This window comes from Cricetulus griseus, chromosome 4 (assembly GCF_003668045.3).
Source record: "Cricetulus griseus strain 17A/GY chromosome 4, alternate assembly CriGri-PICRH-1.0, whole genome shotgun sequence".
In the NCBI taxonomy this organism is placed as follows: domain Eukaryota; kingdom Metazoa; phylum Chordata; class Mammalia; order Rodentia; family Cricetidae; genus Cricetulus; species Cricetulus griseus.
This window is the reverse complement of record NC_048597.1, coordinates 8,639,743-8,711,831: the sequence shown is the minus strand read 5'-3', so window position 1 is coordinate 8,711,831 and position 72,089 is coordinate 8,639,743. Positions and strand designations below refer to the sequence as shown.

At 38.2% G+C, this 72,089-nt stretch overlaps 10 protein-coding genes across 10 annotated transcripts; 5 read left to right on the top strand and 5 right to left on the bottom strand.

The window, feature by feature from the left end:
• Positions 1-8,341: 8,341 nt before the first annotated feature.
• Positions 8,342-8,848, bottom strand: LOC100773948 (keratin-associated protein 13-1). Its single transcript, XM_027413309.2, has one exon. It carries the CDS (start codon positions 8,846-8,848, stop codon positions 8,342-8,344), a length of 507 nt encoding a protein of 168 aa, XP_027269110.1.
• A 6,409-nt stretch (positions 8,849-15,257) lies between these two features.
• On the top strand, positions 15,258-15,782 carry LOC100774242 (keratin-associated protein 13-1). Its single transcript, XM_027413308.2, has one exon. The coding sequence runs from the start codon at positions 15,258-15,260 to the stop codon at positions 15,780-15,782; it is 525 nt and encodes a 174-aa protein (XP_027269109.1).
• Positions 15,783-26,498: 10,716 nt separating this feature from the next.
• On the bottom strand, positions 26,499-27,008 carry LOC100761893 (keratin-associated protein 13-1). The gene has a single exon (XM_027413307.1). It carries the CDS (start codon positions 27,006-27,008, stop codon positions 26,499-26,501), a length of 510 nt encoding a protein of 169 aa, XP_027269108.1.
• Positions 27,009-30,167: 3,159 nt separating this feature from the next.
• On the top strand, positions 30,168-30,692 carry LOC100762180 (keratin-associated protein 13-1). Its single transcript, XM_027413306.2, has one exon. The coding sequence runs from the start codon at positions 30,168-30,170 to the stop codon at positions 30,690-30,692; it is 525 nt and encodes a 174-aa protein (XP_027269107.1).
• Positions 30,693-40,712: 10,020 nt separating this feature from the next.
• LOC100762476 (keratin-associated protein 13-1) lies at positions 40,713-41,225 on the bottom strand. The gene has a single exon (XM_027413305.1). It carries the CDS (start codon positions 41,223-41,225, stop codon positions 40,713-40,715), a length of 513 nt encoding a protein of 170 aa, XP_027269106.1.
• A 3,117-nt stretch (positions 41,226-44,342) lies between these two features.
• On the top strand, positions 44,343-44,852 carry LOC100774525 (keratin-associated protein 13-1). Its single transcript, XM_027413304.1, has one exon. It carries the CDS (start codon positions 44,343-44,345, stop codon positions 44,850-44,852), a length of 510 nt encoding a protein of 169 aa, XP_027269105.1.
• Positions 44,853-57,408: 12,556 nt separating this feature from the next.
• Positions 57,409-57,921, bottom strand: LOC100762761 (keratin-associated protein 13-1). Its single transcript, XM_027413302.1, has one exon. It carries the CDS (start codon positions 57,919-57,921, stop codon positions 57,409-57,411), a length of 513 nt encoding a protein of 170 aa, XP_027269103.1.
• Positions 57,922-61,087: 3,166 nt separating this feature from the next.
• LOC100774817 (keratin-associated protein 13-1) lies at positions 61,088-61,609 on the top strand. Its single transcript, XM_027413301.1, has one exon. It carries the CDS (start codon positions 61,088-61,090, stop codon positions 61,607-61,609), a length of 522 nt encoding a protein of 173 aa, XP_027269102.1.
• Positions 61,610-67,201: 5,592 nt separating this feature from the next.
• LOC113835386 (keratin-associated protein 13-1-like) lies at positions 67,202-67,714 on the bottom strand. Its single transcript, XM_027413303.1, has one exon. It carries the CDS (start codon positions 67,712-67,714, stop codon positions 67,202-67,204), a length of 513 nt encoding a protein of 170 aa, XP_027269104.1.
• A 3,507-nt stretch (positions 67,715-71,221) lies between these two features.
• Positions 71,222-71,749, top strand: LOC100763055 (keratin-associated protein 13-1). Its single transcript, XM_027413236.1, has one exon. The coding sequence runs from the start codon at positions 71,222-71,224 to the stop codon at positions 71,747-71,749; it is 528 nt and encodes a 175-aa protein (XP_027269037.1).
• The last annotated feature ends 340 nt before the right edge of the window (positions 71,750-72,089 follow it).

Below are 72,089 nucleotides of genomic sequence, written 5' to 3'. Positions count from 1 at the left end.
TTTTAAACAAGAGAATACTTGTTCCTATATAACATGAAACAAAATGAATGCCATTTCAATGTTTTCTTAGAAAAAAGTCCTGACCCAGAAAGCAGGGGGAAGATAAATATGGATGGCATATCAGCAGAAAGGGGAGGGATTGACAAGTTGATTAATACAAATAGTTATATTTCTGACACAAGATAGTTAATTGGTTTTGCATAATAATGAAAACATTATGCACCCATAAATACTATGTGTACTGAATTAAACAGCTGTTATCACAAAACGATCTGTATATTTACTAGAATGCAAATGATATAGTACAAATGGAGGAAAGATGACCTTGTAGACTTCAACACCTATGGTCAAAAGTGCTTCAAGACAAAGTCATATATGTCACAGAGAATCTGACAATTTTCTCAGTGTAATTCAAGTACTCGAATTCCCTGTCAAGATGATCCCTCACAAGTGCTCTGGAACTGTCATCTTGTGATCCTTTCAGGGCCACCTACAAAGTCTTGCAAGGCTGCAGGGATTCCCCTGCCTGTGGCTCTTCCTTCTTCAGAAACCTGACGTTCAGGGCTAACAGCTGACACCCGTCAACTGGGCTCACCCACAACAGTTGCAAATTTTTCATGAAGATACCTGCTACCAGGCTATTCCATGTGCTATTAATCTAGCCATGGCTAGAATCCTACTACCACCAAAGGACCTTGATGTCTTGTAGTCGCTGCCAATGATTCACAAAAGACTTCTGGTCTTTGGTGAATGTGGGGGCATATCCCATCTTTAGTTCTGGAAGCTGCTGCTCACTGGTCTGTAGATTCACAGGATTCTGGTGTTTGGGTAATGGAATCCACAGCTCACCTTCTCTGGACTATGGATGTGGTTTCTGTCACTCACCCTATTTGCTTATAATCTCCAGCCATCTTGAGACCCATCAGTCTATGATCTGCCTTCTGCTGAGGTACACACGAGTGTCCACATCTTACATAGAAATGTTAACTGTTTTACTTTCACTCCAAATGGCTGCAAAGCAAAAGTAATTTTGTTTTTACTAGAAGCAATGACCTTCATCTTATCTGAAAGTGAAGTGCCTACTTATCTATGACCCCTCCCTACAAAACAACATCAATTAGAATATAAAACTAAGTAATGAAGAAAGTTAACTCAAGTGTGACAGGTCTGAGGATGCAGGGTAGGAAGAACAAGACTTCTTGGCCTGAATGGCCTTCATAGGAAGACCCTACCTCAAAGGAACAACAATACCAATAGCAATAACAATAAAAGAAAAGACACACACACAATGGAAAAAAGGAAAAGAAAACTAAAATATACACATGTTGCATTGTTAAATTTTTGTCATAAAGCAGTCTGATAATTATAAACATTGAGAGCTCTAAATTAGGATTTTTGTTTTGTCTCTGAGAGTTTTTATCTAGTTGTATAAGTTTATCACATACTGTCTTTCCAAGCCTCAGGGATCCTTGTTGAAGAGGGCTGAACAGATTGTACAAGCCAGAGGCTGTGGCTACAGAAAAAGAAAAAAGTGTTATTCAAAAACACCAGGGCAATTGCGTAGTGGTTGTGAAAGAACACACAAGACTGTGTAAGTGTAAGACAGGCAAATTGTACAGGGAGGTAGTTATGGAAGTCCCACCCATAGTTGAAGAGCCACTGGGAATTCATAGTGTCTGGAAGATGGTGAGTCCATTTTCTTTAACAGTATAACCCATGGTAAATCAGTCATGCTCCAGTGGAAAGCCATATATGCAAGAATTTATGGCCATCACCAGTTGGCCTTGATGGTTTTAAATAAAAAGGATACAACATTAGGTGGGTGGGGAAGGAGTGTGTATCTGGGTGGCACTAAAGGAGGTAGTGAATATGATCAAAACATATTGTGTGAAATTCTCAAAGAGCCAATATGAAACAGAACAGTCAAAAAATTGTGCATAACAATTCAGTAGGTAAAAAATACATGTCTTTATTTTTCTTTGTTTTTTAAATTTATCTTATTTTTTATTTATGTACACATGAGTGTGCTCATATGTGTCTGTGTGCACAGGCAAGCAGTTGCCCTCATATCTGGAGTTGCAGATGGTCATGAGGTGCCCAATTTGGGTACTGGCAACTGAACTTGGGTCTTCTTCTAGAGCAGAAAGCCTTTTAACTGTTACGCTACATCTTCAGGCTTGGTATCTAATATTTTAAAAATAATATTCACATTTATAACATTCTTCACAGAACAAAAACAAAAAAAGTGGGTAGGTGTTCATGAAACACTAAGAAGTAAGTGGGTTAAACAAAAGAAAGTCTGTTTTCACAAAGATTGAATAAAAACCCTCATCATGGTAGTGTATTTTCCGGGGGGGGGGATTATTATTAGGTTCAAGTTCCATTTATTTAGTTAATCTGATGTTGGCTGACAAAACTACGTAAGTTCTTAAAGTACATTGACCAATAATCTGTGGATTATTTTTCATAATACACAAGAAGAAAGACAGTAAATTCTTCATGTAAGTATTTTGGTTGAAAGTTAGTGATAATTTAATACTACTCTCTCTAGTCACCTAAACAATGCACCTGAGAATCACAAATGTTTATATCAACAAAAATGTGGAACTTAAAAGTTCTACTAGAAAATAAGAGTGAACAACTAAAAACTGTGTTTCAGAGAAAATGAAACAGACTTGAATTGTGTCACTCTTGAGAATATGCCTGTGATTAATCTTACACACTAATTCACAAGTTCAGTCCTCTGCAACTACAGTGTATCAGTCTCAAATAATCTTCAGTGTTTGATCAAACATCACCATTTGGACCAAAAGGTAAGATAAGGCCAAATCACGACAGAGTACAAACAAGTCCTGAACACCCATTTCTCGTGAAGTACCAAATGGTCATCTCTGAAGTTATACATAAAAGTAACTTTATACCAAATGAGATTAAATTTAGGAATATATATTGTAGCCACATACATATATCAATGTAGTAGAAATTAGAGAGAACAAGGAGGGGTATATGAGAAGGTTTGGAAGGAAGAAATGGAAGGTCAAATGATGTAATTATAATATAATCTCAAAAATAGAAGAAAAAAGTACAAAAGAAGAATTGTACATATTATAAAGGTGCAAGAATGATTGTACTGGATATCAAAGATGTAGGTGACTTAGAGACCATGAAGTTAATCTTATAGTATAAAAGAGGCTCTTGAGACTGAGAAGATTCTATGTTTAGACATGAAGAAAGCTAAGCGCATATACTGGTTCCTAAATTCCACTTTGACATGGCTTGTTAATGCCATTGAGCCCATTCCCCCATCTCTTCCTTATTTTCCTCCCAGTCATTATCTCCAACAACAACAACAACAACAACAACAACAACAAATCTGCAGTAACAGCTTCTACACTTTCACTGAAAAATATAAAAGGACGGACATAATAAGAAAAATGTAGAAAATTCTATTCAACTTCCCCCAAGAGAAATTGAAATAACAGCATCATGTACCTTCCAGTGACCCGAAATTTATTTTGTTCTTAACTTGTTTGGTTTATAAAAAAAGTCTAAGTTATCTCTGTGTGTGCTTCTATAATCTGTGGTGAAAAATTATCAAAAGGATCTTGAAAATGCTGCATTTATTTTGTTTTTGTTTTTCGAGACAGGGTTTCTCTGTGTAGTTTTGGAGCCTATCCTGGCACTTGCTCTGTAGACCAGGCTGGCCTCAAACTCATAGAGATCTGCCTGCCTCTGCCTCCCGAGTGCTGGGATTAAAGGCGTGTGCCACCAACGCTCGGCTGAAAATGCTGCATTAATGTTAAGGAATATGTTTTGTCTGAACTGGAGTCCTCACTCGTGGATAAATTACACCAGAAATTAGAGTGGTTCATTGGCCTATGGAAAAACTCTAGTCAGACAATCCAAAATTCTCTTGGAGAAGTAGATGCAATCGTAATTACACAGTACCATAATGAAGTCCTTGTACACAACTGGTAATTATTGTATTGTGAACAATGAACACGTGACATCTCAATTGGTACTGAAGTTAAATGCCACACTCTCACATGCAAGTTGTAATCAAATCATCAACTTATCCTTATGCATGACATTCTATTTTCTCACAAGGGTCTCTTGAGAAATAGCTAATCCCAGGCTTGTTCCAACTGTTCAGTATGAAATTACATTATATATTTTATTTCATAGTTGGTTCTACTGAGGATGGAATCCAGTGCCTTGCATATGATCAGAAGCCTCTACACTACAGAGATGTACTCTTCACTCTTAGCCACCAAAGTTTAGCATTATTTTGAGTTCACCAAGATGAGGATACATTTCTCCTCATACATCATCAGCCTGGGTGCTCAGATTTGGACACACCCAGCCTTGCTGGCCACCAGATAGCTCCACCTCTAATAGGTCCTATCTCTACCAGACCTCCAGCTTTCTCCTGTGTTCCCTGCCATCAATCACACTTACTAGTTCTGCGAATTACATACCCAGCGGTTTAGGTCGTAAGCTGCTACTATCCAAACAACAGTTTTTCCAGGAATGACTAATCCTCTTGTTCTTGGCCAAACTGTAGTGACTTCTAGGGAACAAAGCACGGACTCAGATTTCCTGGAAACTGCCCGAGTCATTTCTATTCAAGGGATTTCACAATTTCTATTTGTGTATTTTTGTCACATTAGAGATTACAGATAACAACAGCTTTACTCTTCCCTGAACTCACCTCCCATATTTTCCATTAGTCATGCTTCAGTAACACATTGTCACCGTTCTTATCAGTGCCAGACAGGATTCAAAACAACTCTCATCTGATGCTGCTCTAGAGAATGCATTTCAGCAAACGTTTCATTTTTTTCCAAGATGTGTTCATTCACATAGCCGTCTATACTCACAAAAACTGAAATATTTTTAAAATGTGCTTGCTTTCTTTTTTCTGAACATACCACTTGTCAGCATCAGTATTATGTACATAAATAATTATTAAATCACAAGGATATCAAGCCTGTGACATTCTTGGAATCAGAAGCATTTTAGATTTCAAAATTTCTCAGATTTCACATTATTTATATATACAAAATAAGAATACCTTGGGAAATTACCAGTTTAAACTTGAAATTCAATTATGTTCCTATATGCTTTATATGTACAGTTTGAAGATAATTTTTATACAATATTTTAAGTCACTTGTACGTTGACTGTGAATTCAGGGATGTTGTGGTGTTAGGAGTGAAATTTTCAGGGTAGCAATGCTAATTTGTATGATGATGATGATGGTGATGATGATGATACATTAAAGGCATACCTAACAAAAAATACAAAATAACCTAGTGTGATGGTAGAAGATGGCAAAGTAACTCTCGGTAGTCACTGACAAGCAGAAATAGTAGAAGAGCAATGCCTGGAAATTACTCATGAGAGAATTTCTGGAAACTGGTCACAGCAATTCTTGGAAACCTGCACAGAAAACCAATTGGTTAACAGATGATCATTAGCCTTGGCGGTTGATTATAAGTGAGCAGCCAATGCTATGTTTGTGAGCCCCTGAGTTCAAAATCTTTGGCTTAGCATGTGTGTGTCTAAGTGTGCATTAGGAGGATGCTGGAAGAGTAGAAGTGACTAGCTATAATCCTGAAAACTGCTGGCTGGCCTCCTGTTAACTGCAGAAGGTAGAATTAACTTACAAATTAGCAGACCACAGTTTACTGGCACGTGTTTAATTGCTGGAATAGAGAGAGAATAAAGTCTGTATGCTAGGAAGTTTAGTCCTACAGAATTGAAAGATAATTACATTGCTGGTGACACTTAGTTTGGTCTAATTTGTGGTGGCAGCTATAAAATCCTAAGACACTGCTGATGTGTTCTGACTGGTGCAATTGTCTTCTACACTCAATGTGAGCTTAAAACAAACAAACAAAATCCCACAGGCCCATACTACATTCCGCATTCCCACCCTACCTAAGTTGTGAACCTCTGTAATGACCCAGATGGCTCAGCGCTGAAGTTAGACCACCCAAGGCAACATGAAACGATATCGTGCCATATATCATTGACTGTGTGAAGACTAAGATTTTAAATTCAGTGTGCATTTGTGAATATGTCATAATAAAAACCCCATTTTGTACAGTGGCTATATTCTAATAACATTTTAAAAATTCAAAACGGGAATTTTACTGAATACATATCCCATTTATATTTTCCTAATAGAATAATTATAATTCAAAGACTGTATATTATGGACCCCTTGTACTATCTTTCTGGAAAGCAGAAAGCCACACCTGTGTCTGAAGTCTTGGGACAGTAGCAGATTAACTTCAGGCTGGTTAATCCTGAAGTTAGGATTAACCAGCCTGAAGTCAGGAGTTCAAGTGCATCTTTTCAAACCTTGCAGCTGCCCCTGCTTCCAGGGAGGAAACATGACAATTGACCCTGGGTAATGATGATTAACATAAGAGTGAGAGAGATCATGCAAACGTAAAGACAGTATGCAAAGGACTGAGTTCACTGTTTTCCAGACCAACTTTGATGCTGCTGGGGGTTAATTCTTTGCCCCAATCCTACTTCATTGTTACTTTCCCCCTATAACTATATAAGCATCATAATTATTTGTGAAAAATAGTAATGAAGGAAGAGGGAGAGGTCATAATGGAATAAAAGTGTCAGTTGCTCAATAAAGGACACCACAGAGCATGATCTTGGTAAATAAAATCAGCAGACACCCAGAGGAAGACGCAGTGTGGTTCCAAGTAGAGCACCACAATAACCCTAACTGTAATCTTTGAAAATTCACCTAATTCTTCTCTTTCTGTTTCTAAGGCTGCAGAGTAAGTGCATGGGATACAGTGAACTCTGCCTGCCATGCTTGCATAGTTTAAGCTTAGTTACTGCACTATCAAAGGAGGAAGCAAGCATGATGACATGAATGGGACATACATAGAAGTTTAGCCTTTGACAGGCATCCAATACTCAGCACTCTGCTCCCAATTTCAGAGAATGTTCAACGATCTCATAAAACAAGAGCAGGTAAAGCATGTGAATGTTGTTCGATATGAGTATTGATTCCTCATATTATCAAGTTAGTAATTTTTCTGTATTTGATATGCTCTTTTACTTACTTCTAAGTATTTGAGCTAGAAAGACCAGGACATTATGATTCCAGATTATTCAAAGTTATTAAGGAGGTTGTTGAGTCGCTTTTGATATTGTTAAAGATCTATTATTTTCCATTAGATTTAATTCACATATTGGCCAAGAACCCAGGTACAATTTTACACCTGCTGAAACAAGCAATTTTTCTAAATATGTTGACTTCTTGCTTATATAAATGGAAATAATTTTAGCAGATTGAAAATATTAACTGGGCTATGGGGACTAAACAATTTCCTAAAAGTGATGCCACTAAACACTAACTTCACAAACTTGAGAAGTAACACACAGATATTAATCTTCTCTGTTAATATCCCTCATGCATTGACCTTACCACATAAACCTAATTTTTTCCTCAAGTTTCCAATTTCACTCCTCAAGTTTCCAATACATTCTACCCTTTGAAATGCATGATATAGTCACTAATTTAACTAGGAAGGTCAGTTCTCTGTGTCATTAGGTGGAGAAGAGGTTCATGTAAAAACTCAGAGGGCTCAGGAATATCTGTGTAAAGAGGGAACCATACCTAGAGACAAAGGAAGCTAATGCCCCAAAATAATCACAACCAATGCTAATTAAGGCATTGTATATTTTTTCTTATGCCTAAACCAAATGTCTGACAAAAACACAATGAAGGAAAGGCTTGTTCTGGACTATGACTTGAGGATCCATTTCACCATAGTTAGGAAAACATCACAGCAGCAGCCGGGTGCGGCTGCTTGCTCACATATTGATGGTTCGGGGAGATACAGAAACAGGAAGCAGGATGGGTTGAGAGAACTCAAGATCTTGCCCCAAGAGATGCCCTTCTTCCAATTAGACCCCACCCTGTAAAGGTTCCACAAACATCCAAAATGGTAACCTCAGTGTGAGACCAAACAGAGAAAAGACCAGCCCCTACGGAGTATTTTACATCTAAACCATAATGCAGTAGATGTAAATAATAACACAAAACACGTAATTGTGCAACAGGAACAGGGATTTATTAGGATGAAATTACTTGACTTGGTAATTTTTGGAGCAGTGAAAAAGTTATCAGTTTCATCAACAATGTAGTTGAATTTTTCCTTAGTCTTGCAGATTGACAGAGCCAAATTTGAGGGTTAGAAAAGAAAAAAAGCAGCAGAAGATCAAGAAAATTTCAACAATTCTCAAGGATAAAATAAAAGAATCTGTGTTTAGTATTGGCATTGGAGAGTCAACAGATTAATTAACAGAAGCCAGATGTATAGATTGGTTGGTAACAAGAGGAATAGAACCCCCTAGAAGGAACACAGATTGGGCTACAGACAGTGGATCTGTAATATCTGGTTGGAAAGCTGTAATTCAGAGATCTGAAGCCACTGGACCCACAGCCCCCTGAGTAGCAGCTTCTAGATCCACAGCCCAGGGAACGGCAGCTGCTGGATCCAAAGCCCAGACACCCAGCATTTGTCCCCTGACAGGGACTGCAAGGTGTGAAGCTCCTGGGGTAGTAGCAGGCTGTCTGGCAGGGGCTGGACACCACACAGGACCTCTGGCAGCTGGTGGGCTCAATGCAGGTCTCCTGACAGCCACTGCTGAGAGAGGAGCTCAGCTGGCAGGTGCTGGGAGCACAGGTGGTGGTGGTGTAGACCAGGTTGCTGGGGTAGTGAGAGGCACAGGAGGAACCCGAGGAGGGCAGGCAGCTCCTTTGGGAGCGGGAGGAGAAGTTGGCAGAGCAGCAGCTGTAGGCCATGTTGAGAGGAGATGTGAGCTCTCGGATGCAGCAGGGAGATTCTGAGTTTGATTGTCACCATTTGGAGAGCTGGGCTTATATACTCTCAGCAACAGGTGTGGTACCCAACAGTCTCATCCTTGATGCATCTGTGTGCTTCCTGGTCTGCAAATGTGGAACTCTGGTAATCTCTGTAATTGTCATTCATTTGAATAATTTTCTGTACAGTGTATTTATGAGTGTTGTAACAAAGACCAAAGGGCTACTCCTATCTACAAAATGCTATGACTATTTTTTTTATTAATGCCTGTCCCATCACAGCTATGGAAGCCCTTCTGATTCCTTTACTATGTGCTACCTGCTATACTTGGTTGCACACTCCTGCCTCAGCAACCTCAGTGAATGTTTCTTCCCTGAAACTGAAGAAGGAGATAACATTATTTATCTGGAAACTTGGTATGTTTCCATATAGACAATAGCATTCAACTCTATCTTGTTGACCTCCATTGCCTTTCTGCCAAACTGCCTCATGGTAATTTAGTGTGGTGGTAACAGAACACAATTAAAACATAGATTACAGTTACACATTATGTATCAATTGAATAGATACAATTTTAAAATAGACAAAAGCAACATAATAAGTAGGGCAGCTAGAGACTGGGCAGAGCTGTTGGGTATTTACAGGCAAGTTATTGACAAGTATCTCAAATGAAACAGTCCCACCTTTTTAATGTAGGGAGGAAATAATTATAAGTATAAAAATGAAGAAACAGGGAAGGACTTCACAATCCTTCCATTGAACTCTTTGTGTTTTTGATATTGATTTGTTTGTATTTTTAAAATCAAGATTTTGCGGTATTGTCCAGTCTGTCTTGGAATGAGTGGTCTCTCTGCCCTGTCCTCCTCAGTGCTGAGACTGAAGCTGTGTGACACTTTGTCTCACTGCACCCTTACACTGTGATTTCTAGTTTCCAATGCCTGAATCATCAATGTTTTTGCAAGTTAAACATACTTAAATTTTTCTCATTCTCCTTCCCTCATTTGCATCTGTAATGATGGATGTTTCTATACCATTGCTGTATGCTTCTGCTTTTCTTGATATTGGGTATCCTGTGGCTTTTTGTCAGTGCTATATCCTTGTGCCCACCTATACTTTTCAGCCTAAGTAGGAAGTAGATGAATGTATAAAATTCCTCCCGCCTCTCCCTTTCCATCCTCCTGTTTCTCCTCCTCCTCTTCTTCCCTTTTCTCTCATTCAGTCTTTCTTCCTTCCCTCCTACCACCATTTTGTTTGTTCTGTGCTTAAATTTTACTTTGTTGTCTATGTTCATCTTTGCTTTCTTTTGTTTTTTATTTGCTAGTTTGATCTTTCCCAGCAAACTACAGACTTAAAGTTGAAAATATATTTAATACTCTCATTGGGTTCCCACTCTATAACCAGTTTCTTCTAAGCTATACTCACTGATAGAATATTCTGTGTCAAAACACATAGAAATTATATTCAGACAGAATGGGGATGCACTACTACAGTTTATGGCAAATTTTTCACAATTTTCTAATAAAATATAATCCATTTGTAATCCTTATAAAGGTCAAATGTATAGTAATAGGAGAAGTACTGTAATGGTCATGTAGACCTAATAAAAAGGCAAGTAGGGACGATGTGAAGATACAAAATTTTAGCTACTTCATTTTTTTGATTTCTGTTTTCAAGAAAAAATCATGTTTTGTTATTTTGTGCTTCAGGATGAAGTGACTAAGAGTAAGATAATGATGGAAGTATTCTTTCCCATTTACTTATTGCTATTGTTGTTTCATAAATAACTCTTTCATTTACATTGAGAACAAATAGGTGTTAAATACAATAATTCTACAAGGCAAGAAGTAATTCAGTGAGTTCTTTTTCAGTACCCTGTCTTTTTCAAGGACTCTTTTTAGTTAGTTGATGTGAATAGGCTATCCTATTTTTTATGTCTCCCGAGATCTATAATTTTGTCCTCATAAATTGATGTAAAAATCCCTACATTTGAACTAAATTTGTCTGAGATTATCCTTTTTCATCTGCCTAGCTCTATGATTACTTTTATCTAGTTATCCATAAAACGGAAAAAGCTGGAATAGTTCACATAAAATGTATGACTCGGAGGTTACTCATGCAAAAGCTTCTGATATTGGATTGTGTATTCTCATCAGTAGGTGATGAAAGTTATCTTTTCATGTTTGAGGTATTTTCAAAGAAATTCATATATATGGAAAGTTATGGCTTCAGAGATACCTACAACCTCTTCCCTTTAAAATGTCAATGAATCTGTCACTCACCGTACTGAGTGAGATCTTGCTTTTAAAATGATTATAGATTATAATCTTCATAAACATAAACTAATGTATTGAGATTCTACTGTAACACTATTAATAGTCACAGAATGTATTCTTTTCATCATACATCACTAAATTAGAACTCTCTAATTCAAAGAGCATTTGACTCCATGTGATCAAAAGTGTACTCATGACAGAAGACTCCTTCATGCCATTCTGAAGGACACTTCTTCCTTTAATGAATTTTTAACACTTTTCTCAAGGTAACACTTTTAAATTTTTATATGATGTCAGAGATACACTGCTTGCTGTCTAATAAACATATTAATAAATGCTTTGGGTTGGGGAGAAAGCTCATGAGTTAAGAGCATGCCCTACTCTTCCAGAGAGCCAGTTTGATTCCCAGCACCCATGTCAGGCAGCTCACAACCGCCAATAATTCTAGTTCCAGGGGATCTAACACTCTCTTCTTGCTTGCAGGGCTACCCACATGGACACATATATGCACGTATGTACATATATCAACTAAAATAAAAATTAATCTTAAAAATCCTGTTATTTTCGGTCTTATAAATTTGTTCTAAAGTCAGTTCAAAATGGAGATTCCAGGGCCAGATAGATGGATCATGGTTTGGAACACTAGCTGCTCTTCCAAAGGAAGGGTTCAAATCTCAGGACACACATGATTACTCACAACCGGTTGTAACCATAGACCCATAGATACACAAGATCATCTTCTAACCTTCCGAGTGTACCAGGTACATACACACTGCACAGGTATCTAGGCAAACACCTACACACAAAAGATAAAATAAAGTTATTTTTAAAACATGGATTCCAATACACACTGTTTATTTAAGAGATGATTCTACAGATAGGGAAAGACACTAGGAAATAGAGAAAATGAAGCAACTGTCAGCACCCGAGCTCAATTTCAATAAATTCTTCTTACAGGGGTTCAGCATACTTTCATGAATGTAAAGTCTTTAGGAAGAATTTTATAGACATTTTCATAGTCAGTTTGCAGGGTGTACCTAAGACCTCTCCTAGGGCACTAGCAAGGTGCTAACAGATGCTTTGGGTGTGAGGGGGTGAGGTGTTACTTTGAAATTCACAACCACAAGAAAAAAAAAAGGAAAGAAATAGATGAAGGATGAAAGGATAAAATAGAATATGGAGACAGGATAATATAAAAACATGGAGTTAGGGCTTTTGTTATCTCTGTGGAAAGCAGAGGTATGTGGTATAAAGATGACAGTCGGTGTTTGACACACAAGCCAGACTCTCATAACCGTAGCCTCTGAACCTGTCCAACGTCAATGGGTGTCATCACGTTGAAGTGGTGGACTCTGATGCACCCTCATTAGATTCATTTCTACATCACGAGAACATAAATAGTTTGAAGTTCTACAATGTTATCAGTTGTAGATTGCTTAAAATATTGATTAAGTTTCCCAGGAAAAATAGAGAAAAATACAAATGTGTGTATGTACATACACATATGTAGATGTGTGTATGCATGCACACACATTGTCGGGGGGCCACACCAAAGCATTGCAGAATGACAGAGACCGTATATGAGCCGGAACGAAGCCACTTATCCTCGATCTGTGATGCTCTTAAAGTTGTATCCTGATTTAAGCACCTGTGATCAAGGCAATAGGAAACTTCTACAGATTTACAAGATTGTAGAAGGAATTTGGAATTCTGGACCCCTCAAAGACTTGGGACCCTGGGAAAAACCCCAGATCTTAGAAAGCCAATCCTGACAGGCAAAATTGAATTTTTAATGGGCAGATCCTTATAAGGGTACAAGGGCAGAAACCCAAGTCTCAATGGCATCAGTTCTTGATTGGATTGAAATGATCTAGGCTATGGGAGTTTTCACTCTAGCAGCCTGGCTGAACTAAAAGTAACAATCTCTAGAGGAGGTTAAAATCTGTTTCCACTGGAAATGTCTGTTATTTCTTAGAGCATGGAAGACATGTAAGAAGTCTGAGACACAAGAGAGTGGCAGAAATTAGACTGTGAAGCACAGGATTCATGGAAGCAGACCGAAACATTAAAAAGCAGTCATGTGTGCCAGAGCCCTGATTCAGTCAGCAGCACATTGCGCAGATGATGGGGGCCCTGTAGGATTGTGTGCCAGAGCCCTGATTCAGTCAGCAGCACATTGCGCAGATGATGGGGGCCCTGTAGGATTGTGTTGCCTAGCGATAAAGCAGCCATATTTGTTTAAACACACCCTGACTTTGGAAATTATGGAACTTGCTAACAGCACTTTTTCCAAAACCCATGCCCATCATTCAGTGACACAGAACTGTACCTATGTGAAGAATCTGACAATACGGAACAGGAACATTTTATGTTCCAGAAATAATTATACCTGTGAACAAAAGATGTGATTGAGAAATTTGATAGGAATATAAAATAATGCAATTGAATTTAACTAAAAATTTAAAAATAAAGTAACTGATTTGAAAAAATTGGATGGGTTTCATCGGATTCCCATTGACAGCTGCAAACACAGTGAACTGAATTATGAGGGTATTTCCAAACTAAAGGTCATGAAACATGTTTGAAAAGAGAGAAGGGCTGTAGGGGTCTTGTGGAAATCTAAGTATGCCATAGTTAGAAATGGGGTGAATGAGGTTGTAGGAATATTCGAGGAGACTGCAGTTGAGAATATACAAGTATTAATCAAAGGTATCAATGATGAAATAGTAAAAAAAATAAGTGATTGTAATGTGTCTAGTCAATAAGGAGAATATTAAAGATGGATGTAGCAGACATGATTTAGATAAAGAGTGCACAGTCTCAAAAATAAAACTTCTATTTTTTTTAAATAAATCATGACAGAATTTAAGTAATTTTCTTTCTCAGCCCCATTTTCTTCCCAAGAGAATATATCTGCCTGAAGTTTGTGCTGTCAGCTAACAGCAGGCTTTTTTTTCACAATATATTATAAACAAAATTTGATGTATTTGGTGTCTTTGGATTATTTTTCTTCACCAGGTACTTCTTCAAACTGAAGGCTCAAGAGAAAGAGAAATGGCTCATTTGACCTATACAAGATGCAGGGTCCTTGCTTCAGTGAGTATGGGGAAATCCAGTGCTAAGGTTGGCCACCAGAGCCGATCAGGAATTCCTTTGCCTTCTCTGGGCTCAGTCATTACTTGGGAACAGACCATAACAAACAAGATCTTGCATTAATGTGGCTGGATTTCAGACCACAACAGGAAGAACCAGTGTGAAAAATGAATAAATACCCCTATGCATAAGGAGTGAGAATCAAACCCTCTACTCAGTCACACACAGATGAGAATCAAGATGACCTCAGTCCTCATATCACACAGCAGATGTAAAACTGGCTCCCGTCTCTTTCCTACTGTGTTTTGTTTACTTTGATTCAATTCCACATGGGTTTAGACTTGTGACTCTCTTACATTCCTACTCCTTGGGATCACGACATTTATCATTGACTTGCTTCTGCTCTTCCCAGTTTCAAACTTACTCAGCTTTTCTTGGCTTCTATTGTTAACATGGTTTTGTGTGAAACCAACAGGTTAAATTTTGTAATACAGATGTAATAATTTGGGAAAGCAGACACCAAGGGGGACAGGTAATTTTAATTTTTAATAGGTTCCATGGGATATTCAAAAAGACATTCAATTCATTAACAAGGGGAGATGCATGTTACAAGCATCCTATAGCATAGAAATTAAAGTATTTTCCCCATAACATCTGAAAAAAAAACATAAAAAATTGTGTCAAGAGGAAAAGGAGGGATTTTCCTAGACATGATGGAATAAGCATCCCTGTAAAACAGTCACACACACAGCATCGCTGGCATAGGAGTAGCTCATTGTCTTAATTATAACAAAATTACAACACCCACAAATACACTGTGCAGAAAACTATTCAAATGAATGACAATTACAGAGATTACTGATTTCCACATTTGTAAACCAGGAAGCACACAAATACAACAAGGATGAGACTGTTGGGTACCACACCTGTTGCTGAGTGTATATAAACCCAGCTCTCCACAGGGTGACATTCAAACACAGAATCCTCTCAGGTACATCAAGCAGAGCTCACATCTCCTCTCAACATGGCCTACAGCTGCTGCTCTGCCAACTTCTCCTCCCGCTCCCAAAGGAGCTGCCTGCCCTCCTCGGGTTCCTCCTGTGGCTCTTCCTACCCCAGCAACCTGGTCTACACCACCACCACCTGTGCTCCCAGCACCTGCCAGCTGGGCCCCTCTCTCAACAGTGGCTGTCAGGAGACCTGCATTAAGCCCACCAGCTGCCAGAGGTCCTGTGTGGTGTCCAGCCCCTGTCAGACAGCCTGCTACTACCCCAGGAGCTTCACACCTTGCAGTCCCTGTCAGGGGACATCTGCTGGGTGTCTGGGCTTTGGATCCAGCAGCTGCCATTCTCTGGGCTATGGATCTAGAAGCTCCTACTCAGTTGGGTGTGGATCCAGTGGCTTCAGATCTCTGAATTGTGGAGTCTCTGGCTTCCCCTCGCTGGGTTATGGGTACAGCTATTGCCACCCAAGCTACTTGGTGTCTGGCTCCTGCCAACCTTGTTACAGACCAATCTGTGGATCAGGTCTTTATGGAATCAGCTGTTAAGCCTTTATATCCTCATATGTTGAAGTCTATGCTCTAAAGCTATTGTTTTTTCCTGCTTAATCCCTGGTATTATCATGTCATCCTTCCATTAACAGCTTCTTTCTTCTTCAACTGCCAGCAGATTATGAGATTAGAGGTCATGCACAACTATTTCCTACTCTGTACTGTTGACATATACTGATGATATTTGCTTTCTATACATTAAATAAATCTGTGCAATCTGATATCTTCATATGTTGTTCACATTATTATTACAGCACTCATACTTTTTGCCCTTATGGTTTGGAAGACTTAAAAAGATCAATATGATTGTCCAGCTGAATTGGGGTATATGCACTTTCGGGTGAGTTTGCTTTTTTTCCTCAACAGTTGTCAATTCTAGGAGGAGCATCATTCATGTCCAAACAACAGAACTCAACTAGAGTGTGAATTGCCTGAGATTAAACTTTAGGAATTTTCTGATGAGCCTGGAAAACAAAGCAATTATGATGGGAACACCAAGAAAAAGATATCTCATAATTTACAAGGTGAAGTCTGTACGTAGGCAAAATATTAAGTCTAGTATTTGAATGTAGATTTCCAATTGCAAGAGTCTTCGGACAACTCTCAGGACGGACAGACATTAATGTATTGCTGTACATGACTCCTATCTTTGGCTAAGGACACCTACATCTCATCCACCCCCATAAGGACAATGGCAATCATCTTGGTTCATGAGGTGCTAGGAGGCTCCTGATACATCCCAGCAAAGGGGTCAAGGCCAGGCTGGATAAACCCACAGAAACAGCTGACCTGAACAAGGGGGAGCTCATAGACCCCAGACTGATAGCTGGGAAACCAGCATAGGACTGATCCAGACCCCCTGAACATGGGTGTCAGTGAGGAGGCCTTGGCAATCTATGGGGCCTCTAATAGTGGAGATCAGTATTTATGCCTAGCAACAGAATGGACTTTCGGAGCCCATTCCACATAGAGGGATACTCTCTCAGCCTAAGTACATGGGGGAGGCCATAGGTCCTGACCCAAATGATATGACAGACTTTGAAGATCCCTCATGGAAGGCCTCACCTTCCCTGGGGGGATGGGATAGGGTGTCAGTGGGGAGGGGCAGGGGAGGAAGAGGGAACTGGAATTGACATGTAAAACAAGTTTGTTTCTAATTTAAATTAGAAATAAATAAAGAAAAAAATAAAGGTATACTAAGATTTGATATAAAAAATTTGGCAAAGTTCAAACCCATTTTGTACTTCATTATCATCCTGTCTGAAATACATTTTTTCTCACACACCTAATGATTCCATGAGAATTCTTTGCCAAGTATTACCTTGATATGTGTAGCATGGTATTACAGATAATCACACACAGGCCATAGCATACAGTTATGGGGGATTTACACAGCCTCTATATAAAAAAACAGACTAAAACTACAAGGATGCAACAGAGAGTGGTGAAGGCAATGATTTGGTAACTAGGGAAAACTTTGATTGCCAAATTTTATATATATATATAATATAATATATATATATATATATATAGTCACTTTATTTTATTTACCATGACATCATCAGTACTTATGGCTTTTACATCAGTGTAACAACAGTAGTAAAACTTTGAAGAACTTTATTAGGGTTCCTTGGACTGGATTGTGAAATCAAATTGCTAGAATTAAATATGTAGCTGAAACACTTGTCAACCCTGAAGTGAAACTGACTGTATTGTAATCCTCAGTGATATTATTCTTTTGCTAATGACATGGGAACGTATAGTCAGTGGGCCCCATTGTTTGGTGTTTTGTGATCATTTGTCTTTGTTTATTTATCTAAATATATAATTAAAAGCTTTTTTATTGACATGAGTGAAAATTATTGAATGCAAATGAAATGTGCATCAAAGTCCCATGTCAACACATCTTTGCATCTTTTATAGCAATTCTTCTATTTTCATTCTTTTGATGAATACATGGGAACTATGTGTATACTATGTTCTATTCCCTCAAAATGAGTTGTTTAATCAGGTTGGAAGACATAGGTTTTCATATAGCTATCTCATACACCTTTTGTTTAAGCATTATGAGGTCACAGTCCTCATCACCACACCCCTCTATTAAACTCTGCCACCTTCAACACTCCCCTGCTCTACTTATATTCATCGGGCCAGCTTAAGGTATGGCCCCTCCTACTAACTTAGACCTCATGTATTCTCTAGGAGAAATATAGAAAACATTATTTTCAAAGTTATAATCAATCAGAGAGATAGAATAAAGGGATTATATTTTTGTGGCAGATCAATCTCACCCAGTATGATTTGTTGCCATTTCCTTCCACTTACCTACACATTTTATGGTTTCATTCTACCCACAGTTGAGTAATAGGTACCATATTTTTGGATCATTTGATAAACACCTTGATTAATTGCATTTCCTACTAGCTGTGAATGGAGCCACAAGGAATACAATGTGCAAGCATCTTAGTTGTAGGATATTGTCTTCAGAATATATGTTCAGGAGTGATTATAGCTAGGTTTCGTGGTACTTCCATTTCCCATTTTTCAGAAATCACCAGAACAATTCCCATGGTGTTGTATTAGTTGGCCATCAGTGTATAAGCGTTTCCTTTCGATACAGCCACATGAGCACATTCATGGTCATGTGTATTCTTGATCCAACCAAATCTGAGTGAATCTTGAAGTGACTTTAAGTGTAGTTTCCTGATTGTTAAGTCTATTGAACAGTTTTTGTTGTTGCTGTTTAAGTTTTAACTAACCATGCATATTTCTTGTTTTGAGAATTCTTGTTTTCCAAAGCCCATTTTAAATGAGTTGGTTGTTTTCTTGGTGTTTAGTTTTTAAAGTTCTTCCTATATTCTAGACATTAATCTTCTGTCAGATGTACAGCAGCTGGCAAGTATTTTACCCTAATTAGTAAGTGGCCTCTTCCCTCAATTGATGATGTTCTTTGTTTTATAGGGTGTTTGATTGTGGTGAGGATCCATTTGCTGACTGGCAAAATGATTTCCAATTTAATGAGGGTTTATTCTGAAAGTCCATACCTGTGCACTCCCTACTTTATCCAGCAGTTTCATAGTCTCAGGCCACATGTTGGGCTTCCTGACCCATTGGAAGTTGAATTTTGTACAGGGTGAGATATAGGGTTCTGTTTGAATTTTTCTGCTTGTCGACATCCACAATCTCAAGCACCACTTGCTGAAGACGCTTACTTTGCCTAGTGAATTCTTTTGTTGCTTTTGGTAAAACCCAGTTGGCTGCGTTTGTTTGCATTAAAACTGCATCATCTATTCTTTTTTATTCTTCTTTGATCTTTAACCATTTTATTTCAATGTCAGGTTGCTTTTTAATATTTGGGCTTGATGATATAATTTTACATTGGTGATGTTGATACATCTTTTTTGTTTAAATTTACTTTGTTTTTTCTTAGTTATATCTCTACATGAATTTTTTATGTGGATTTGACTATGTCTATAAAGAATGACCCTAGAATTTGGATTATGATTTCATTGAATGCATAGATAACTTTTGGTAGGATAGACATTTTCACAAGATGGTTGTGGTTTTTTTGTTTTCTAATCCAAGAGCATGGAAATTCTTTTTGTCTTCTACAGTTTTCCTTAACTTATATTTTTATCGTGTTAAAGTTGTCATTGTAGAAGTCTTTCCATATTTATGTTGATTTTTAAGTATATTTCTGTGGCTGTGAAGATTGGTTATTTGATATGTTTTTAATGTGTTCTATGATGGGTATATAGGAAGGCTATTGATATTTTATTAGGCTAAATTATATTTAGTCACTTTTCTGAAATCACTTCTCTTGGGTGTCTCTTATGTGGAGAATCATATTATTTGAATATAGGGATAGATTGACTCCTCATCTTTTTATTTGTATCCTTTTATTTATTTTTACTCTTATCACTCTAAAACTTTAAAAAACTATATTGAATGGGAGTGAAGAAACAGACACCTTTCTCTTTTCGCTGACCTTAATGATCACTTTCCATCTCTCTCCATTAAACATGTTGACTATAGGCTTGTCATATGTGAGCTGGATTGTGTTGAAATAAACTCCCTCACCTCTAACTTCCTCATAATGTTTATCCCAAAGGAAAACTGAGTTATCCCATAGGCAATTTCTTCATCTATTGACGGCACATAATATTTCTGCATTTGTGTCTAATTGTGTAATAGATAGTTTTTATTGATTTAGGTTTGTTAAGCCAGATCTGCATTTTTGGAATAAAGATAACTTGGCATGGTGTTTCTGACAAAATATTGAATTTAGTTTTGCAGTATTTTGTTAAAAATGCTGTCACCTACATTCATCTGGCAAATTGTTCTGCAATCTTATTTATTTATTTTTGTGACTTTTTCTATGATGCTAGTGTAATACAGGTTTCATAGAAAGCATTTTGTAACCTTCAGTACTTTTCCATTTCATAAAACATTTTAATATTAGTGTTAATTCTTCTTTGAAGTTCTGTTGAAATTCTGCAATAAATTTATTTAGTCTTCTGCCTTTTCTGTTTGAGTAATTTTTATTACATCCTCGATCTTATTCCTGGTTACAGATCTTTTAAAGTTATGTATTCCTTCTTGGTTTAATTTTGATATATCGTGTATACCTATAAATTCTTCAAATTCTTTTAGACTTCTTCCAGTAGAGTGAAATATAGCATAGTTCATAGTGTTCTATATTTTGTGCCAGTTTGTTTCTGGATCTCATAAGTATTTTTTAAGTAAGTGAAGGTTTCTTTGGGGTCCTATTTAACCTTAGTGAATGACTCAGTTCTTTTTCTGACTTATTTGATTCTGTCCCAAGCATTCAAAGATGCTGCATGGCATAGAATCAAAGTGTGGTCATCATATAGAGATTTTCTCTGTACATTGGCATAATCACCCTATCCAAGAAGTTGGTCATGGGAAATTTCAATAACCTTTTCCCTAGTTTGTTGTTATATGGTCCAAGCTTCATCTTTCCACCAGGTCCTCCACTGCAATTGAAGACCAGGCTCCAATAATGCTGTAACCATGTCTCTCCAATCTTGTGGGTTAATTCTGTTACTAGTTGACCATGAATTTAACATCAGCTTTACAAACAGTGAATACTCACCATGTGAGATTATTGCTTCCTTAAACACCCTCAAATCTAACATAAGAATCTATTCAGCTCTTACACAGCCTTGGGCATATCTGTCATTTGGCAGTTGGTCCTGTAAGGTGACTGGATAAAGTAAGCTTGGATACTTGATAACCTTGGGCTTTTCCTCTTTAATTTTATAATGTGATGCTGAGGCTGGTTCTCCTTTAAATTCCTCTGTCTTTCTATGAATGTCTCTGAAGGCATGTAACATATCAGTCAAAATGTCATTATTTTCTTTAGTAAATGTTCCTAAGGCATGCATGTTGGCACTCATGTCAACCAACAATTGTAGGCTAAACCAAGAATTATGAAAGCAATAATGTTTATAATTGACACTATATAAATTCCTTCTAAACTGATCCAGACACCCATGAATGTGGGTGTCAGTGAGGAGGCCTGGGAAATCTATGGGGCCTCTTGTAGTAGATCAGTACTTATCCCTAGAATAGGTGTGGACTTTGGGAGCCCATTTCACATAGAGGGATACTCCCTCAGCCTAGACACACGGGGGTGGCCCTAGGCCCTATCTCAAAGGATATGACAGACTCTGAAGACCCCCCCCACCGTGGAAGACCTCACTCTATCCCCCTGGGGAGCAGAAATGGTATGGGATAGGTAGGGTGTTAGTGGGGGACAGGGGAGGAGGGGTGGGACAGAGAACTGGGATTGACATGTAAAACAATCTTGTTTCTAATTTAAATAAAAAATGGAGAAAAATAAATAAATTCCATCTAATTTGATTACCCCCTCCTTTAATTGTTTCATTTTTTAACCATCCATTGTGTAATCATACAGAGACCTAACTCCCTCCATCATAATAGTGTTTCCCATTGTTTAATGTGGGGAAAAATATCTTCCCCCCTTTGTAAAAATAATTTCCCCTTTAAGAATTCCCAACTGTCTCCCTAAATCTGATGATGATGATGATGATGATGATGATGATGATGATGGTGAAGTAAGTTGAGTTGCATGTTTTGTTGGAGAACACAGGCAGCACACAGCTGGCTGAGGACGGCTGCTAGCATGTAGCTGTGAGCAGAGAGTGTGTGGCAGTTGCAACACCAGTAGAATTCTGAGGGGGTATTGAGGCAGCTGCTTTGTGTGGTAGAAGCCTGCGGACGGGGTGCAGGGCAGGCTGAAACCTATGGGGGAGCGGGAGCCAGGTTTCACACAGGATAAGGCAGAAGAGGCATGTGCAGTGGGAGCTGCCTGTAGGCACAGCTGGCCCTTGCTGAGGGGCCAACTCCATTGGTGTTTGGAGCCCAAGTGCCTGTGGAGATTGCTGTAGAGAGGCTGCAACGGAAACTCATTCGGAGGGCTTGAGACAAGGAAAGAAAAGTGAGCCAACTCAGGCAGCTGTGACTGCAGATGCAGCTGCGGCCACCAGTGGCAGCTACATTGGCTGCAAAGCACAGAACAGCTATTCCTGCTTTCATGTCCCTAGGTGAACGCCAGATGAAACGTTAGTCTAATTAATCTTAATCAATAAAAACCTGGAGTCAGATAGCAGGGTAAAAATATGGAAGATCACAGGACCTGGAGCGGCCACCAGTTGCTTCCGACCTCTCTCTTTTCCTCCATCCTAAGGGGCTGAGGTCCTCACTGGACCCCACCTCTCACTTCCGGTTTCCTCTCTGTACAGCCCTCCAGCTTCAATGGTTAACTAGTGGCTACCTCCACCCTCTGACAACAAGCAAACTTTATTTGTCAGAATACAACAAGATATCAGAAAAATAACAAATAATAAAAAATAATATTTTCAAATGTTAACTCTCCCAAAGGCACACTACCCTTACTGACATGAAATGAAAAGTGCACTTTCTTAAACCATGTGTCTTAACTGCATGTTAGAATGTTAGACCGTTGATGGCCACATGAACCATGCCATCATGGACATTAGCTATTGAGTTTTCTTCTTAAATAAAAGCTTATTGGGGGTTGGTGGTGGTGGTATTAAAAACACAGTTAAGAGATTCAAAATCTTTTAAGTAAATTCAAAGAGTTACTACAGTTCAAATTTGTTTTCTAAATCTCTAAGAGCTAGGGTGATTTACAGCTAAGATAAAATTTTAGCAGGATAAAAATAGCCCATGCCTTTAATCCTAATGAAGACTGGTGGATCTGATTAAGTTAGTTGTTTTCTAGATTCTAGAGCTACAGTGCACAAGGTGGTGGTGGCTCATGCCTTTAATATCACCACCAAAGCTAAAAAGTCAGAAAAATCTGCTAATTGTTATTTTTGCACACCATAGAAATCGCAAACCGTATTTGCAGATTTTTGTTTTGTTTTGTTTTTCAAGACAGGATTTCTCTGGGTCTTTGGAGGCTGTGCTGGAATTAGCTCTTGTAGACCAGGCTTGTCTCGAACTCACGGAGATCCTCTGCCTCCTGAGTGCTAGGATTAAAGGTGTGTGCCACCAACACCCTGTATTTACAGATTACTATAAAACCCTCTAGAGGGTTACTAGAAAGGCAGCTAATGTCTACTGGTGATAGGAACAAAGATCATCTTTTGTGGCTTGCCAGTAAGAGCTTTTCTGTGCATGCAACCTTGGTCAATATTGGACCAGATGATGCTCTAATTAGTGATGCCTTATTTATTGTTGAATTGGCAGCTGGAGGCTTTTCATGAAGCAAAAAGGAGTCCAACATCTGCCTGTTGGATTCCATTGTAAATGCTTTCCATATATGCAGAGAAAAAATATTCTCTCTTTGAGATGAGGCATACAGGACCTTATACTCAGCTATTGCCAACCACACTAGTGTTATAGGCTATCCATACAATGATGTATTGGATCTGTTCTTAGGCAGAATTATTCTCAGGCTTAGCCATGGAAGGAAAGGTATTACAGTGGAACAGAACCTATCTGAACTCCTTTGTCATCAGGATGTGGGAGCAAAGGGGTTCCTGCCTTCCCAAAGTGAGCACTGAGGAAATAGGTCTGTTGCCTATAACTCCCATCACTAAACCACATACTCCTTCCCCAAAAGGGGCACCTATTGGACTGTGGGTACCAACAGAATGGTCACAACATTTGGTTAAGTCATGTTTTACTGGTGGTTCATCAAACCTTGATGGAACCAAAACTAATAGAGAGTGGCAACCTATGGACTGGGGGATGGCCAATAGTAAGGAAGGAACCACAAAATCTGCATAACACACTTAGATAATGGCAGCACTTTTGGCTATAAAGGCAAACAAGAAAACAAAAGGAAAGTCTCTATTTTCTCTAATTCATGGTGTGTGCACGAGCAATGGTATAGGTATGTGGTCATCAAAATGGAAAAGCACTAACTGGCAGATAAATGGAAAATATATCTCTATATCTCGTCATGGAAGGCATGAGTGGGAATATAAAACCTTAGCAAGGACTTTAAATTTCACATAGCTCATACAAGAGACACAGACACAATGACTGAAAATAATGAAACAGTGGACAAAGTGGTGTCAGGATTAAGACTAGAATATTAAAATTTGCCAAGGAAAAAATCCAAAATAAATCAAGAAGAATGACATATTACACATTAGAAAAAGTTGAAAGTTTACCCCTAACACTAAAACATAAATGGAGATGGAGAACCAAATTAAACCAGGACAATTCTATGAAAATAACTATTTTAAGGAATCCATAGCCAGGCAGTGGTTCACACATTTAATGCCAATACTTGGGAGGCAAAAGCAGCCACACAAGAATTACAGTGAATCAAATTTACAACCCACCTGCAAAAGACAGGCTGAAATTCAAAGTCAAAGTCCTTTATGATCTAAAACTAAATACTCTTAAACAATGAATGTGTGTGTGTGTGTGTACATATAAAGAGAAAGGGGAATATTTATCCACACACACTTAACATATATTTAGTGTCAAAATTACAGAATTCCTTTTTAATTGAAAGATAATACTTTTCTGTTGCCAAATTCATTTTGCCCTAGGAAAGATATAACCTGCTCCCTACAAAAGGAACTCCCCAGATTTAGGATTGAGGCAGGGTGATTTCTTTGCCTTTCTTTTTATTTTTTTTTGAATTTTTAAATTTTGATTTGTATTCTTTTTATTTTTAGAAAATTATAATTTCACATATCAATCCCTTCTCCCTCTCCCCCTCCCCCGAAAGTCCCCACCAGTCCCCTCCTCCTACTTCTTTGCCTTTCTGAGTTAGCAGGTTTTCACTGCAACATTTGGCTTCTGAGTCTTTATTGGTAAGGTGGAATAATTGAGATTTTGTTAAAACAGTGACAAGAAGATGTATCTAATTTCATGAAATGAATACTACCAAATGCACAATCAAAAGTTGACCTCAACACAGTGATGCCTGGCATGGGTGAGGTCCATAGACAAGATGCTTTCCTTTGCTTTCCATACCTGAATGCTGTATGCTGAGGCAGCTATGATCCAATCCTCATTTCATCTCCCTCCAGATCCTGCTGTGGAACCTCTAAAGTCTGAATACCTTAACCCTGTCCCTCAGCCAGGATATTTTACTACATTGTTATAGAAACAACTGCCCAGGCTCAGCTTACCGCTTCGAAGCTTGGCTCATGACTTCGGTAGCACTAAAATTGATCCTGTGTGCTCCTGCCCCTGGTCAGCTATGATCTGTTCCACCAGACAGGACTCCCTTTGGATTGATTTGGTGTACTAATGAACGATATGCTAGAGATTCAGGTCAGCTTTCTTTTCTTGACTCTTACTTCAAACAAACTACACCCGATGCTTTGACTTTGACAATCAGACTAAAACAAAAGATAAAAGAGTTCAGCATTGTTTCAAACTTGGCTGAAGATAAGTTGGAGAAGCATCAGGAAGTTGCCCAGATTCCTGGACTCAGTTATTACCACCCAAGATCTTATCATGTCCTTTCAAATATTTTCAGAAGGTGGGCAGGAATAGTGCCTAAACTGTGTGTGGCAGAGACACCAACATTCATATAAAAAGAAGTGCCTGTTTTGAGAGACTTTGGAAGTTGACTTTCCTCTTGGATAAAAATTAATATTCACATTCTAGAATTAAATAGTTTTTCGCTGAAAAATAGAAACCCCCATAAATTATATATACTCTTGATGGATAATTTTCTACATATATATGTTAATCCTACATAATTCTCATGTTTATGATTCTTATTTGAATTCAAATTAGATTTTTTCCGATTATTGATTTCTACAAAAAAGGAACATGCCCCAAACCAAATTATTTTCTCCCAAACTCAAGTTGCATAAAGGTTTTGATCTTTAATAAAGTCCCAAATATCAATAATGCAAACATAAAAGCAATATAATAATAGGATGAACAAAGTATTAAAGCCTCAGATTGCTCAATTTTATTGGATTAAAATTTCAGTTTCCAAATATGTTGGAAGGAACACCAAATAGCAGAATATCAATAGCACGAAATGTGAGGTATAATATGGAATACCACATCAATCTACAATTCTAACAAAAGTTGAAGATGAAAGAATTGTTAGTGGAAAGGAAAAAGATAATATTAGATGAATATAATAGATTGTCTACAAGACATAGGGAATTCGGTTTTAATATTATAAGAATATGGAGACTTAACAGTTGAAGTCTAAAAGGCAGTGCCACAGACTGACCTATAACAAGAAGGTTGGAATGTAGTAGAAGCTAAGTATGCAGGATAGTAGAACCTGGGCCCATACCACAGGGAAGGGAAGCCAGAGACACCACAATTCAGAGATCTGAAGCCACTGGGTCCACACCCCACTGAGTAGCATCTTCTAGATCCATAGCCCAGGGAACGGCAGCTGCTGGATCCAAAGCCCAGACACCCAGCATAAGTCCCCTGACAGGGACTGCAAGGTGTGGAGCTCCTGGGGTAGTAGCAGGCTGTCTGGCAGGGGCTGGACACCACACAGGACCTGTGGCAGCTGGTGGGCTCAACGCAGGTCTCCTGACAGCCACTGTTGAGAGAGGGGCCCAGCTGGCAGCTGCTGGGATAGCAGCTCCTGGTGGTGTAGACCAGGTTGCTTGGGTAGGAAGAGCCACAGGAGGAACCTGAGGAGGGCAAGCTGTGCCTAAGAGAGCGGGAGAAGTTGGCAGAGCAGCAGCTGTAGGCCATGTTGAGAGGAGATGTGAGCTCAGCTGGATATACCTGAGAGGATTCTGAGTATGAATGTCACCCTGTGGAGAGCTAGGTATATATACTCTCTACAACCGGTGTGGTACCCAATAGTCTCATCCTCGATGCATCTGTGTACTTCCTGGTTTACAAATGTGCAGTTGCATTCAAATAGTTTTCTGAACAGTGTTTTTATGGGTGTTGTAATTTTCTTATGGTTATGACAATGAGCTATTGCTATGTCATAGATGCTATGACAGTTTTACGCTGATGCTTATTCATTGTGTCCCAGAAAAATCTCTCCTTTTCCTATTGGCCTGATGTTTATATGTTTGGGAAAATGTTCTGAAGAACACTGTTTTCTTCCATTGCTAAGAATGAGAGGAATTCACTCTTCTTTTTGTTGATGAACTGGAGGAATCACTTTTGTTCCCTTTGAAACCTGTTAAGATCACCTTACCCTGTGCCATCAGTTCTCATCTTTGTGGATGCATAGCATTTCCCATGTACTGCTTCACCTCCACTAGCAAGGACAGAGTGTGAGCAAAGTAAATTGAATGAGACTGAACCTAAAAGGAGAGAGAAAAAAAGCAGGAATTGAAGCTGGGTTCAGAGCAAAGACAGCACTGAGGCAGAGTCACAAGTGCAGGGCATTTTGGCCCTCCTGAATGGATTCAAAGGTATTACAGAAGTAAACCATTTCATACCTTCTGTACCTGACACATGTCCTGAGGAGACACAGCATTCTCATCTGAGTTTGTGCCAACATGGACTAGACAGTTTGAACAATCTCAAACACAGGACACTCAGCTGACTATTGTCCTCCACACTGTGGGGTCTGTAGAAACCTTGGTTTGCATGAATGCACCCAGGTAGTGACTGAGTCTAGGGAAATTAATGGATTCTGAGGGGATTCTGATGGCAATTGTAAGACAGGATGCAGGCACTGAGAGGCTGTGTTGCTCTTAGAGACTCTTGTTTTTGTTGAGCCCTGTGTTAGGGGAGATTCTGAAGACAAAAATCAAGTTCAAAAAATGTCAACATATCTCTCTCATACAGCTTTGAAAATAAAAATTATTTTTGGTAGATATCAAAGAATTCTGATACCTATTTAGTATTCAACATGTCAAACAAGGTTGAAAAAGAAAGAATTTCAATTGTTTGCTGTTTTGTAAAATCTCAGAGTTTTATTTTGGAAGCTGTGTGCAGGCTACATTTAATAATATCTACAAAACCATTTCCATGCTCTCACATATACCAAGTATACGTGCAAGAGTAAAAATAATATAGAAAGACTGGTTTGAAAAGTGAGAGCTTAATATTAGCCGGTGAAGGGACATGCTGATGGATCAATGTGATGCATATGTTTTCTTGTTGTTTGTTTAAAATCATGTCATTTCATGGCAATTCAATGTTTTCTAACCTATATCTAAAATTTAGCCCAAAATTCTGCTATATATTCAAATCATAAATTAAAAGCCAATGAAACCAAGACTTACTAATAATGACAGACTAGACAGTGGTGAAAGTAGTTATGGACAAGCTACAGAAAAACTTAGTTTTCAACATTATTTGGGATATATATTGTTTTTCACATTTAATATTTTTAATGTTAATTTGTGGAATGGTGCCATTTGGCTGGAAATAATATCAATTTGTATTTAGTGATATTATCAAGATGTGTATCCTTTATCACCACTTGGACAGCAAATTGGCTGGCTTTAGTAGGATCCTTTGAACCAGACAGTGAAATCAGTTGTTGGAATTATGATTTCGAGAACTTGCTTCATCTAATATGAAATTGATTTTACATTACCCAAGAAGGTGATATTCTTTTGCATGAGTAGATTGGTGTGTTATTTGTTATGGCAGAATGTTGTTTCATTTCTTCTCTGGGTAAAGATGGAAAACTGTATTATTGCTATGGGTGAGAACAATTTAAAATAGTTGCATTGCTATGCATAAAGCTGAGGCATCAAAACATTCTCTCATCTGCTAAGATCAATTGATAATTTTAAAAGCACTGTCATTTCCTTTTTACTATTGGGAAGCGTACACAGTTATATGAGCAGAGGCCCAAAATTGGTGTAAGTAGACATAGACATAGACTAGATGTAAGCTCCAAATTGGAACTCTTATTCTTTTCTTTGTTTTAAGTAATCAACTAATTTATTATTTAAACACTTTCATGTAATATACTTCCTTCACTTCTTTTCTTGTCTCCCAACTGCTAGTAGATACTCCCTATGTATCAACTTCATTTTTCTCTCATCTCTCTCTCAAAATGTAAACAAAATTATAAAGTACATAGGCAACTGACAAATAATTATTTATCAACCCCATTAATCATGGCCATGCAAAAGAATACATCTGAATTCTACCTGTTAAACAACAGATTTTGTTTGAACAATATAAGCACGATTGGACTTATTCAGGGTTTGCATGGTGTTTTAGTTCTCCAGAATCTTCCCATTGAAAGGATTCAGGACAAAGGGACAAAGTCAGAGACCTATGTAGTAAAGTGATTGTGACTCAGCCTCAACTCTCTCACCTGTGATCACAAATTTTCAAATATCATTTAAATTTCCTTCACTCATATTGTTTCCTTGACACCAGAACTAATTGATAGAGAGGATGCCATGCAGTCCACATGGATTGTTGGAAACTGAGAAGGTCCATATTCAGAGGATTTCATAGGAAACACAAAAATGATTCCAATTCATTAACAAGAAGAAGAGCAAATTACTGTCATACCACACACCTGTGAAGAAAGGTATTTTCCTCATAACATCCTATGACAAAACTCATAAAAGCTATGTCAAATGGAAAAGGAGGGATTTCTTTGCAGGACATGATAAAACAGTCATTACTGTAAAACAGTGATGGCATGTCTGGCATAGCAGTAGTTCATCATCTTTTATTTTAATAAAATGACAACACCCATAAACATGATGTAGAGAAAAGTATGCAAATGCAATTGTAATTACAGAAATTACTAAGGTCCACATTTTAAACCAGGAAGCACATAAATGCATCAAGGATGAGACTATTGGGTACCACACCTGTTGTGGAGAGTATATATACCTAGCTCTCCACAGGGTGACATTCAACACAGAATCCTCTCAGGTACATTAAGCTGAGCTCACATCTCCTCTCAACATGGCCTACAGCTGCTGCTCTGCCAACTTCTCCTCCCGCTCCCTTAGGCGCTGCCTGCCCTCCTCAGGTTCCTCCTGTGGCTCTTCCTACCCCAGCAACCTGGTCTACACCACCACCAGCTGCTATCCCAGCACCTGCCAGCTGGGCTCCTCTCTCAACAGTGGCTGTCAGGAGACCTGCCTTGAGCCCACCAGCTGCCAGAGGTCCTGTGTGGTGTCCAGCCCCTGCCAGACAGCCTGCTACTACCCCAGGAGCTTCACACCTTGCAGTCCCTGCCAGGGGACATATGCTGGGTGTTTGGGCTTTGGGTCCAGCAGCTGCCGTTCCCTGGGCTATGGATCTAGAAGCTGCTACTCAGGAAGCTATGGGTCCAGTGGCTTCAGATCTCTGAATTGTGGAGTCTCTGGCTTCCCTTCCCTGGGTTATGGTTACAAATATTGCTACCCAAGCTACTTGGTGTCTGGTTCCTGCCAACCTTGTTACAGACCAATCTGTGGATCAGGTCTTTATGGAATCAGATGCTAAGACTTTATATTCTCATATGTGAAAGTCTATGCTCTAAAGCTATTGTTTTCCATGATTAATCCCTAATGACACCATATCATTGTTCCATTTCCAACTTCTTTCTTCTTCAACTGCCAGCTGATCATAAGTTTGGTGTCACGCACAACTCTGCCCTACTCTGTATTGTTGCCATAAACAGGTGCTGTTTGCTTTCTATCCATTTATTAAATTTGTGCAATCTGACATCTTCATGTGTTGTTCACATTATTATTACATCACTCATACTTTTGCCCTTATGGTTTGGAAGATTTAGAAAGATCAGTATGATTGTCCAACTGAATTTGGGTATATACACTTTTTGATTAGTTTGCTTTTCTTTCTCAACAGTTTTCCATTCAAGGAAAATCATCATTCATGTCCAAACAACAGAGCTCAACTAGAGTGTGAATTGTCTGATATTAAAGTATAAGAAATTCTAATGAGCCAGGAAAACAAAGCAAATAGAATGTGAACTAGAAATGTGAAGAGCAAGAATGAGATATTTCATAATTTACAAGGTGAAGTCTGTACATAGGCAAAATATTCAGTCTAGATTTTGAATGTAGATTTTCAATCAGGAGAAAGTAACTTTGAACAACTCTCAGTACAAACAGACATTAATGAATTGCTGTACATGCCTCTTGTGTTTGGCTAATGACAGATGCATCTCATCCACCCCCATAAGGACAATGGCAATCATCTTGATTCATGAGGTGCTAGGAGCCTCCTGATAAATCCCAGGCTCAACTACAATCAACCAAAGGACAGGGCTATGTTTTCTATGAAGAGGCTGAAATTACTAGGCTTCTTCTGTGTCTCAAAGAGAGTTGGGTACAATTTACGAGACATAATATCTTAAAGAAGATTGAAGAGTAAATGTGTCATGGGAATTCAAGGGGAAAAAAGGAAAAAAATCACTGAAAATATTCATTTTTACTGAACTACTAGAGTGCTGTATTCTAGAAACATTCAGTCCTTTTTAAAGATTCTTGAAATTGTCTACTACCATGTATGAAGCACGGAAGGGCATTTTTTCCTTACTTCTATGTTTTATTAGTTGATGTTCATAATTTTATAAACTCTCACAAATATCAAAGTGAGAATTGGCAGAGGATCCTTCCTTGTAAATTTTGAGATAAAAAAGTACCCAAAGATATATTGAGCATTTATCCATAATCAATGTAAAAAAAAAAACAAAATCAGTGAGGCTAGTGAAATAGGTGTAAAAGAGGAAATCAATTCATAGGAAATGATTTCCAGAATAGCAGAAGCCCCAGAGACTTTAGGCACCAGGAGTTTCATATATATATTTTGCTATCTTAATAAGTTATAACAGGATTTGATTTAAAAACACAACTTTGGCCAAACAAAAACCCATTCTGTACTTCATTGTCGTATTGTGTGAAATACAATTTTTTTCTCACACATCTAATGATTCCATGAGAATTCTTTGTGTAGTATTATCTTGATATATGTAGAATATTATCACAGAATATCACACACAGGCCATGGCCTACAGTGTTATGGGGGATTTAAACAGCCTCATTTAAAAAAGACTAAAATTACAATGATGCAACAGTGAGTGGTGAAGTCAATGACTTGGTAACTAGGGAAAACTTAGATTGCCAATATATATATATATATATATATATATATATATATATATATGTGTGTGTGTGTGTGTGTGTGTGTGTGTGTGTGTGTGTGTATGTGTGTGTCTGTGTGTCTGTGTGTGGGGTGTGTGTGTGTGTGTGTGTATTCTATCATGATTGCAAATTTATTTTGTCACAGGATTTTCACTTTCTTTCATGTACCATGACATCATCAGTTCTAAAGGCATTTGCATCACTGTAACAAAAGTAGTGAAACTTTGAAGAGCTTTATTAGGGTTCCTTGGACTGCCTTGTGAAATCAAATTGCTAGAATTAAATATGTATTTGAAACACTAGGCAACCATAAAGTGAAACTGACTGTATTGTAACCCTCAGCGATATTTTTCTTTTGCTAATGACATGGCAGCATACAGTCAGTGAGCTCCATTGTTTGGTATTTTTTGGTTGTTTGTCTTTATTCATCCAAATATAAAATTAAAAGATATTTTATTGACATGAAAATTATTGAAAACAAATGAAATGTGTTTCAAAGTCCCATGTCAACACATCTTTCTATCTCTATAGCAATTCTCCTATGTTTAATCTTTTAAAGGATACATGGTCACTATGCATAATGTGTTCCATTCCCTCAAAGTGAGTTGTTTCATCAGGTTGGAAGGTCATTGATATTTGAACCATTTTATTCCAGTGTCAGACTTTTTAATTTTATATCTTGATGATATAATTTTAAATTGATCATGTTGATATATCTTTTTTGTTCAAATTAACTTTGTTTTCCTTACATCATTGCATCAAATTTTAAGTTGATTTGACTTTGCCTGTAATGAATGGCCCTAGAATTTGGATTATGATTTCATTGAATGCATATATAACTTTTGGTAGAATGGACATTTTCACAAGATGATTGTTTTTTCCCAATCTGAGAACAGGGAAATTCTTTTCATCTTCTATAGGCTTCTATCACATATTTTTATCGTGTTAAGGCTTTCATTGTAGAAGTCTCTCGTTGTTTATGTTGGTTTTTAAGTATATTTCTGTGGCTATGAAGACTGGTTGCTTGATATGCTTTTAGTGTGTTCTATAATGGGTATATGGGAAGGCAATTGATATTTTATTAATCTAAATTTTATTTAGCCATTTTCTGGAATTACTTCTCTTGGGTGGTTTTTGTATCAAGAATAATGTTATCTGAATATAGGGATAGATTGACTCCTTGTCTTGATATTTAGTTCCCTTTTCCTGACCTTAATGAACACTTTCCATCTCTCTCCACCAAACTTGTTGCCCATAGGCTTGTCATATACGAGCTGTATTGTGTTAAAATAAACTCTCCCCTATCTAACTTCCTCATAATATTTATCATAAAGGAAGATTTCTTTTAATTTAATGGTAATACTTTTCTGCTGTCAAAATAATTTCCCCTAGGAAAGATATAACCTGCTCCCCATAAAGGGAACTCCCTAATTGCTCACAGAGGAATCCATCCCAGCAGACTACCCATCCAGAGTCTGCCATTTTCCTAATCCCTTCTCCACCCACAGGAGGAGGTAAGCCTGTGACTGTTTCTGGACCTCATAAAGAAAAATATGCCAATGAAACTGCAAAAAGCTTACAGAAACCAAATAGTGTGGACCACAAAAGAAAGTCCCTTGCCACATGATAATCCAAACCCCAAACAGAATAAAGAAGGAATACTAAAAGCAACCAAGGAAAAAGGCCAAGTAACATAAAAACACAAACCTATCAGAATTACATCTGATTCTCCATGGAAATTCTGAAGACCAGAAGGTCCTGGATAGATATTCTATAAACACTAAGAGACCAAGGATGCCAGTCAAGACTACTATCCCCAGCAAAGCTTTCAACCATAATAGTTGGAGAAAATACGATATTCCATTGACAAATCCAGATATAAACAATGCATAACCAATAATCCAGCCCTACAGAAAGTTCAAGAAGGAAAACTCCAACCCAAGGAAGTTAACTACACCCACAAAAACATAGGCAATAGATAATCCCACTTATCCAACAGGCAAAAGAAAAAGGGTGGAAATCCACACACAATACCACCAGCAGTAATAAATCCAAAACAAACAAGAAGGAACAATCAATGGACATTAATATCCCTCAGTATTAATAGTCTTAACTCGCCTATAAAAAGACACAGGCTAACAGAATAAATACGAAGACAGAATTCCTCCTTCAGCTCCATACAAGAAACACACCTTAACTTCAAAGATAGGCAGTACCTCAGAATAATGGGTTGAGAAAAGATTTTCCTTTTTAAAGTTTAAATTAGAAACAAGCTCGCTTCACATGTCAATTCTAGCTCACTCAGCCTCCCCTCCTCCCCTGTACCCACCAACCACCACCCCATTACCCCTATGATCCCTGGAGAGGATAAGGCCCTCCAAAGTGGGGAAAATATGTTCCAATCAAATGTACCCAAGAAACAAGTGGGTATAGCAATCCTGATATCTAACAAGGTAGACTTTAAAACAAATTAAATCAAAAGAAATGATGGAGGTCATTTCATATTCATCACAGGAGAAATCCATCAAGATGAAGTCTTAGTTTAGAACATTTATGCCCCAAATACAAAGACATCCACATTCATAAAAAAATTAGAAAACTCAAATCTCATATAAAACCTCACACACGTATAGTGGCAGATTTCAACACCTGACTCTACCAGTAGACAGGACAACCAGACAGAAATTAACAAAGAAACAAATGATTAAAAGAAGTTCCAACACAAGTGGATTTAACAGACATCTACAGAACATTCCATCCAAACACAAAAGAATATTCCTTCCTCTGAGCACCAAATGGAACCTTCTCTAAAATTGAACATATAGTAAGCCACATTGCAAACCTCAATAGGTAAAAAAAAAAAATTGAAAAAACACCCCGTATCTTCTCAGACCATCATGCTTTAAAGTTAGAATTCAACAACAACACAAATTGCAGAAACCATACAAACCCATGGAAAATGAACAAAGCACAATTGCAACATTTCTCGGTTGAGGAAGAAATAAAAAGAAAAGAAAATTAAATATTCCTAAAATTCAATGAGAATGTAGACACAACATACCCAAACTTATGGAACACATTTAAAGCAGTTCTAAGAGAAAAGTTCATAGCAGTAACTGCCCACATGAGGAAACTGGAGAATATTCACATTAGGGAATTAACAGGACAACTGAAATCTCTAGAACAAAAAGAAGCAAACTCACCCAGGAAATAATCAAACTGAGGGCTGAAATCAATAAAGTAGAAACTAGGAAAACAATACAAAGAATCAATGTAACAAAAATAGGTTCTTAGAGAAAATCAAAAAGATATACACACCTTTATCAAAACATACCAAAAGGCAGAGAAGAACATACAAATTAACAAAATCAGAAATGAAAAGGGGGACATAACAACAGACACTGAGGAAATCCAGACAAACATCAGGTTATACTCTGAAAACCTGTACTCCACAAAATTGGAAATTATAAAAGAAATGGATAATTTTCTGGATAGAAATCACTTACCAAAATTAAATCAAGAACACATTAGCAATTTAAAGTGACTATAACCCCTAATGAAATAGAAGCAGTCATCAAAAGTCTCCCAACCAACAAAAGACCAGGGCCAGGTGGTTTCAGTGCAGAATTCAAACAGAAATTCAAAGAACAGCTAATACCAATTCTTCTCAATGTATTCCACACAATAGAAGCAGAATGGTCATTGCCTAAATGTTTTAACAGGCTTCAATTATTTGGTACCCAAGCCACACAAAGAGAACTCCAGGCCAATATCTCTCATGATCATTGATGAAAAATACCCAATAAAATATTGGCAAATCAAATCCAAAAACACATCAGAAAAATCAACAAGCATGATCAAGTAGGCTTCTTCCCAGGTATTCAGAGATGGTTCAACATATGAAAATCCATAAATGTTATCCACCATATGAACAAACTTAAAAGCAAAAACACATCATCATCTCACTAAATGCTGAAAAAGTCTTTGACAAATTTGAACACCCCTTCATGATAAATGTCTTGGAGAGATCAGAGATAACAGGAACATGCCTAATCATAATAAAAGCAATATACATCAAACCAACAGCCAACAATAAACTAAATGAAGAGAAATTAAATGTGATTCCTCTAAAATCAGGAACAACACTAGGCTTTCCACTCTTTCCATATCTCTTCAATATTGTCCTTGAAGTCATATCTAGAGCAATAAGACAACAAAGGGAGATCAAGCAGATACAAATTGGAAAAGAAGAAATCAAAATTTCACTATTTGTAGATGATATGATAGTTAAATAAGTGACCCAAAAAAAATTCTACCAACTCACTCCTACAGCTGATAAACACCTTCTGCAAAGTGGCAGGATACAAGATTAACTTTAAAAAATCAGTAGGCCTACTATATACATATGATAAATTTGCTGAGAAAGATATCAGAAAAACAGCACCCTTTACAATTGCCACAAACAACATAAGCTACCTTGGGGTAATGCTAACCAAATAAGTGAAAGACCTGTATAACAGGATCTTTGAGTGTTTAAAGAAAAAATTAAAGAAGATACCAGAAAATGGAAAGATCCCCATGCTCTTTGATATGCAGGGTCAACATAATAAAAATGGCAATCTTGCCAAAAGCAATCAAGAGAATCAATGCATTCCCCATCAACATCCCAGCACAATTCTTCATAGACTTTGAAAGAACAATACTCAACTTTATATAGAAAAACAAAAGGCCCATGATAGCCTAAATAACCCTGTACAATAAAGGTATTTCCAGAGGCATCACCATCCCTGACATCAAGCTCTGTTATAGAGCTATAGTAATGAAAACAGCTGTGACTGGCACAAAAATAGGCAGGTAGACCAATGGAATCTAATTGAAAACCCTGTCATTAACACACACACATACACACACCTGATTTTTGATGAATAAGTTAAAATTATACAAATGGCAAAAAGAAAGGATCTTCAACAAATGGTGCTTGCATAACTGGATGTTGGCTTGTAGAAAACTGCAGATTGATCAATATCTATTGCCATGCACAAAACTTAAGTCCAAATGGATCAAAGACCTCAACATAAATCCAGCCACAGGGAACTACTTAGAAGAGAAAATGGGAAGTACCATTGAACTAATTGGTACAGGAGGCCGCTTCCTGAACATAACACCATTTGCACAGACACTGACATCAACAATTAATAAATGGGACCTCCTGGAACTGAGAAGCTTCTGTAAGTCAAAGGACACAGTCAACAAGACAAAATGACAGCCCACAGAATGGGAAAAGATCTTGACCAATTCCACATCTGACAGAGGGCAGATTTCCAAAATATACAAAGAACTCATGAAGTTCGTCACCAAAACACCAAGCTATCCAATTAAAATAATGTGGTACAGAACTAAAAGAGAATTCTCAATAGAGGAGTCTAAAATAGCTGATAGACACTTAAGAAAGTGCTCATCATCCTTAGCTATCAGGGAAATGCAACTCAAAGACCCTGAGATACCATCCTTTAAAATGGCTAAAATCAAAAACACCAATGACAGTTTATGCTGGAGAGGATGTGGAGAAAGGGAAACACTTTCCCACTGCCATTTTGGAAATCTGTTGGAGATTCCTCAGGAAAATGGGAATCAGTCCACCACAAGATCCAGCAATTCCACTCTTAAGCATATACCCAAAAGATTCAAATTCATTTAATAATGACATGTGTTCAACTATGTTCATAGCAGTATCATTTGTAATAGCCAGGATCTGGAAGCAATATAGATGTCCCTCAACTGTAGAATGAATAAAAAAATTGTGGTACATTTACACAATCAAGTAGTACTAAGTGGGATAAAATGGAATCTTGACATTCACAGGCAAATGGCTGGAACTAGAAGAAACCATACTGAGTGAGGTAACCCAATCACAAAAAGACAAACTTGGTATGTAGTCACTCATATATGAATTTTAGACATGGTGCACAAGATTTCCAGCCTACAATTCACAAAACCAGAGAAGCTAGTAAAACGGAGGACCCTAAGAGAGATATACAAGGTTCCCCAGAGAAGGTGAAAGGGACAAGATCTCCTGAGCTAATAGGGAGAAGAGGGGGGAGGGGAGAGGGAGTTAGGAGAAAGAGTAGGGGAGAAGAGGAGAGGAGAGGAGGGCATGGGAGAGAGGAAGATTGTGTCAGGGGAACAATAGAGCAGAGTAAGAAAAGAAATACCATAACTGAGGAAGCCAGTATAGGTTTAAAGAGAAATCTTGCACAAGAAAAATGTCAAGAGAGCTACAAGATTGACCCCCAACTAACAATCTAAGCAATAGTGGAGAGGCTACCTTAAGTGCCCTTCCCCAATAATGAGATTGAAGACTACCTTATATGCCATCCTAGAGCTTTCATCCAATAGCCGATGAAAGCAGAAAGAGACACTGACAGCTAAACACTGAGCTGAACTCTTGGAATCCATCAGCAGAGAGGGAGGAGTGATGAGTAAAGGGGTCAAGACCAGGCTGGAGAGACCCAAAGAAACCAAAGGGGGAGCTCATGGACGCCAGAATGATAGCTGGGAAAGCAGCAAAGGATTGATCCAGACCCCCTGGACATGGATGTTAGGAGGCCTGGGAAATGTATCGGGCCTCTATAGTGGATCAGTATTTATCCCTAGTATACTAAGGAACTTTGGTAGCCCATTCCACATAGAGGGATATGCTCTTAGCCTAGACACATGGGGGAGGGCCTAGGCCCTGCTCCAAATGATATAACAGATTTTGAAGGTCCCCCATGGACGACCTCCTCCTCACTGAGGAGCAGAAAGGGATGGAATAGAGGGTCAGTGAGGAGTCTGGGGATTAGTACAGGAAGAGGGAACTTGGATTGACATGCAAAACAAGCTTGTTTCTAATTTAAATTTTTAAAAAAGAGAGAAAAAGGAACTTCCCACAGTAGGGTTAGGGCAGGGTACTTTCTTTGCCTTTCTGAGTTATCTGCTTTTTACCACAACATTTGGCTCCTGAGTCTTTATTGGTAACATGGAATGAGTTCGATTTTGTTAAAAACAACAATAATCAGATGTACCTAATTTCATGAAATGAATACTACCAAAAGTACAATCAAACGTTGACTGCAACACAGTGATGTTTTGGGTAGGTGAGGTCCATAGACAAGATGCTTTCCTTTGCTTTCCATATGTGAATGCTCTATCCTGAGGCACCTATGATATGTTCCTCAATTCTCCTCCCACCAGCTCCATCTGTGGAACCCCTAAAGTCTGAAGACCTTAACAATGTCTCCCAGCCCAGGTATTCTACTATATTCTTATGCAATCGACTGCCCTGGCTGAGCCTTACCCATTTACTGCTTCATGATATCTGTAGCCATAAAATTGCAGCCTGTGTGCTCCTCCCTCTGGTCAGCTATGATCTTTTCCATGAGTCCAGAATTCCATTTAGATTGATTTGATGTACTATTGGACTATACTTTAGACTTTAGGGTCAGCTTTCTTTTCCTGACTCTTATTTCAAACAAACTATACCCAACACTTTGACATTGGCAATTAGACTAAAACAAATGATAAAAGGGTTCAGCATTGTTTCTAGGTTGGCTGAAGATGAGTTGGAAAAGCATCAGGAAGTTTCCCTGATTCCTGTACTCAAATATTACCACCCCAGATCATTGTCATTTCCTTTCAAATGTTTTGAGAAAATAGGCAGGAATATTGACTAAACTCTGGATGGCAGAGATACCAGCAAAGTGCCTGTCTTGAGAGACTTTGAAAGTTAACTTTCCTCTTGGGTGAAAATTAATATTCACATTCTAGAATTAAATAGTTTTTCTCTGAAAAATATAAAACCATATAAATTATATATAATCTTGATGGATAATTTTCTAGAAATATATGTCAATTGTACATAATTCTCATGTTTATGAATCTTATTTGCATTCAAATTACATTTTTCCGATAATTGATTACTACAAAAAAAGGAACATGCCCCAAACCCAATTATTTTCTCTGAAACTCAAGTTGCATAAAGGTTTTGATCTTTAGTTAAGTCCCAGATATCAATAAATGCAAACATAAAAGCAATATAATAATAGGATCAACAAAGTATTAAGGTCTCAGATTACTCAATTTTATTGGATTAGAATTATGTTTGAAGGAACACCAAATACCAAAATATCAATAGCATGAAATGTGAAGAATAATGTGGGATTACAATATAATCTAAGATTCTAACAGAAGATTAGGATGAAAGAATTGTTAGTGAAAAGACAAAAAGATAATGGTACCTGAATATAATAGAATGTCTACAGGACATAGCAAATTCATTTGTAATATCATGAGAATATGGAGACTTAAGAGTTGAATTCTAGAATTCAGTGCCACAGACTGACCTATAACAAGAAGGTTGGAATGTAGTAGAAGCTAAGCATGTAGGATAGTAGAACCTGGGCCCATACCACACGGAAGGGAAGCCAGAGACACTGCAATTCAGAGATCTGAAGCCACTGGGTCCACACCCAACTGAGTAGCAGCTTCTAGATCCATAGGCCAGGGAAGGACAACTGCTGGACTCAAAGCCCAAACAAGCAGCATATGTACCCTGGCAGGGCCTGCAAGGTGTGAAGCTCCTGGGGTAGTACCAGGGTTTCTGCCATGGGATGGACACCACACAGGACCTGTGGCAGCTGGTGGGTTCAATGCAGGTCTCGTGACAGCCACTGTTGAGAGAGGAGCCCAGCTGGCAGATGCTGGGATAGCAGCTCCTGGTGGTATAGACCAGGTTGCTTGGGTAGAAAGAACCACAGGAGGAACCTGAAGAGGGCAGGCAGCTCCTTTGGGAGCAGGAGGAGGAAATGGCAGAGCAGCAGCTGTAGGCCATGTTGAGAGGAGATGTGAGCTCAGCTGGATATACCTGAGAGGATTCTGAGTTTGAATGTCACCCCGTGGAGAGCTGGATTTATATACTCTCCACAACAGGTGTGGTAACCAAACGTCTCATCCTTGATGCATCTGTGTGCTTCCTGTTTTACAAGTGTGTAGTTGCATTCAAATACTTTTCTAAACAGTGTTTTTATGGGTGTTGCAATTTTCGTTCGGTTACGACAATGAGCTATTGCTGTCATAGATGCTATGATGGTTTTACACTAATGCTTATTCGTTGTGTCCAGGAAAATCTCTCCTTTTCCTCTTGTCCTGAATTTTATGTGTTCATGAAAATGTTCTGAAGAACTGGAATCTTTCATAATAAAGGATGAGAGGAATTCACTCTTCTTTTTGTTAATGAACTGGAGGAATCACTTTGAAACCTGTTAAGATCACCTTACCCTTTGCTCTCAGTTCTTCTTTGTGGATGCATAGCTTTACCCATGTACTATTCACCTCCACTACCAAGGACAGAGTGTGAGCAAAGTAAATTGAATGAGACTGAACCTAAATGGAGAGAGAAAAAATTCAGGGATTGGATCTGTGGTTAGAGCAAAGACAGCACTGAGGCAGTCACAAGTGCAGGGCATTTTGGCCCTCCTGAATGGAGTCAAAGATATGACAGAAGTAAACCATTTCATACCTTCTGTATCTGACACGTGTCCTGAGAAGACACAGTGTTCACATCTGAGTTTGTGCCAGCATGGACTAGTCAGTTTGAATAATCTCAAACACAGGATACTCAGCTGACTATTGTCCTCCACACTGTGGGGTCTGTAGAAACCTTGGTTTGCATGAATGCACCCAGGCAGTGACTGAGTCTAGGGAAAGTAATGGATTCTGAGGGGATTCTGATGGCAACTGTAACACAGGGTGCAGATAACGTGCCCTAAGCAAACACCAATATGCTGTGTGGTTCCTAGAGACTCTTCTTTTTGTTGAGCCCTGTGTTAAGGGAGATTCTGAAGACAAAAATCAAGTTCAAAAATCTCAACACATCTAGTCTCATACAGCTTTGGAAATAAAAATGGTTTTTGGTAGATATCAATGAATTCTGATACATATTTAGTACTCAACATGTCAAAAAAGTTTGAGAAAGAATTTAAATTGTTTATTTGTAAAATCTCAGAGTTTGATTTTGGAAGTTGTGTGCAGCCATCATTTAAAATATCTACTAACCCATCTCTATTGCTCTCACATATACCATGAATACATCCAGGAGTAAAATAATATAGAAAGACTGGTTTGAAAAATGACATTAGTGGATAAAAGGACATGTTGATCAATGTGATTCATATGTTTTTGGTGGTTTCTTTAAAATCATATCCCTTCATGGCAATTAATGTTTTCTAATCTATATCTAAAATTTATACTAAAGTACCGCCATATTTTCAAATCATAAATTAAAAGCCATTGCAACCAAGACTTATTAATAATGATACAACAGACAGTGGTGTGAGTAGTTATGGACAAGCTACAGAAAACCTCAGTTCTCAACATTACTAGCAATACATATTTTTCACATTTACTGTTTTCATGTTAATTCTTGGAATGGTGCCATTTGACTGGAAATAATATCAAGTAATATATTTACTGATGTTATCAAGATGTGTGCCCTTTATGATCACTTCCACAACAGGTTTGGTTAGCTTTATTAGGATCCTTTGAACCAGATAGTGAAACCAGTTGTTGGAATTATGTTTTTGAGTACTTGCTATGTCTAATATGAAATTGATTTTACATTACCCTAGGTGATATTCTATTGCACGAGTAGACTGGTGTGTTATTTGTTATGGTAGAATGTTGTTTCATTTCTTCTTTAGGAAAGGTGTGTAAAAGTATTATTGCTATGGGTGAGAATGACTTAAAACAGTTGCATTGCTATGCATAAAGCTGATGCACCAACACATTTTCTCATCTGCTAAGATCAATGGTAATTTCAAAAACATTGTCAATTCTTTTTTACTTGCGAATGTACACTGTTAAATGAGAATAGGGCCAAAATCTTTGTCTAAGTAGACATTATTTAGACATAGACTAGATGCAAGCTCCAAAATGAAAGTCTTATTCATTCTTTGTTTTAATTAACCAATTATATTATTTAAAATTTTGCATATAATATATTTTGATCACATCTTTTCTTGTCCCCAACTACTAGTAGATCCTCCCTACTTATCCAAATTTTTTTTCTGTCTCTCAACATGTAAAGAAAAATATAATAAAGTATGTATCAACAGACAAAATATTATTTATCAACCCCACTAAACATGGCCAAGGAAATGTATACATCTGAATTCTATGGTGTTAAACATGAGATTTTGTTTGAACAATATAAGCACGATTGGACTTATTAAGGGTTTGCATGGTGTTTTAGTTCTCCAGAATCTTCCCATTGAGAGAATTCAGGACAAAGGGACAAAGTCAGAGACCTATGTAGTAAAGTGATTGTCACTTAGCCTCAGGTCTCTCACCTGTGATCACAAATTTTCAAATATCATTTAATTTTCCTTGACTCACATTGTTTCCTTGATACTAGAACTAAGTGATAGAGGGACTGCCATGCAGTCCACCTGGAGTGTTGGAAACTGAGAAGGTCCATATTTAGAGGGTTGCATAGGAAACACAAAAATGATTACAATTCGTTAAGAAAAAGAACAAATTATTGTCATACCACACACTGTGAAGAAAGGTGTTTTCCTCCTAACATTCTATGACTAAACACATTAAAATTATGTCAAAGTTAAAAGGAGGGATTTCTTTGCAGGACATGATAAAACAGTCATTACTGTAAAACAGTGATGGCATGTCTGAAACAGCAGTAGCTCATCATCTTTAATTTAATAAAATGACAACACCCATAAACATGATGTAGAGAAAACTCCAAATGCAACTGCAATTACAGAGATTACCTAGTTCCATATTCGTAAACTAGGAAGCACACAAATGAATCAAGGTTCACCCTGTTGGGCACCACACCCATTTGTGACAGTATATAAACCCAGCTCTCTACAGGGTGACATTCATACACAGGATCCCTCAGGTCAATCCAGCTGAGCTCACATCCCCTCTCAACATGGCCTACAGCTGCTGCTCTGCCAACTTCTCCTCCGGCTCTCTTAGGCGCTGCCTGCCCTCATCAGGTTCCTCCTGTGGCTCTCCCTACCCAAGCAACCTGGTCTACACCACCACCAGCTGCTATCCCAGCACCTGCCAGCTGGGCTCCTCTCTCAGCAGTGGCTGTCAGGAGACCTGCATTGAGCCCACCAGCTGCCAGAGGTCCTGTGTGGTGTCCAGCCCCTGCCAGACAGCCTGCTACTACCCCAGGAGCTTCACACCTTGCAGTCCCTGCCAGGGGACATATGCTGGGTGTTTGGGCTTTGGGTCCAGCAGCTGCCGTTCCCTGGGCTATGGATCTAGAAGCTGCTACTCAGGGGGCTATGGGTCCAGTGGCTTCAGATTTCTGAATTGTGGAGTCTCTGGCTTCCCTTCCCTGGGTTATGGGTATAGATATTGCTCCCCAAGCTATTTGGTGTCTCGTTCCTGCCAACCTTGTTACAGACCAATCTGTGGATCAGGTCTTTAGGGAATCAACAGTTAAGCCTTTATATTCTCATATGTCAAAGTCTATGCTCTAAAGCTATTGTTTTTCCTGCTTAATCCCTACTGATACCATATCATTCTTGCATTTCCAACTTCTTTCTTCTTCAACTGCCAGCAGATTATGAGATTGGACATCATGCACCACTATGCACTACTTTGTACTGTTGACATATACTGATGATATTTGCTGTCTATCAATTTAATAAATCTGTGCAATCTGATATCTTCATGTGTTGTTCACATTATTATTACATCACTCATACTTTTGCCCTTATGGTTTGGAAGACTTAAAATGTCAGTATGATTGTCCAAATGAATTGGGTAGATGCACTTTTGGATGAGTTTGTTTTTCTTTCTCAACTTTTTCCATTCAAGGAAAATCATCATTCATGTCCAAACAACAGAGCTCAACTAGAGTGTGAATTGTTTGATATTAAAGTACAAGAAATTCTAATGAGCCAGGAAAACAAAGCAAATAGAATGTGAACTAGAAATGTGAAGAGCAAGAATGAGATATTTCATAATTTACAAGGTGAAGTCTGTACATAGGCAAAATATTCAGTCTAGTATTTGAATGTAGATTTTCAATCAGGAGAAAGTAACTTTGAACAACTCTCAGTACAAACAGACATTAATGAATTGCTGTACATGCCTCTTGTGTTTGGCTAATGACACTACATCTCATCCACCCTCATAAGGACAATGGCAATCATCTTGATTCATGAGGTGCTAGGAGCCTCCTGATACATCCCAGGCTCAACTACAATCAACCAAAGGACAGGGCAATGTTTTCTATGAAGAGGCTGAATTTACTAGGCTTCTTCTGTGTGTCAAATAGAGTTGGGTACAATTTATGAGACATAATATCCTAAGGAAGTTTTAAGATTAAATCTCTCATGGGAATTCAAGGGGGATAAAAGGAAAAAAATCACTAAAAATATGCATTTATAGTGAACTACCAGAGCACTGTATTCTATAAAATTCAGTCCTTTTTTAAAGATTCTTGAAATTGTCTACTACTATGTATGAAGCACAGAAGGGCATTTTTTCCTTACTTCTATCTTTTATTGGTTGATGTTCATAATTTTATAGTCTCTCACAACTGTCAAAGTGAGAATTGACAGAGGATCCTTCCTTGTAAGTTTTGAGATAAACAAGTACCCAAAGATATATTGAGCATATATCCATAATCAATGTAAATCAAAACAAACAATATCAGTGAAGCTAATGAAATAGGTGTAAAAGAGGAAAACAATCCATAGAAAATGATTTCGATAATAGCAGAAGCCCCAGAGACTTTTGGCACTTGTGGTGGCATGTAAATTTTGCAATCTTAAGAAGTTATAACAGGATTTGATAAAAAAAAAACTTTGGCCAAATTAAAACCCATTTTGTACTTCATTGTCATACTCTGTGAAACACATTTTTTTCTCACACATCTAATGATTCTATGAGAGTTCTTTGTGTAGTATTACCTTGATATATGTAGAATATTATCACAGAATATCACACACAGACCACTGCCTACAGTTTTAGGGTGGATTTATATAGCCTCTATAAAAAGACTATAAATACAATGGTGCAACAGGGAGTGATGAAGGCAATGACTTGGTAACTAGGGAAAACTTTGATTGCCAACTTTATATTATATTATATATGCTCTATCGTGATTATAAATTTATTTTGCCATAGGATTTTCACTTTCTTTCATTTACCATGACATCATCAGTTCTAGTGGCATTTACATCACTGTAACAAAAGTAGTGAAACTTTGAAGAGCTTTTTTTGGGGTTCCTAGGACTGGTTTCGACATCAAATTGCTACAATTAAATATGTATTTGAAATACTAGGCAACCATAAAGTGAAACTGACTGTATTGTAACCCTCAGTGATATTTTTCTTTTGCTAATGACATGGCGGCATACTGTCAATGAGCCCCATGTTTGGCATTTTATGGTTGTTTGTCTTTATTCATCTAAATATATAACTAAAAGATATTTTATTGACATGAATGAAATTATTGAAAACAAATTAAATGTTTTCATTTGTTCAAAGTCCCATGTGTATCAAAGTCCCATGTCAACACATCTTTCCATCTTCTATAGCAATTCTTCTATTGTTAATCTTTTAAAGAATACATGGGAACTATGTATAATTTGTTCTATTCTGTCGAGTTGTCTTATCAGGGTGGAAGCTCACAGGTTTCCATACAGGTATCTCATACAGCTTTCATTTTGGTTAAGCATTATGAAGTCATAGTTTCTCATCTCCACACCCCTCTAATCTTGAACTCTGACACCTTTGATAATCCCATGCCCATCTTATATTATTCATGCCAAGATAAGGTATTCACACCACTGACCCCTTCTAGTATTCTGGCTTCCACATATTCTCTAGGCTAAATATAAAAAACAGTGTTTTCAAAGCTGGAAGCCATCACAGAGAAAACACATGGGGATTGTATTTTTGTGGCAGAGCAATGTCACCCAATGTGAATTGTTCCCATTTCCTTGCACTTAACTACACATTTTATGGTTCCATTCTATTTATAACTGAGTAATATCCCACTGTGTAAAAGTGCCATAATTTTACATCTTTTAATTAACATCTTTATTTATTCCATTTCCTACTGGCATGAATGTAGCCACAAGTAATACAATGTGCAAGCATCTCAGTTGTAGGATATTGTCTCCAGAATATGTGCTCAGGAATGATTATTGCTAAGTTTTGTGGTACTTCTATTTCTGGTTTTTGAGAAATCACCAGAATAATTTCCACAGTGGCTATCCTAGTTGACACTACCACCCTCAGTGTCTAAGCGTTTCCTTTCGATACAGCCACATGGGCACTTTCATGGTCATATGTATTCTTGATCCACCCAAATCTGAATGGGGTGAGATAGAATCTTAAAGTGATTTTAAGTTGTAGTTCTCTGATTGCTAAGTCTATTGAACGGTTTTTGTTGTTGCTGTTTAAGTTTTAACTATCCAGGTATATTTCTTCTTTTGTGAATTCTTGTTTTCCAAAGCCCATTTTAAATCAGTTAGTTGTTTTCTTGGTGTTTAGTTTTTAAATTTCTTCCTATATTCTAGACATTAATCTGTCAGATGTACAGCAGCTGGCAAGTATTTTGTGCCAATTAGTAAGTTGTCTCTTCTCTCAATTGATGATGTTCTTTGCTGTAGAGCTTTCCATTGTTGCGAGGTTCCAGTTGATGACATTGAAATGATTGCCAGTTTAATGAGAGTTTATTGCAAGGCTATACCTGTGCATGTAAGTTAAGAATTATTCCCTACTTTCTCCAGCAGTTTCATAGTCTCAGTCCATATGTTGGGATTCTGATCCATCGGAAGTTGAATCTTATGCAGGATGAGATTTAGGCTTCTTTTTAATTTTTCTGCTTGTTGACATCCAGGAACTCAAGCGCCACTGGCTGAAGATGCTGACTTTGCTCCACTGCAATCTATTGTTGCTTTTGTAGAACCCACTTGACTGTGTTTGTTTGCATTAAAAATTGCATCTTCTTTTCTATTTTATTCTTCATTGATCTTTGAACCATTTTATGCCAATGTCAGACTGTTCTTAATTTATATCTTACTGATATAATTTTAAATTGGTTATGTAGATACATATTATTGTTCAAATTCCCTTTATTTTTCTTATTTGCATCGCTGTATGAATATTTATGTTGATTTGACTATGTCTGTAAAGAATTGCCCTATAATTTGGATTATGATTTCATTGAATGCGTAGATAACTTTTGGTAGGACAGACATTTTCACAAGATGATTTTTCCCAATACAAAAGCATGGGAATTCTTTTCATCTTCTATAGGCTTTTATAACTTACATTTTTGTCGTGTTAAGGTTGTCATTGTAGAAGTCTTTCCTTGTTTATGTTGATTTTTAAGTATATTTCTGTGGCTATGAAGACTGGTTCCTTGATATGTTTTTAGTGTGTTTTATGATGGGTATATAAGAAAGCTATTCATATTTTATTAGGCTAAATTTTATTTAGCCATTTTCTGAAATTTCTTAGGTGGTTCTTGTGTGGAGAATCATATGATCTGAATATAGGGATAGATTGACTCCTTGTCTTGTTATTTGTATCCTTTTATCTATTTTTATTTTCTTATCACTCTAAAACTTTAAAGACATATTGAGTGGAAGTGAAGGAATAGACACCTTTCTCTTTTCCTGACTTCGTGCACACTTTAGATCTATCTCCACTAAACTTGTTGCCTATAGGCTTGCCATATATGAGCTGTATTGTGTTAAAATATACTCCCTGTCTCTTACTTTCTCATAATATTTATCATAAAGGAAGTTTTTTTAATTGAATGGTAATACATTTCTGTTGTCAAAATCATTTTGCCCTAGGAAAGATACACACTGCTCCCCATAAAGGGAAGTCCCTAATTGCTCACAGAGGAATCCATCGCAGCAGACTACCCATCCAGAGTCTGCCATTTTCGTAGTCCCTTCTCCACCCACAGGAGGAGGGAAACCTGTGACTGTTTCTGGACCTCATAAAAAAAAAAAAACTGGCCAAGAAATCTACAAAGAGCTTACAAAACCCAAATAGAGTGGACCACAAAAGAAAGTCCCTTGAGACATGATATCCAAACCCCAAACATACAGAATAAAGAAAGAATAGTAAGAGCAACAAAGGAAAAAAGCCAAGTAACATATTCTAACTTACCAGAACTACACCTGATTCTCCATGGAAATTCTGAAGGCCAGAAGGCCCTGGATAGATATTCTACAAACACTAAGAGACCAAGGATGCCAGCCAAGACTACTATAGCAAGCAAAACTTTCAATAAATATAGATGGAGAAAACACAATATTCCATTGACAAATCCAGATATAAACAATGCATAACGAATAATCCAGCCCTACAGAAAGCTCTCCAAGGAAAACTCTAGCCCAGGGAAGTTAACTACATCCACAAAACATAGGCAATAGATAATCCCACTTTCCCAACAGCAAAAAGGAAAAGGGTGGAAATCCACACCCAATTCCACCACAAGAAACAAATCCAAAACAAACAAGAATGACCAATCAATGGTCATTAATATCCCTCAATATTAATAGTCTTAACTCACCTATAAAAAGGCTAATCCTAGAGCCCTCACCCAGTGGCTGATGGAAGCAGAGACAGACATCCACAGATCTACACTGAGCCGAAATCTGGAATTTAGTTGAAGAGAGGGAGGAATGAAGAACGAAGGGGTCTGTACCAGGCTGGAGAAACCCACAGGAACAGTTGGCCTGAACAAGGGAGAGCACATTGACCCCAGATGCTGTCGGGGAGGCCAGTACAAGACTGATCCAGACCCCTGAACATGGATGTCAATAAGGAGGCCTCTGCACTCCAGGGAGCCTCTGGTAGTGGATTAGTATTTTTTCCTGGTGTAAGAAGGGACTTTGAGAGCCCATCCCACGTGAAGAATTACACTCTGGCCCTGGACACATGGGGAAGGGCCCAGGACCAGCACAGGAGGATTTAATGGACATTGCAGCGTCCCCGTTGAGGCCCCTACCCTGCCTGGGGAGTGGTGGGTGGATGGGGTGGGGGTGGGCTGGGGGTGGGGGAGGAGGGATGAGGGTGAGGGGAGGAAGAGGGAGAAGGGACTTGAAACAAGCTTGTTCCCTAACTAGAACTAATAAATAAATTAAAAAAAAAGAAATTCACAACTGGTCAAAGTATGGTGAATAAGTGTCAACATAGTGCTTAGTCCAAAATGGGGCATTTATATCATACCTTTGCCCCAAGGATTAGGGACCATATAGAAGAGAGGGCAGGAAGATGTCAAGGGTCAGAGGTAAGAGAGGATCAGTAACAGTGCTTTTTGAACATGACATGGCCATTGCACTCATGAAATCACAGCTACTGTGGTTGCCTGTACAAGATTAAGCCAGTTAATATTCCAGTGTGTGTACCAGAGTAGGGCTCAGGAGCCTTCACTCTTAACTGAAGAGTTATTGATAGTTGGTTGCTTCTGGGGGAGGGAGAGCCCATTTTCTTTAAGAGTTGACCTAGTAAGTCAACTAGACAATGTCTTACACTTCTGAGTATATGGATAGCACAAATTGGACTCAATTGGCTGCAAAAAGAATGTTGAGAGGATAAGGGAAGACCTGGGAGGAGTTAGGGGAAGGAATACAATTGACTATTATCAAAATACGTTGTATGTGTTTATGAAATTCTCAATAAATTAATAAAATATTTTAAAATGTTAAAAAAGACACAGGCTAACAAAATGAGGATGAAGACAGAATTCATCTTTCAGATGCATACAAGACACAAACCTCAACTTCAAAGACAGACAGTAACTCAGAATAATGGGTTGAGAAAAGATTTTCCTTTTTAAAATTTAAATTAGAAACAAGCTTGCTTCACATGTCAATTCCAGCTCACTCACCCTCCCCTGCACCCATCAACCCCCACCCCATTCCTCTTATATGCCCCAGGGATGGCAAGGCCCTCCAAAGTGGGGAAGAGATATTTTAATCAAATGTACTCAAGAAACAAGTGGGTATAGCAATCCTGATATCTAACAAGGTAGACTTTAAAACAAATCAAATCAAAAGAAATGAAGGAGGTCGTTTCATATTCATCACAGGAGAAATCCATCAAGATGAAGTCTCAATTTTGAACATTTATGCCCCAAATAAAAAGACATCCACATCCATAAAAATTTAGTAAAACTCAAATCTCATATAAAACCTCACACACTTATAGTGGCAGATTTCAACACTTGACTCTCACCAATGGACAGGACAACCAGACATAAATTAACAAAGAAACAAAGGATTAAAAGAAGTTCTGACACAATTGGATTTAACAGACATCTACAGAACATTCCATCCAAACACAAAAGGATATTCCTTCTTCTGAGCACCAAATGGAACCTTCTCTAAAACTGAACATATACTAAGCGCCACGGCAAACTTCAATAGGTACAAAAAAATTGAAAAAACACCCTGTATCTTCTCAGACCACTATGCTTTAAAGTTAGAATTCAACAACAACACAAATTGCAGAAACCATACAAACTCGTGGAAAATGTACAAAGCACAATTGCACCAATCCTGGGTCAAGGAAGAAATAAAAAAGAAATTAAAGAATTACTAAAATTCAATGAGAATGAAGACACAACATACCCAACCATATGGGACACTTTGACAGCAGTGCTAAAAGGAAAGTTCATAGCGCTAAATGCCCACATGAAGAAACAGGAGAATATTCACACTAGAAAATTAACAGCAAACCTGAAAGCTCTAGAACACAAAGAGGCAACCTCACCATGGAGGAGTCGATGCCAGAAAATAATCAAATTGAGGGTTGAAATCAATAAAGTAGAAATTAGGGGAAAATACAAAGAATCAATGTAACAAAGAGTTGGTTCTTAGAGAAAATCAAAAAGATATACACACCTTTACCAAAACATACCAAAAGGCAGAGAGGAACATACAAATTAACAAAATCAGAAATGAAAAGGGGGACATAACAACAGACACTGAAGAAATCCAGAGAATCATCAGGTCATACTTTGAAACCCTGTACTTCACAAAATTGGAAAATCTAAAGGAAAAGGGCTATTTTCTGGATAGAAATCACTTACCAAAACCAACTCATGAACACATAAGCAATTTAAATTGATTATAACTCCTAATGAATTACAAGCAGTCATCAAAAGTCTCCCAACTAAAAAAATCCCAGGGCCAGATGGCTTCAGTGCAGAATTCTACGAGAAATTCAAAGAAGAGCTAAAACGAGTTGTTCTCAAACTATTCTACACAGTAGAAGAAGAATGGTCATTCCTAAAATCTTTTAACCACGCTTCAAATTTCTTGTTACCCAAGTCACACAAAGACTCAACTAAGAAATCGAACTACAGAATAATATTCCTCATGAACATTGATGAAAAAATACTCAATAAAATACTGGGAAATGAAATCCAAAAACACATCAGAAAAATCAATAAGCATGATCAAGTAGGCTTCTTCCCAGTGACGCAACGATGGTTCAACATACAAAAATCCATATATCCCACCATATGAACAAACTGAAAAGCAAAAACACATCATCATCTCACTAGATGCTGAAAAAGTCTTTGACAACATCCAACACCCCTTCATGATAAATGACTTGGAGAGATCAGAGATAAGAGGAACATGCCTAATCATAATAAAAGCAATATACGTCAAGCCAACAGTCAACAACAAATTAAATGGGGAGAAATTAAATGTGATTCCTCTAAAATCAATACTAGGATTTCCACTATTTTCATATCTCTCCAACATTGTCCTTGAAGACCTACCTAGATCAATAAGACTACAAGGGAGGTCGAGCAGATACAAATTGGGAAATAGGAAGTCAAACTTTCACTATTTGTAAATGATATGATAGTTACATAAGTGACCCAAAAAATTCTACCAGCTAACTCCTACAGCTGTTAAACACCTTCAGCAAATTGCAGGATACACTATTAACTAAAACAAAATTAGTAGCCCTACTATATAGAGATGATAAGTTCACTGAGAAATAAATCAGAGAAACATAACCCTTTACAATTGCCACAAGCTACATAAAATACCTTGTGGTAATGCTAACCAAATAAGTGAAATACCTCTATAAGAAGAATTTTGAGTGCTTAAAAAAATTAAAGAAGATACCAGAAAATGGAAAGATCCCCATGCTCTTTGAAATGTAGGATCAACATAGTAAAAATGGCAATCTTGCCAAAAGCAATCAAGAGAATCAATGCATTCCCCATCAAAATCCCAGCACAATTCTTCATAGACTTAAAAGAACAATACTCAACTTTGTATAGAAAAACAAAAAGCCAAAACAACCCTGTAGAATAAGGGAATTTCCAGAGGCATCACCATCCCTCACTTCAAGCTCTATTATAGAGCTATAGTAAGGAAAACAGATTGTTATTGGCACAAAACTAGGCAGGTAGACCAAGGGAATCTAATTTAAACCCTGATATTAACACACACACACTCATTCACACACACACACACACACACACACACACACACACACACACACACACACACACAAAACACCTGATTTTTGATAAAGAAGCTAAAATTATACAATGAAACAAAGAAAGGATCTTCATCAAATGGTGTTGGCGTAATTGGATGCTGGCTTGTAGAAGACTGCAGATAGATCCATATCTATTGCCATGCACAAAACTTAAGTCCAAATGGATCAAGGACCTCAACATAAATCCAGCCACAGTGAACTTCTTAGAAGAGAAAGTGGAAAGTACCCTTGAACGAATTGGTACAGGAACGGCTTCCTGAACATAACACCAGTAGCACCGGCACTGATATCAACAATTAATAAATGGGACCTCCTGAAAATGAGAAGCTGTAAGGAAAAGGACACACTCAATAAGACAAAATGACAGCCCACAGAATGGGAAAAGATCTTGACCAATTCCACATCTGACAGAGAGCTGATTTCCAAAATATACAAAGAACACAAGATGCTAGTCACCAAAACACCAAGCAATCCAATTAAAAAATGCAGTACAGAACCAAATAAGAATTCTCAATAGAGGAGTCTAAAAATCCTTAGCAATCAGGGAAATGCAACTCAAAAGAAATCTGAGACACCATCTTACTCCTGTCAGAATGGCTAAAATAAAAAACACCAATGACAGTTTATGCTGAAGAAGATTTGGAAAAAGAGTAACACTTCCCCTCTGCCATTTTGGATATCAGTATGGAGATTCCTCAGGAAAATGGGAATCAGCACACTACAAGATCTAGCAAATCCACTCTTAGGCATATACCCAAAAGATGCAAATTCATTCAACAATGACATCTGTTCAACTATGTTCATAGCAGCAGCATTTGTAATAGCCAGGACCTGGAAGCAACTTAGATGTCCCTCAAGTGTATAAGGGATAAAGAAATTGTAGTACATTTACACAATGAAGTAGTATTCAGTGGAAAAAAAAACAATGGAAACTTGACATTCACAGGCAAATGGATGGAAATAGAAGAAACCATCCTGAGTGAGGTAACCCAGTCACAAAAAGACAAAAATGATATGTACTCACTCATATATGAATTTTAGACATGGAGCACAGGATTTCCAGCCTACAACACACAACACCAGAGAAGCTACTAAAAGGGGTGACCCTAAAGACACACATGGTTCCCCAGAAAAGGGGAAAGGGACAAGATCTCCAGAGCTAATAGGAAGAATAGAGGGAGGGTAGGGGGATTTAGGAGAAAGAGAAGAGAAGAAGAGAGGAGAGGAGGGCATGAGAGAGAGGAAGATTGAATCAGGGGAAGAATAGAGGTGAGTAAGAAAAGAAATACTATAATTGAGGAAGCAACTATAGGTTTAAAGAGAAATCTTGCACAAGAAAAATGTCAAGAGATCTACAAGATTGACCCCCAACTAACAATCTAAGCAATAATAGAGAGGCTATCTTAAATGCCCTTCTCCAATAATGAGATTGATGACTACCTTATATGCCATCCTAGAGATTTCATCCAGTAGCTGATGGAAGCAGAAAGAGACACCGACAGCTAAACACTGAGCCAAACTCTTGGAATCCATCAGCAGAGAGGGAAGAGTGATGAGTAAAGGGGTCAAGACCAGGCTGGAGTGACCCAAAGGAACAGCTGGCACGAACAAAGGGGAGCTCACGGACCCCCGAATGATAGCTGGGAAACCTGCAAAGGATTGACCCAGACCCCTGGACATGGGTTTTAGGAGGCCTGGGCAGTCTATCTGGCCTCTGATGGATCAGTATTTATCCCTAGTATACTAAGGGACTTTGGTAGCCCATTCTACATAGAGGGATACTCTCTCAGGCTAGACATATGGAGGAGGGCCTAGGGCCTTCTGCAAATGATATGACAGATTTTGAAGGTCCCCATGGAAGGTCTCACCCTCTCTGGAGAGCAGAAAAGGGACAGAATACAGGGTGAGTGAGGGGCTGGGGATTAGGAGAGGGAGAGAGAACATGGATTCACATGCATAACAAGGTTGTTTCTAGTTTAAATTTTTAAAAAAGAAAAAAGGGAACTTCCCACAGTAGGGTTGGGGCAGGTGCTTTCTTTGCCTTTCTGAGTTGTCTGCTTCTTACCACAACATTTGGCTCCTGAGTATTTCTATGTAAAGTGGAATAACTTCAATTTTGTTAAAAAAACAACAATAATCAGATGTACCTAATTTCATGAAATGAATACTACCAAAAGTACAATCAAACGTTGACTGCAACACAGTGATGTTTTGTGCTTATGTATTTGTGACATACATAAGCAGGATGATTTCTTATGCTTTACCTAAGTGAATGCTCTATGCTGAGGCACCTATGATATGTCCCTCAATTCTCCTCCCTCCAGCTCTATCTATGGAACCCATAAAGTCTGAGTACCTTAACAATGTCTCCCAGCCCTGGTATTCTACTATATTCTTATGCAATCGACTGCCCTGGCTGAGCCTTACCCATTTATTGCTTCCATGATATCTGTAGCCATAAAATTGCAGCCTGTGTGCTTCTCCCTCTGGTCAGCTATGATCTTTTCCATGAGTCCAGGACTCCATTTAGATGGATTTGATGTACTATTGGACTATACTTTAAACTTTAGGGTCAGCTTTCTTTTCCTGACTCTTATTTCAAACAAACTATACCCAACACTTTGACATTGACAATTAGACTAAAACAAATGATAAAAGGGTTCAGCATTGTTTCTAGGTTGGCTGAAGATGAATTGGAGAAGCATCAGGAAGTTGCCCTGATTCCTATACTCAGTTATTACCACCCCAGATCATTGTCATTTCCTTTCAAATGTTTTGAGAAAATAGACAGGAATAGTGACTAAACTCTGGATGGCAGAGATACCAGCATTAATATAAAAAGAAGTGTCTGTCCTGAGAGACTTTGAAAGTTGACTTTCCTCTTGGGTGAAAATTAATATTTACATACTAAAATTAAATAGTTTCTCCTCTGAAAAGTACAAAACCACATAAATCATAAATACTCTTGTTGGATAATTTTCTAGAAATATATGTCAATTGTACATAATTCTCATGTTTATGAATCTTATTTGGATTCAAATACATTCTTGCAATTATTGACTTTTACAAAAAAGTAACATGCCCCAAACCAAATTATTTTCTCTCAAACACAAGTTGCATAAAGGTTTTGATTTTAGATAAGTCCGCAATATCAATAGATGCCAATATAAAAGCAATATAATAATAGGATGAACAAAGTATTAAGGCCTCAGATTTCTCAATTTTATTGGATTAAAATTTCAGTTTCCAAATATGTTGGAAGGAACACCAAATACCAGAATATCAATAGCATTAAATGTGAGGAATAATATGGGATTACACATTAATCTACGATTCCAACAGAAGTTAAGGATGGAAGAATTGTTAGTGGAAAGACAAAAAGATAATGGTACACGAATATAATAGATTGTTCTACAGGACATAGCAAATTCAGTTTTAATATGATAAGAATATGGAGACTTAAGAGTTGAATTCTAGAATGCAGTGCCACAGACTGATCTATAACAAGAAGGTTGGAATGTAGTAGAAGCTAAGTATGCAGGATAGTAGAACCTGGGCCCATACCACACGGAAGGGAAGCCAGAGACACCACAATTCAGAGATCTGAAACCACTGGGTCCACACCCAACTGAGTAGCAGCTTCTAGATCCATAGCCCAGGGAACGGCAGCTGCGGGATCCAAAGCCCAGACACCCAGCATATGTCCCCTGACAGGGACTGCAAGGTGTGGAGCTCCTGGGGTAGTAGCAGGCTGTCTGGCAGGGGCTGGACACCACACAGGACCTCTGGCAGCTGATGGGTTCAATGCAGGTCTCCTGACAGCCACTGTTGAGAGAGGGGCCCAGCTGGCAGATGGTGGGAGAGCAGGTGGTGGTGGTGTAGACCAGGTTGCTGGGGTAGGGAGAGCCACAGGAGGAACCTGAGGAGGGCAGGCAGCGCCTAAGGGAGCGGGAGGAGAAGTTTGCAGAGCAGCAGCTGTAGGCCATGTTGAGAGATATGAGCTCAGCTGGATATACCTGAGAGGATTCTGAGTTTGAATGTCACCCTGTGGAGAACTGGATTTATATACTCTCCACAACAGGTGTGGTACCCAACAGTCTCATCCATGATGCCCTTTTGTGCGCCCTGGTTTACAAGTGTGTAGTTGCATTTGAATAGTTTTCTGAACAGTGTTTTTATGGGTGTTGCAATTTTCTTATGGTTACAACAATGAGCTATTGCTATGTCATAGATGCTATGACAGTTTTACACTAATGCTTATTCATTGTGTCCAGGAAAACCTCTCCTTTCCCTCTCTGTCTGATTTTTATGTGTTCGTGAAAATGTTCTGAAGAACAGTGGTTTGTCCATAGTAAAGGATGAGAGGAATTCACTCTTGTATTTGTTGATGAACTGGAGGCATCACTTGGTTCCCTTTGAAACCTATTGAAGATCACCTTACCCTTTGCCATCAGTTCTCATCTTTGTGGATGCATAGCATTACTCATGTAGTACTTTACCTCCACTAGCGAGGACAGAGTGTGAGCAAAGTAAATTGAATACGACTCAACCCAAAAGTAGGGAGAAAAAAGCAGGAATTGAAGCTGTGATTAAAGCAAAGACAGCACTGAGGCAGAGTCACAAGTGCAGGGCATTTTGGCCCACCTGAATGGAGTCAAAGATATGACAGAAGTAAATCATTTCATACCTTCTGTATCTGACACGTGTCCTGAGAAGACACAGTGTTCACATCTGAGTTTGTGCCAGCATGGACTAGGCAGTTTGAATAATCTCTAACACAGGACACTCAGCTGACTATTGTCCTACACACTGTGGGGTCTGTAGAAACCTTGGTTTACATGAATGGCACCCAGGCAGTGACTGAGTCTAGGGAAAGTAATGGATTCTGAGGGGATTCTGATGGCAACTGTAACACAGGGTGCAGATAACCTGCCCTAAGCAAACACCAATATGCTGTGTGGCTCCTAGAGACTCTTTTTGGTTGATGTTGTTGAGCCCTGTGCTAAGGGAGATTCTGAAGACAAAAATCAAGTTCAAAATGTCTCAACATATCTAGTCTAATACAGCTTTGAAAATAAAAATGATTATCAGTAGCTATCAAAGAATTCTGATACATATTTAGTATTCAACGTGCCAACCTTTGTTGAGAAGGAAAGAATTTAATTTGTTTATTTGTAAAATCTCAGAGTTTTATTTTGGGAGATGTGTGTAGTCTACATCTAATTAATATGTTTTGAAACCATCTCTATTGTTCTTACATTTACCAAAGTATATACCCAAGAGTAAAAATAATATAGAAAGACTGGTTTGAAAAGTGACAGGTGAATATTAGCAAATGAAAAGTCATGTTAATGAATGAATATAATGCAAATGTTTTGGTTTGTTTGTTTTAAATCATGTCCTTTTGTGGCAATGCAAAATTTTTTATACCTATACATAAAATGTTACCTAAAGTACTGATATATATTCAAATGATAAATTAAAAGCCAATGAAACATGATACAACAGGCAGTGGTGAAAGTAGTTATGGACAAGCTACTGAAAACCTCAATTCTCGACATTACTTGGGATACATTTTTTTTCACATTTACTATTTTCATGTTATTTCTTGGAATGGTGCCATTTAGGTGGAAATAATATCTAGCAATATTTTTACTGATATTATAAATATGTGTACCCTTTATCATCAATTGGACAACAGAGTTGGGCAGCTTCATTAGGATCCTTTGAACCAGACAGTGAAACCAGTTGTTGGAATTATGTTTTTGAGAACTTTCTATGTCTAATATAAAATTGATTTTACATTACCCTAGGTGATATTCCTTTGCACGAGTAGACTGGTGTGTTATTTGTTATGGCAGAATGTTGTTTCATTTCTTCTTTAGGAAAGGTGTGAAAAAGTATTATTGCTATGGGTGAGAATGACTTAAAACAGTCACATTGCTACGCATAAAGCTGATGCACCAACACATTTTCTCATCTGTTAAGATTAATTGATAATTTCAAAAACATTGTCATTTCTTTTTTAGTCTTGGGAAGTGTAGATTGTTATATGAGAAGAGCACCAAAATTGCTCTAAGTAGGCACTATTTAGTCATAGACTAGATGCAAGCTCCAAAATGAAACTCTTATTCTTTTCTTGGTTTTAATTAATCAATTTATTCATTTAAAAATTTTCATGTAATATATTTTGATCACTTCCTTTCTTGTCTCCCAACTGCTAGGATATCCTCCCTATTCATTCAAATTTATTTTTCTCTCTCTCTCAAATTGTAAATAAAAATATAAAATACAGAGGCAACTGACAAAAAAATTATTTAATCAACCCCACTGAAGATGGCCATGGAAAAGCACACCACTGAGTTCTACATGTTAAACAACAGATTTTGTTTTTGAGAATTATAAGCACAATTTGATGTATTCAGGGTTTGCATGTTGTTTTTCTTCTCCAGAATCTTCCCTTTGAGAGGACTGGGGACAAAGGAACAAAGTCAGAGACCTTTGTAGTAAAGTGATTGTGACTCAGCCTCACCTCTCCCATCTGTGATCACAAAAAATCCAATCTCATTTAATTTTCCTTGATTCATATTGCTTCCTTGATACTAGAACTAAGTGATAGAGGGAATGTCATGCAGTCCACATGGAGTGTTGGAAACTGAGAAGGTCCATATTCAGAGGGTTTCATAGGAAACACAAAAATGACTCCAGTTCATTAACAAGAAGAGCTAATTACTGCCATACCAGACATTGTGAAGAAAGGTAATTTCCTCCAAATATTCTATGACAAAGCACATTAAAATTATGTCAAAGGTAAAAGGAGGGATTTCTTTGCAGGACATGATAAAATAGTCACTAATGTAAAACAGTGATGGCATGTCTGGCATAGCAGTAGCTTAGCTCATCATCTTATATTTTAATAAAGTGACGACACCCATAAACATGATGTAGAGAAAACTATGCAAATGCAACTGCAATTACAGGGATTACCTAGTTCCATATTTGTAAACTAGAAAGCACACAATTGAATCAAGGATGAGACTGTTGGGTACCACACCCATTGCTGAGAGTATATAAACCCAGCACTCCACAGGGTGACATTCAAATTCAGAATACTGTCAGGTACATCCAGCTGAGCTCACATCTCCTCTCAACATGGCCTACAGCTGCTGCTCTGCAAACTTCTCCTCCCGCTCCCTTAGGCGCTGCCTGCCCTCCTCAGGTTCCTCCTGTGGCTCTTCCTACCCCAGCAACCTGGTCTACACCACCACCAGCTGCTCTCCCAGCACCTGCCAGCTGGGCTCCTCTCTCAACAGTGGCTGTCGGGAGACCTGCATTGAGCCCACCAGCTGCCAGAGGTCCTGTGTGGTGTCCAGCCCCTGCCAGACAGCCTGCTACTACCCCAGGAACTCCACACCTTGCAGTCCCTGCCATGAGACTTTTGCTGGGTGTCTGGGTTTTGGATCCCGCAGCTGCCGATCCCTGGGCTATGGATCCAGAAGCTGCTACTCAGTTGGGTGTGGACCCAGTGGCTTCAGATCTCTGAATTGTGGAGTCTTTGGCTTTCCTTCCTTGGGTTATGGGTATAGATACTGCTACCCAAGTTCCTTGGCTCATTCCTGCCAACCATGTTACAGGCCAGTCTGGGGATCAGGTCTTTATGGAATCAGCTGCTAAGCCTTTATATTCTCATATGTCAAAGTCTGTGCCCTAAAGGTATTGTTTTTCCTGCTTAATCCCTAATGATCCCATAGTATTCTTCCATTTCCAACTTCTTTCTTCTTCAACTGCCAGCAGATTATGAGATTAGTGGTCACACACAACTATGCCTTACTTTGTATTGTTGACATATACAAATGATATTTGCTTTCTATCCATTTAATAAATCTGTGCAATCTGATATGTTCATCTGTTGTTCATATTATTATTATATCACTCATACTTTTGCCCTTATGGTTTGGAAGACTTGAAACTGTCAGTATGATTGTCCAAATGAATTGGGTAGATGCACTTTTGGATGAGTTTGTTTTTCTTTCTCAACAGTAGTCAATTCTAAGAAAATCATCATTCATGTCTAACCAACAGTGCTCAACTAGAGTGTGAATTGTCTGATATTAAATTACAGGAATTTCTAATGAGCCAGTAAAACAAAGCAAATAGAATGTGAACTAGAAATGTGAAGAGCAAGAATGAGATATTTCATAATTTACAAGGTGAAGTCTGTACATAGGCAAATATTAAGTCTAGTATTTGAATGTAGATTTTCAAGCAGGTTGGTCAAACATTAATGTATTGCTGTTCATGCCCTCTGTGGTTGGCTAATGACAGCTGCATCTCATCAACCTCCATAAGAACAATGGCAATCATCTTAGTTCATGAAGTGCTAGGAGCCTCCCGACACATCCCAGGCTCAACTCCTATCAATCAAAGGACAAGGCAATGTTTTCTATGAAGAGGCTGAATGTACTAGGCTTCCTCTGTGTCTCAAAGAAAGTCTTAAAGAAGACTGAAGATTAAGTGTATCATGGGCATTCAAGGAGGAAAGAAGGAAAAAATAACTAAAAATATACATTTTTAGTGAACTACCAGAATGCTGTATTCTAGAAGCATTCGGTCCATTTGTAAAGATTATTGGAATTGTCTACTACCCTGTCTGAAGCATGGAAGGACTTTTTCCTTACATGTATCTTTTATTGGACAATGTTCATAATTTTATAGAGTCTCACAGCTGTCTAAGAGTGAATTGAAAGAGGATCCTTCCATAGCCTGGCATTGGTGGCGCACACCTTAATCCCAGCACTAGGGAGGCAGAGGCAGGTGGATATCTGTGTGTTCGAGACCAGCCTGATCTACAAGAGCTAGTTCCAGTACAACCTCCAAAAGCCTCAGAGAAACCCTGTCTCAAAAAAACAAACAATAAAAAAGAAAGAGGATCCTTCACTGTAAATTTTGAGATAAACAAGTACACAAATATGTATTAAGTTTATATCCATAATAAATGTAAATCAAATCAAACAAAATCAGTGAGGCTAATGGGATAGTTGTAATAGAGTAAATCAATTCATATCAAGTGATTCATAGAGTAACAGAAGCCCCAGGGACTTTTGGCACTAGGGCTTGCATGTATATTTTGCAATCTTAAGAAGTTAGGATTTGATTAAAAAAAAAAAAACTTTGGCCAAATTCAAACCCATTTTGTACTTCATTGTCATATTGGGTGAAATGAAATTTTTTCTCACACATCTAATGATTCCATGAGAATTCTTAGTCTGGTATTACCTTGATATATGTAGATATTATCATAGAATATCACACACAGGCCAAGGCCTACAGTGTTATGGGGGATTTAAACAGCCTCAGTTAAAAAAGACTAAAAATACAATGAGGCAACAGTGAGTGGTGAAGGAAATAACTTGGTAACTAGGGAAAGCTTTGAATGCTTGGTGTCATCCTTTGATAGGTAGAATCAACATAGTAAAAATGGCAATCTTGCCAAAAGTAATCTACAGATTCAATGCAATCCCCATCAAAATCCCAGCACAATTCTTCACAGACTTTAAAAGCTCAACACTCAACTTTATATAGAAAAACAAAAGACCCAGGATAGCTAAAACAACACTGTACAATAAAAGAACTTCCAGAGGCATCACCATCCCTGACTTCAAGCTCTATTATAGAGCTATAGTCCCGAAAACAGCTTAGTATAGGCACAAAAATAGACAGGTAGACCAATGGAATAGAATTGAAAACCCTGGCCAAAAAACCTAAAACTATACAATGGAAAAAAGGAAGCATCTTCAACAAATAGTGCTGGCATAACTGGATGTTGGCTTGAGAAGACTGCAGATAGATCCATATCTATCAACATGCACAAAACTTAAGTCCAAATGGATCAAAGACCTCAACATAAATCCAGCCACACTGAACCTCTTAGAAGAGAAAGTGGTAAGTACCCTTCAACAATTTGGTACAGGACACTGCTTCCTGAATATAACATAAGTAGCACAGGCACTGAGATCAACAATTAATTAATGGGACCTCCTGCAAATGAGAAGCTTCTGTAGGGCAAAGGACACAGTCAACAAGACAAAATGATAGCCCACAGAATTGGAAAAGATCTTCACCAATCCCACATCTGACAGAGGACTGATTTCTGAAATATACAAAGAACTCAAGAAGCTAGTCACCAAAACACCAAGCAACCCAATTAAAAACTGTGGTACAGAAGTAAATAGACAATTCTCAATAGTGGAATCTAAAATGGCTGAAAGACACATAAGAAAGTGTTCAACATCCTTAGTCATCAGGATAATGCAACTCAAAAGAACTCTGAGATACCATCTTACTCCTGTCAGAATGGCCGAAATCAAAAATACCAATGACAGTTTATGCTGGAGGGGATGTGGAGAAAGGTAAACACTTCTCCACTTCTGGTTGGAGTGCCAACTTGTACAGACATTTTGGAAATCAGTATGGAGATTCCTCAGGAAAATGGGAATCTGTCCATCACAAGATCCATAAATTCCACTCTTAGGCAAATACCGAAAAATGCAACTTCTTTCAACAATGGCATCTGTTCAACTATGCTCATAGCAGCATCATTTGTAATAGCCAGGAACTGGAAGAAAACTAGATGCCCCTCAACTGATGAATGGATAAAGGAAATGTGGTAAATTTACACAATGGAATACTTCTCAGTGGGGAAAACAATGAAATTTTGTAATTCACAGGCAAATGGATGTAACTAGAAGAAACCATCCTGAGTGAGGTAAGCCAGTCACAAAAAGACAAATTTGGTATGTACTCACTCATATATGAATTTTAGATATGGAGCAAAGGATTTCCAGCGTACAATCCACACTGACAGAGAAGCTAGGAAACAAGGATGAGCCTAAGGGAGACATATATGGTCCCCTGGAGAAGGGGAAATGGACAATATCTCCTAAGATAACTGGAAGAATGTGGGGTAGAGGAAATTAGCAGAAAGAGAAGAGAAGAAGAGGAGGGGACAGGAGGACATGAAGGAGCAGGAAGATCTACTCAGGGGAAGAATAGAGGGGAGCTTGAAAAGAGATACCATAATAGAGGGAGCCATTATAGGTTTAAAGAGAAATCTGGCACTAGGGAAATGTCCAGAGATCTACAAGGTTGACCCCCAACTAACAATCTAATAGTAGAAAGTAGAATGGCTACCTTAAATGACCTTCCCCAATAATGAGATTGATGACTACCTCATATGCCATCTTAGAGCTTTCATCCAGTACCTGATGGAAGCAGAAAGAGACACAGACAGCTAAACACTAAGCCGAAGTCTTGGAATCCATCTGCAGAGAGGGATGAGTGATGAGAACAGGAGTCAAGACCAGGCTGTAGAGACCCAAAGGAACAGCTGGCACAAACAAGGGGCAACTGGTGGACCCCAGACTGATAGCTGGGAAACCACCAAAGGATTGATTCAGACCTCCTGAATGTGGGTGTCAGTTAGGAGGACTGGGCGATCTATGGGGCCTCTGGTAATGGATCAGTATTTATCCCTATTATACTAATGGAATTTGGCAGCCCACTCCACAAAGAGGGTTACTCTCCCTCAGTCTAGACACATGGGGGGGAGGTCCTAGGCCCTGCTCCAAATGATATGACAGACATTGAAGATCCCCATGGAAGGCCTCACCTCTCCTGAGGAGCAGAAAGGGGATGGGATGGGGGATTGGTGGTGGACTGGTGAGCAGGAGAGAGATAGGGTACTTGGTTTGACATGTCAAACAAGCTTGTTTCTAATTTAATTTTTTAAAAAAGGAACTCCTCAGAGTTAGGGTTGGGGCACCATGCTTTCTTTGCCTTTGTGATTTAGCTGGTTTTTACAACATTTGGCTCCTGAGTCTTTATTGGTAAAGTGGAATGACTGTGATTTTGTTAAAACCATCAATAATCAGATTACCTAATTTCATGAATTGAATACTACCAAATGTACAGTCAAATTGACTGCAACACCTTGATGCCTTGCATGGGTGAGGTCCATAGGCAAGATGCTTTCCTTTGCTTTCCATATGTGAATGCCCTATGCTGAGGCACCTATGATTTGTTCCTCACTTTTCCTCCTTCCAGCTCCACTTGTGGAACCCCTAAAGTCCCAGTACCTTAACCCTGTCCCCCAGCCCAGGTATTCTACTTCACTGTTATAGAATCAACTGCCCTGGCTCAGCCTTCCCTTTCCTTGGGCCATGACCTCTGTATCCCTAAAATTGCAGCCTGAGTGCTGCTCCCCATGTTCAGCGAGGATCTTTTCCATGAGTCCAGGACTCCTTTTGGATTGATTTACTAATGGACTATACTTTAGAGTTTAGGGTCAGTTTTCTTTTCCTGACTCGTATTTCAAACAAACTATACCCAACATTTTGACTTTGAAAATCAGACTAAAACAAACAATAAAAGAGTTCAGCATTGTTTCTAGGTTGGCTGAAGATGAGTGGGAGAAGCATCAGGAAGTTGCCCTGATTCCTGTACTCAGTTATTACTACCCCAGATCATTGTCACTTCCTCTCAAATATTTTGAGAAGATAAGCAGGAATAGTGCCTAAAATCTGGTTGGTGGAGATACCAGCGTTTATATAAAAAGAAGTGCCTGTATTGACAGCCTTTGAAAGTAGACTTTCATCTTGTTTGAAAATAAATATTCACATACTAGAATTAAATAGTTTTTCTCTGAAAAATATATAAACTCATATATATATATATGTATACATATATATATATTCACTCTTAATGGATAATTTTCTAGGTGTATAGGTTAATTATATGCAATTCTCATGCTTATGAATCTTATTTGCATTCAAATTACTTTTTTCCAATTACTGATTTCTACAAAAAGGAACATGCCACAATCCCAAATTATTTTCTTTCAAACTCAAGTTGCAAAAACGTTTTGATCTTAAGTTAAGTCCCAGATATCAATAAATGCATACATAAAAGCAATATAATAATTGGATGAACAAAGTATTAAGGCCTCAGATTTCTCAATTTTATTGGATTAAAATTTCAGTTTCCAAATATGTTTGAAGGAACACCAAATAGCAGAATATCAATACAACCAAATGTGAGGTATAATATGAAATTACACATTAATCTAAGATTATAACAAAAGTTGAGGAGGAAAGAATTGTTAGTGGAAAGAAAAATAATAATGGTAGATGAATGTAATAATAGATTGTCTACAGGACATAGCAAAATCCGTTTGATATTATAAGAATATGGAGACTTAAGAGTTGAATTCTAGAATTCAGTGCCACAGACTGACCTATAACAAGAAGGTTGGAATGTAGTAGAAGCTAAGTATGCAGGATAGTAGAATCTGGGCCCATACCACAGGGAAGGGAAGCCAGAGACTCCACAATTCAGAGATCCGAAGCCCCTGGGTCCACACCCAAATGAGTAGCATCTTCTAGATCCATAGCCCAGGGAACGGCAGCTTCTGGATCCAAAGCCCAGACACCCAGCATAAGTCCCATGGCAGGGACTGCAAGGTGTGGAGCTCCTGGGGTAGTAGCAGGCTGTCTGGCAGGGGCTGGACACCACACAGGACCTCTGGCAGCTGGTGGGCTCAAGGCAGGTCTCCTGACAGCCACTGCTGAGAGAGGAGCCCAGCTGGCAGGTGCTGGGATAGCAGCTCCTGGTGGTATAGACCAGGTTGCTGGGGTAGAAAGAACCACAGGAGGAACCTGAAGAGGGCAGGCAGCTCCTTTGGGAGCAGGAGGAGGAAATGGCAGAGCAGCAGCTGTAGGCCATGTTGAGAGGAGATGTGAGCTCAGCTGGATGTACCTTAGAGGATTCTGAGTTTGGATGTAACCCTGGGGAGAGCTAGGTATATATACTCTCCACAACAGGTGTGGTACCCAATAGTCTCATCCTTGATGCCTTTGTGTGCTCCCTGTTTACAAATGTGCAGTTGCATGGGAATACTATTTTGAACAGTGTTTTTATGGCTGTTGCAATTTTCCTATGGTTACAATGAGTTATTGCTATGTCATAGATGCTATGACAGTTTTACAATGATGCTTATTCATTGTGTCCAGGAAAATCTCTCCTTTTTCTCTTAGCCTGATTTTTTACGTGTTTGTGGGTATCTCTGAAGAACAGTGGTTTCTTCCATAGTTAAGGATGAGAGGAATTCGCTCTTCTTTTTGTTGATGAACTGGAGGAATCACTTTGGTTTTGTGAAACCTATTGAAGATCAACTTACCCTGTGCCATCAGTTCTCATCCTTGTGGATGCATAGCATTTCCCATGTAGTACTTTACCTCCACTAGCGAGGACAGAGTGTGAGTAAAGTAAATTGAATGAGCCTGAACCTAAAAGGAGAGAGAAAAAAAGCAGGGATAGAAGCTGTGGTTAGAGCAAAGACAGCGCTGAAACAGGGTCACAAGTGCAGGGCATTTTGGCCCACCTGAATGGAATCAAAGATATGACTGAAGTAAACCATTTCATACCTTGTGTATCTGACATGTGTCCTGAGATGATAGAGCATTCTCTTCTGAGTTTGTGCCAGCATGGGCTAGTCAGTTTGAACAATCTTACACAAAGGACACTCAGCTGACTATTGTCCTCCACACTGTGGGGTCTGTAGAAACCTTTTTTTGCATGAAGGGCACCCAGGCAGTGACTGAGTCTAAGGAAATTAATGGATTCCTAAGGGATTCTGATGGCAACTGTAACACAGGGTGCAGATTACTAGACCTGAGAAAACACTGAAAAGAGGCTGTGTGGCTCCTAGAGACTCTTCTTTTTGTTGAGCCCTGTTTTAGGTAGATTCTGGAGTCAAAAATCAAGTTCCAAACATCTTATCATATCTATTCTTTTACAGCTTTGAAAATAAAGTGATTTTTAGTGTTGGATATTGCCATGGGCTTGCCTTTATCATGTCATACTTATATTTAGATTCTCCAGGACTTCTGCCATGGAGGGATGTTGGATTTTGTCTTCTGTGTTTAATGAGATGATCATGTGGTTTCTTTTCTAGAATCTACTTATATGATTGATTGTACCTATTTATTTATTTTTGAAGCATCTCCACATCTCTGGGATGGAGCTGACTTAATCATGGTGAAAAATAATTATTGATTTTTTCTTTGATATATTTGCATGTATTTTACTGAGTATTTATACATCAATGTTTATCTAAAATTGGCCTGTAATATTAAAATGATTTTGTAGATATCAAAGAATTCTGATACATATTTAGTTTTCAACATGTCAACCTAGGTTGAGAAAGAAAGATTTTCAATTGTTTGATTTTTGTAAAATCTCAGTTTTATTTTGGAAGCTGAGTGCAGGGTAAATCTAAAGAATATCTTCTAAACCCATCCCTTTTGCTCTCACATATACTAAGTATACATCCAAGAGTGAAAATAATATAGAAAGACTGGTTGGAAAAGTGACAGCTTAATATTAGTGGATGAAAGGTCATGTTGATGAATCAATGTGATGCATATGTTTTTGTTTGTTTGTTTTAAATCATGACCTTTTGTGGCAATGCAATGTTTTCTATACCTATATCTAAACCTAAAATTTAACCTACAGTACTGGTATATATTCAAATCATAAATTAAAAGCCAATGAAACCAAGACTTATTAATAATGATACAACAGACAGAGTTGAAATAGTTATGGACAGCCTACAGAAAACCTCAGTTCTCAACATTACTTGGATACATTTTTTTCACATTTGCTATTTTTCATGTTGATTCTTGGAATGGTTCCATTTGGCTGGAAATAATATCAAGTAATACATTTACTGATGTTATCAATACGTGTACCCTTAATCATCATTTGACACCAGCTTTGGGTAGCTTTATTAGGCTCCTTTGAGCCAGATAGTGAAATCAGTGGATTGCTGGAATTATGCTTTTGAGAAACTTGCTATGTCTAACATGAAGTTGATTTTACCTTACCCTAGGTGATATTCTTTTGTATCAATAGATTGATGTAGTATTTGCTATGGCTGAGGGTTGTTTCATTTCTTCTTTAGGTAAAGATGTAAAAAAAACCCCAGTTGGTATGGGTGAGAACGATTTAAAACAGTTGCATTGCTATACATAAAGCTGACACATTAACACATTTTCTCATCTGCTAAGATCAATTGATAATTTTAAAAATATTATCATTTCATTTTTACTCTTGGGAAGTGTTAACTGTTATATGAGAAGAAGGGCCAAAAACCTTGTCTAAGGAGACATTATTTAGACATAGGCTACATGCAAGCTCCAAAATGAAACTCTTATTCTTTTCTTTGTTTTAATTAATCAATCATTAATTATTTTAAAATTTTCATGTAATATATTTTGATCACTTTCTTTGTTGTCTCCCAACTGCTGGTATATCCTCCTATTCATCCAAATTTACTTTTCTCTCTACCTCAAAATGTAAACGTAAACAAAAACATGAAGTACATATACAACTGAAAAAATATTTATCAACCCCACTAAACATGGCCATGGAAAATCATACATCTGAATTCTCTGGTGTTAAACAGCAGATTTGGGGTTTGAACAACATAAGCATGATTTGATGTATTCAGGTTTTGAACCTTGATTTTTGTTTCCAAAAATCTTCCCTTTGAGAGGATTCGGGACAAAGGGACAAAGTCAGAGACCTATGTAGTAATGTGATTGTGACTTAGCCTCAGGTCTCTCATCTGTGATCACAAAACTCATTTAATTTTCCTTGACTCACATTGTTTCCTTGATACAAGAACTAAGTGATAGAGGGAATGTCATGCAGTCCACAAGGAGTGTTGGAAACTGAGAAGGTCCATATTCAGAGGGTTTCATAGGAAACACAAAAATGTTTCCAATTCATTAACAAGAAGAAGAGCAAATTACTGTCATACCACACACTGTGAAGAAAGGTATTTTCCTCATAACATCCTATGACAAAACTCATAAAAGTTGGGTCAAGAGGAAAAGGAGGGATTTCTTTGCAGGACAAGATTAAACAGTCATTACTGTAAAACAGTGATGGCATGTCTGGCATAGCAGTAGCTCATCATCTTTTATTTTAATAAAATGACAACACCCATAAACATGATGTAGAGAAAACTATGCAAATGCAACTGCAATTACAGAGATTACCAAGGTCCACATTTGTAAACCAGGAAGCAGCACACAAATGCATCAAGGATGAGACTATTGGGTACCACACCTGTGTGGAGAGTATATAAACCCAGTTCTCCACAGAGTGACATTCAACTCAGAATCCTCTCAGGTATATCCAGCTGAGCTCACATCTCCTCTCAACATGGCCTACAGCTGCTGCTCTGCCAACTTCTCCTCCCGCTCACCTAGGCGCTGCCTGCCCTCATCAGGTTCCTCCTGTGGCTCTCCCTACCCCAGCAACCTGGTCTACACCACCACCAGCTGCTCTCCCAGCACCTGCCAGCTGGGCTCCTCTCTCAGCAGTGGCTGTCAGGAGACCGGCCTTGAGCCCACCAGCTGCCAGAGGTCCTGTGTGGTGTCCAGCCCCTGCCAGACAGCCTGCTACTACCCCAGGAGCTTCACACCTTGCAGTCCCTGTCAGGGGACATATGCTGGGTGCCTGGGCTTTGGTTCCCGCTGCTGCCATTCCCTGGGCTATGGATCTAGAAGCTGCTACTCAGGGGGCTGTGGATACAAAGGCTTCACATCTCTTATTTACAGATCTGATCGCTTCCCTTCCCTGGGTTATGGGTCCAGAGTCTGCTACCCAGCAAACCTGCCTTTAACTACATTTCAGCCTTATTACTACACATCTTCCTGTGGATCTGGCCTTTTGGGATTCAGTTATTAAACTCTGTAGTCTTGGAACATCAAAGTCAATGTGTCCTGCAGCGGCTGTTGTTCTCATACTTCTTACCACTCTCTATTCGACGATCCTTTCACCACTTCTTTCATCCTCAAATTCTGGCAGATTCTCAGATTAAGAATAACTCAAAAATACGCTTTCCTGTCCATACTCTCAAATATACTCTCAAATATCTTTCATCAAAGAGTATCTAAAGTTGAAAATGTTAATCAAATAAAACTGAAGTCTGAAACCTCAAATTATTATTATTATTATTATTATTATTATTATTATTATTATTATAGTGTTCAGTTAAGTATTTGGAAGTCTTCAATAATAACCAGCA

Coding starts and splice junctions, on each gene's coding strand:
- LOC100763055 (XM_027413236.1), top strand. CDS start 71,222: ATGGCCTACAGCTGCTGCTCTGCCAACTTCTCCTCCCGCTCACCTAGG.
- LOC100762761 (XM_027413302.1), bottom strand. CDS start 57,921: ATGGCCTACAGCTGCTGCTCTGCAAACTTCTCCTCCCGCTCCCTTAGG.
- LOC100761893 (XM_027413307.1), bottom strand. CDS start 27,008: ATGGCCTACAGCTGCTGCTCTGCCAACTTCTCCCGCTCTCTTAGGCAC.
- LOC100774525 (XM_027413304.1), top strand. CDS start 44,343: ATGGCCTACAGCTGCTGCTCTGCCAACTTCTCCTCCGGCTCTCTTAGG.
- LOC100773948 (XM_027413309.2), bottom strand. CDS start 8,848: ATGGCCTACAGCTGCTGCTCTGCCAACTTCTCCTCCCGCTCCCAAAGG.
- LOC113835386 (XM_027413303.1), bottom strand. CDS start 67,714: ATGGCCTACAGCTGCTGCTCTGCCATTTCCTCCTCCTGCTCCCAAAGG.
- LOC100762180 (XM_027413306.2), top strand. CDS start 30,168: ATGGCCTACAGCTGCTGCTCTGCCAACTTCTCCTCCCGCTCCCTTAGG.
- LOC100774242 (XM_027413308.2), top strand. CDS start 15,258: ATGGCCTACAGCTGCTGCTCTGCCAACTTCTCCTCCCGCTCCCAAAGG.
- LOC100762476 (XM_027413305.1), bottom strand. CDS start 41,225: ATGGCCTACAGCTGCTGCTCTGCCATTTCCTCCTCCTGCTCCCAAAGG.
- LOC100774817 (XM_027413301.1), top strand. CDS start 61,088: ATGGCCTACAGCTGCTGCTCTGCAAACTTCTCCTCCCGCTCCCTTAGG.